Raw genomic sequence first — 60,036 nt, forward strand, 5'->3', positions numbered from 1 at the left:
CCTGGCTACATCATTTCTCAAATTACAGTGACTGACTCATAAAAAGCATTTAAAGCATTAAAATAAAAGAAGAAGTTCGACTGACTGGGGGATAACTGGCTCGCGGCTGCTAGGTCACTGCTTTGTAACTCTGCCTGTGTGACACTTCAATATTTTGATTTTCATCAACGGGGGAAAAAAAAACAACCAACAACCTAAAATCAAATCTAACGAGAGAAAGTAGTACCGTGAAATAAAGCTGAACATTTCCTGACAACCCACCTGCTGCTGAATGAAACATGGAGGGGGTGTGTGACATACACACACAATCCCAAGGTACACAGTGAGAGTGCTGTCTGTGTGGACCAAGGTTCACATTACCCTCCGAGGGGTCAGACGCTCTCCACCAGCTGCTCGACTCTACAGGGCGGCTCGGTCATCTAATGGTGCACATCGAAACGAAACCACAAGGAAGAGGTCTTGGAAATTTAGCTCCATGTACAAAAATGTTTGATTTGTTCATATTTCTGGAAAACAGAGATGGAAACTTTTGGTTACATAATCATTACAATCATTAGTATTCAACAGCATTGCCAATGATTGTCAGGTAGAAATATCTGTGGGTTGCCAAATCTGACTTAATCAAGCAATAAGGCTGGAAACAAACGATTTTCAGTTAATCTTCTGGTCAATCATGAGCAAAGGTGAAGGCTTGGATGCTGGCAAATGAGCCACTGCCTTGAACACAGACACACTAATGACGTGATTACTTGCTCATCGGGGTTTGTGTGTGTGTGTGTGTGTGTGTGTGTGTGTGTGTGTGTGTGTGTGTGTGTGTGTGTGTGTGTGTGTTTGCATACCTGTGTGGATGGTGGCAGTCATGGTGGGGAGCTGGTCACATCTCAGCATGGTGATAAAAGCTAGAGCTGTTGTCACAAAACTCAGCCCCCACGCCTGCTTTTAAGTGCTGCCTGTATTCTCACAGAGCAGCAGACACATTACAGAGAGGAGAGAGAGAGAAAAAGAGGAAGAAAGGCTCAGGGAAAGATTGAGAGAGTGAGAGAGAGAGAGAGAGAAATGAGGGGGTTTCGAGGCCTGTGGCTGAAGGATTGATTTTAAATGTTCTGCAAAGGCAGTGTTTACTATCCTCTCTGGCTAGCCCCCTGACAGCGCCGGCATCAAAACAAGATTTGTCCCTCCATCCCCCAAACTAGCAGAAAAGGGGCCGGTTGCTTAAAATGACAGCTTTTCACACTGGCGAAATGCTAAGTTTATCCCAAAAAGTGCTAAAAACTGACATCTGACATCAAAACTTTTCATCATTATGCTTCAATTTGCTCCAAACGTCAACATAACATCATTTACATCAAATTTAGCATACGTGTGCAGATCACTTAAACGTGGATCAAAGGGCTAAAAATAGGAGATTGATTCCTCTCCCAGAAGTCAAGTTTGCCTTACGCCTCTCTCCCACCGCACACAACCTGGGAAAACCTGATAATAAAAGCCAATCAGACCTGTTTCCACTGCAAGGAGATGAGTTACCTTTCTGTTTTGTTTCCTTTCCCCGTGCGTCATTATAGTCAGAAGGAAGTGATCTGTGTTGGCAGCAGAGTTTCAGGTTCACCGGCACCATTTTTAGGCAGGTGATAAGTATGTTAAAGGGTGTGCATGCAGGAATCGTGTCAGAAAATTAGTGAACATCCATTTACCCACAGTTGAATAACGGCCATTAATGCAGAGGCGTTTGATCTGGGAAAGAATATTGAAGGGATCTTTTCTAAGAAGCCCAAAGCCCAATGCTCGTGGGTTTTTGTCCAAAATGGAAGGGGTCTTAACTTATTATCATTTCATTACATATTTCTTGCGTACCTCATCTTAATGACTTTGAAAGGTCGTCATTTGTTCTATCACTGTATTACCGAACATTTCTTGCACAACGAGAAAATCTGATTTTCAAGGCCCAAACTGAATTTCCATACATCTATTTGGCATAAAACTGAACTTCAACCTAAAAGTGGGGAAATTTAAACAAAGTAAGTGAAAATTTCACCAAACAGATTCAATGTTTTTTTTCTTCTTTCGTAGCCGTAGCAGTTAGTCCTTTATGTGAGTGCAAAACTGATAATCTTTGAATTCTTCGCAAGGTCTCCATTAAAGACAAACAACACCGAATTTGAAAGGAAAGCGGCCCTTCGGTACCACGTGGCGACACTTACAATTATCCGATTGTTGCCAACCATTAGGAATTTGATTTATTATTCTTTGGCAGTCAGGATGGAGGTTTCTCATCCCCGCCTTGGACGTGTGTGAAATGCACAAGTCTGGAGGGCTGAGGAGAATAAGGGGAAGCAAGAGCCATATGTCTGTGCTGTCAGAGCGCCACTTGTTAGAGGAAGTTTAGCCTCCGTGTGCCTCCAGCCACAGCCTTAATTATTAACATGTCTCCCCTCTGAAGAGCTGTGTGAGGGCGGCTCGCAGAAAAAGGTGCTTTGGAGTGTAGACTGGGTGCTGACTTTTCTCTGACTGCTGTGATATTCAGTTATGGTGAAGAAGGTTTTTGGGGACAGTTGTTACTTTCTCCCCTCCCCTTTCCTCCCAGTCGGTAATTGGAGCTCACTTGTAAGCACATACGCAAAATCAGAGTGACTCAGTTTCTCCCACATCAATTTAAATCAGCAATTTTCATCAAGTTGGTTCATGTCAATGTCAAATGTTTTTCTTTAAAACTATGACTTTGGAGGGGGTTTGTATCCGTCTGACTGCAGCCATCAGTGGCATTGATTGACTGATGGCTCCAAAAGAGACAGGAAGTGTATATTTCCTAATTTCCTGCCATTTCTTCTCAAAATTTAAGTGTATGCGATCTGATCATTTGTGAATGTTGAGCAAATAATTTACTTTATATATCCAAACTTCCATAAATGGTAAATCAAGGAATCAGAAATATACTCTTAGGTGAAACCAGTGCAGTGCCTATTATTTGAAGGGCGGGGCCATAGGTTGTGTGACGGTAACAAATATTGAAGCATCCAATAATAATGCTTTGATACCTGGCTTTAATCTCTTACTTTGATCTGTCACTTGGACAGTCAACTGTCAGGTCTGATCCAAGCGCTCTGATCATCACACGCAAACAGACATACAGCATCAAAGCCAGCAGTCTGTCTTCTCAGCCTCTGACCTCAATTTGGTCTGTCATCTCAAAAGCTCCTTTATCTCAGAGCTTTGAGCTTTTGATTCTGTCATCTCGAAAGCTACCTAAAATCCTGTCCATCATCTCGTTCTACTATTCTCACTGTTGTCTCAGTCTTTTTGTCTTTCACCTTGGACGTAAGACCCCTTTCAATCCCAGACTTCAATCTCGGCACTGCACTTCCCCCCCCGGCAGCAAAGTAAACACTCATTTTTATGTTGATTGGATGACATTTCAGTCATTTGATTCCGTTATCTCTCAAACCCTCAGACCCCAGACTTCAAAACTGCACCTCGAGGTACCAGCAATGCTTACACTAAGTTTCACGCTATGCTGATGAATGATGGTTGAGATAAATGAGACACAGAGATTTTTAGCTTTGATTGCTAGATAGAAAGATTAGGGCCGTCAAGCTATTACTTTTCCTCATTGTGATTAATCTCTGAATTTCAATGAGTAATCATTGCATGTTTAATTACATACCTACAACTGAATTATTTTGCATTTTAAGTCAACGCCTATGTGGCATACAATTTGGGGTACTTGCAGACACCCAGTGACCAATGACAGCATTTGCAGATTTCAGGGGTTCCATTTTATTTAATTTCTTGGCGGGATAAAGCTCTTGTATCCATGCAACAACTGGAACAGTGAGGAGGATGACACAGCACAGCATCAGTCCTGAAGTACAACCAGGGTCCTCCCTGATGATGAAAAGTCTGCACTCACTTACCCTTCATTTTCTGTAGTTTACACGATCTTGTTGCTTTTCAGCTGGTCCAGAAGACTTTGCAGTCACAAAAAAAAAATTTCAAATATTTGAGGACTTGCAGCCATGCTTGCAAGCAGCAAGCGTCTGAGCAACCAACGAGTTATGCGCAGACGTGAATCATATTGTATATTATACGTGAACGCTGACAGCCTAAATGACAGGAATGTTCTTTTGTTACAAAAAAGAATTGTATTAATAATTCAGAGTTCGTTATATCTCTTTATATCTTCTTTAGGAAAATGTTTCCATGACACATGAAGGGGAATTGATCTCCAACATTTTTGCACACAAGTAATCAATAAATGCCCGTCTTCATTCAGTGGCGTTGTCATTATCCAACAATCAGTCAGCCGCAATTATCAATTACAAGAGTGAGATGTCTTGATAATTAACAAGTCAGATCAGCTTTACCTGACAGTCAAACTGGAACCAGGTCAAGATTTGTCATCAGCAATCAATAAAAAGTCAATCAAATCAATTGCAGATAATATAAATTAGACCATACAATGAACATCACACACATACACACACATACGCAAACCCTAACCTAACCAACAAACAAAATACAAATTCTAAACCTTAACTTCCTGTGGAACCATTAAAATATAACGACTTCATATTGGGTTGTAGCAGGATCGACTACGTTGGTAACAAGTCTCTGTTCTGGTGTTTTTCACTTACCTCGTGAGACACAGTAAACCGCACATTAAGACAGTGTTACTTCTTGACCTTTTCATAGCTCTTGTTATCTGTCTTTGTGCCCCAAACTGCCTGAAGGTTAAAAACACAAAACATCCTGCTTGTGTGGATCAGCGCTCCACATCCCCCGTATTCAGAACAACATCCTTACAAGGTACATGTACACAGATAATGAGTCCTTAGGATGAGGCTTTGACAAGATGCTTCTTGGTAGCCTCATTTAGAAAGGCTTTACCCATGGATGAGTTGTGACAGTACAAAAAAAATCACGTCTTTTAAAAAAAAAAGTGTGTGTATATATATGTATATGTATATATATATATCAAAGTTCAGCAGCAGATGTTTGCCATGAAATATTCACATAAAATACACAAAGTGGCAAAAAGCAATAAAATAAAATGGTGTGTCTTATTTTCCCAGTCTCGAACTAACGCGGGTACTGATTTGGAGTCCCTTGGTCACTCAACTCAAAAGGTATTGAAAAATGAATTTTTTTTTCTACATATAAATGGTGATTCATAATCAAAATTTGCCTGAAAATATTCATATAAATTATAGGAGGGATTAAAATACAGTAAAAGGAGGCGTGTCTTGGTGAATTCGTGCTTAAATCTTGTTCTGATTTGGAGTCCCAAAGTCACACAACGAGAAAAAATGTTGTTGTTTATGTAGTTCCATTGCTACATATCAAATGTATATAAAATAGAGGCAGACATTTGCGTCAAAATATTCATATAAAATATAGAAGCTAGTAAAATGCAAAGAAAAAAAGTGCCCTGTTTTCACAATCTAGTATCAATGGTTGCTGCTGCTTTGGAATCCCTGGGTTGTGTAACTCAGACGTTATTAAAAAAAACACACACAAAAAACAAAAACCCAAATTCATTCAAACATCAAATTTCTGAGCCAAACATTTTCATTCATAGATGTGACCAGTTGTGCTAGTCTGGCACTGATATCTGGTACTAATTAGGATTCCCCGAAACCACGCAACACAGATCTATTGAAAAAAATGAACTTATTTTTCATCTATCAAACACAGGAGGCAAACATTCAGTTTGACAGAAAAGTTACTGTGCTGCTTATCAAATCCGTACTCAACAACTTGCTGCTGTCAATATGGTGATGAACCTGGATTAGTGCCAATGCTAATACAAACCAATGCAAACATAGAAAAAAGGATTCCTCGGTCATATAATCAAGACAGCAGCTTAAAAACTTTACCAGCATTGATAATTGATGGATAAATGGTGCTTTGAGGTACCTAATTAATCCCAATCACCCGATTTACTGAAAGTGCATTTTTCAGAGGAAGAAGGGCTGAGGGGATGAAATTAACACATATTACACTATTTGGTCAAATGTAATTTTGTTTGCAACCATCTTCAGACTGTGGAGAGAGAGATCACGTGATTTTTCTCATTTATTTCATTCCTCACAAAAAAATCTCACATCCTCTCATACACACAAGCCCATGAACACTTGCTCAAGTGCACTGTCTTACACACACACACACACACACACACACACACACACACACACACACACACACACACACACACACACACACACACACAGAGCCAATGCCGTGGAACAGCCATCAGTCAAAGTGCGTTGGCGCTGCAGGTCTGGGGGCATTTACATAGATAGATGATGGAGAGATTATGGGGCACAGGGGTTATTAATCACGCTGCTGAGAAGCAGGAGAGGGACTCCTTGGTGTCACTCATCTCTCCAGGGACGGCTCTTTACGCTGCATATGTCTTTTGTGCCATTTCCGATGTTCTATTTGCTGCCTAGCAAAACCGCAGTGGTGTTATGAATGCCTTAGCATTCAATATTGCACCTCAAGCCAAAGCTTTCTGGCTATTGTCCAACATTTCCTGCTGCAACAGAGAGGAAAATAATTTTACTATTCTGTATATTTGAATCTATTGAATTTCAAATTAAATATCATCTTCAAGCCACAGAAACATGTAACGCTGAACAAATTTTCAACCAATGGATTACTATGGAATTATAACGAATTTTGACTACATTTTGATCAACCATTCGTCAGTGACAAATAACAGACTTCTGGTGGTTTAATTTTTAATGGCTTTATTCATGTTTTTCCACATTAATTATTTTCTTTTAAGTCAAGATTCAGTAAAGATTAACAAACGTGATCTGACGACCTGAGACCAACCGACTGACAAATACACGGCCAGGTTGTATTCAAAACGAAGGGAGGGATTTAACACAAGAAGATGAATGCAAAAAGATGAGGTTTAAGTTTAAGTATAATGTCTGATATCCACAGCTACGTTACGATATTTCTTAGAACGAGAGCTTGATAAAAATCAGGCCCTACTGCCTGCTGAGACTCCTTTGAATTCTGGGGGCTGACAAAGTAATCAGATCAAGTATGAACCGACAAGCCAGTGTTGAATTTACACTGTAATTAGTAATTAGTTATGCATCAATCACAGACACAAAAAGACTACATTTTAGCATCTTTACCTCATGACAAAAGTTGTTTTCTGGGATTTTTTTGAGGCACTGGCCAAGAGAGAAGGAATAAAAAGTAATACCAAGTTAATATTTAAACCTAAATCGCCATTCTAATTGTCATTAAATATTTTTATTTAATCGAACTGGCCTGGCATGCCTGGACAATAATCAACTGTATTGTATTAAAATTTAGGGAATACATGGAATCCAGTTTACAGCAACCTAAAGCTCAATTGTTTCATTATGATCATCGATAATAGGCACCGTTGAGGATCATCCATGAAGCAGCTGTGCAAGATTATGCCAAGACAGAAAATATGAAGAACTAAAACAGAGGGCCGAAAACATAGCCTTGATGTACCCCGCTGTTCGCATTAGACTCCAAAGACTCCGTATACCAAGCTCTGGGTTGTTCTTTTAAAATCTGAAACATTTGCATGCTTCTTAAAGACAAGATGCAATGTCTGCATAATTTTAGGTGTTGATTATTAATTTGATTTGAAGCGTACTGTAGGTTGAAGGCTAGTCTTGTTGTGCGGAAGCTGACAGCCTAAGCTTTATTTCATTTTGTTTCATGCTCGTGTCTATTACAGACACTGAGAAATAAAGGGAAATAAAGAGTTTATTGGATGTTGATAATTCCGAACTAAGCTTTTTAGAAAACTCCCAGGTTTAGGTCACTTACAAAAATGACAGATTGTCTAGGCTCTTTTTTAGGTCTTAAATGGGTTGTTGTCACTATGTGAGACATGCAGTGCTCTTTCACAGTAGTTGGCTCTAATCGAGAGAGAGAGAGAGAGAGAGAGAGAGAGAGAGAGAGAGAGAGAGAGAGAGAAACAACTTATTGGTTTTCCATTTGGTCTAACATGATGATGGTGTTAGAAGCCACAGTGAGATCCAGCGATAGAAATTCATCTGAATTCTCAGCTAGATTTTCTTTTTTTGAAAACCAGCATGGTAATTTTTTTTGCAACTGTCAGTCAGGCAAATGATGGCAATATTAGATGTTGTACACACATTCTACTTTTTTCTTTATTCAAAGCTTTTATGTTTTGCATATAAAATTAGACTTAAATGAAATCATACATTAAACATTGCGTACTTAAAACTATATCAATGTTTGTAAAGCAAACATACAAACATGAACCTAATGTCACCTACTTCAGTGAGTAGACTCCAGTAATGACAGTCAACTCCAACTAGCTAGCTCATCACCTCTGTGGAATGACGGCCCGCCTGCAGTTTAACATTTCATAGCACCCACTATTCTGCATGATGTATGAATTTTGAATTGAGAGTGGCTCGGATGGGACGCCGTGAGACTGGTGGATGTGATAATGGAGTAATCCACAGCGACAGGTGAGGTACTCTGCTCCTCTGGGCTGTTTGCTTTGGTAAATGTAGCCGCCATCCTTTGACCCCAATGGGACCTGACACTCGGACCCTCCCTGCCCTCTCTTTTCACTTCCTCCACCTCCTTGTTCAACCTCTTCACCAAAGTGCGAATGGTATTATTGCAGTTTGATGTTGCACTACTGTCTTTGTTATCTGTTCACAGAAAAGTCAAGCTTTTTTGCTTTTCTTAAGAGGAAGTCAAAGTCATAGGTCCATTTGTGAGGTGGGCTGGTGCAGCAGCTGGTGGATGGGTGGATTGAAGGTTGCTGGGATAGGCCCTCCCCCCCCCCCCCCCCCCCCACAACCCTTAACAGGATAAGCAGTAGGAAATGGATGGATGAATGGATGGAATTACAATCCATTTCAACTGAATGAAAATTACATTAAACGTTACCTCACAATACTTTGTTTTTAGTTTTCACAGTTTCATATCATCCATCCATTTTTTATACCACTTACCCAGTAAGGGTCGCAGGGGAGGGACGGTGGGGCCTATTCCAGCTGACATTGGGTGAGAGGCGGGGTTCGCCCTGGACGGGTCACCAGTCCGTCACAGGACCTTCAGGAGCAATTAGGGGCTCAGTATCTTGTTCAAGGATACTTGGACATGGTCACCAGGGGAAGTGAGGATCAACCCAGCGACGCTCCGATGTGGGCATTTCCACTGAAAGCATTATTAAAATATTAAATCACAACTGAGAGATTTACTCTTTGAGAGGACACAGTTAAATACTTGAAAGTATCAAAGTTTGATAACTTTTTTTTTTTTTTAGGATTTTAACATTCTGTATCATAGCCTCTGAATTCCTTCTAGTTTTTTTTTAAACACTGAGTACGTCTTCCCAGCCCCTAAACATGTGCTTTGAGTTACCGAAACATGACCATGAAAACGTTAACATACCGAGGAAATGATTTACATTCCAATGCAAATAAGAAGTAAAGCATTAGTAAGCATCAGAATTAGAACAAAACTGGATGTTTTTAAATCTATTTAGACTCTTGCTTTGGTACCACTCTTAAATCCGGGCCTGCTGACTTTGATTACCTAATTCCTCCGAGATCATTCCTCGACTCTTGCCGCCAGGGGCATTGACATGATGTGAAGAAATGTCGCCAGCCGTCATGAAACCCACCACCCCAATCAATCAATCAGCATGCTCACACACCTCTCTGTATGCATGTTTGAATACGCCTTTGGTCCGCCCATTTGCTCTCTCGTGTCGGTGTGGGAGACGAAGAGGCAGGGAGACCCTAAACGCACCATCATCCACATTCATCAATTACTGCACCAAGGAAGGTTGTGCCTGTCAGGATGAGCAGATGGCGTCTGTGCGTTCGTGTGTGTGTGTGTGTGTGTGTAAGAGTAAGACGGGGTGAAGGTGTTTGTACGTCTGTGAGAGTCAGAGAAAGGTGATGACAGAGACCGAGATAGAAATGTATGAGATAGAGATGTACAGACATGTGAGGGAGATACGTACAGGTGTGTTACACAAGAACGTGTGTGTGTGTGTGTGTGTGTGTGTGTGTGCGCGCGCGCGTGTGGGTGGATGGGGGTGGGGTGGGGGCTGGCATGCTCGATCGTTTGACTGCGCTCGGCTGGCTGTAGGATAACTAGTCAATCTATACCTGCCTCAGAGGGAGAGGGAGGTACAGTCAGACAAGATTAGTGGAGAAAGATCAGACACCTTGCTGGCTCCTCTTAGTCCATGCCATCCTTTTCTATAATTCTCACCCGCAGAGTGAAAAACACCATTGTCTCATGCTCATCCTTGAGCAGATTTGACTTTTTTTGATTGAAAATGGAACAAAAGGATATACTTCTAAAATTGTAGTATGAAATCTGGACATTATAAATGTAGAAACCAGCCTTTGTTCAATCTACTCCAAATTATTCTTGACTTGAGGAGATTTCAGAGATGAGCTGCAACAAAACAGCCCTGCAATCCGATTTCTTTCCCCAAAAACTTTCAGAACTCTGTAAATCTACTTTCCAGCCAAATGTCGCTTGTGCAAATCTTGTCGCTTCCTTCAGCGGGGAGATGTTTTTCTTCTCCCTCCTGCTCTTAACTGTGTACCAGCGGTTCTAGGGGCTGTCATATTGCATCAGCGCTCTGCTGATTACTTCCACCTTGTCTCCCTCGTCAGGAAATGATTCTGACACGCACTCACACCCTGCTTTCTCTGCATCAATATGCGTGCGATGGAAAAACTGCAGACAGTAAATAAATAATGAAAGACGAGGAATGGGGGAGGGAGGGAAGGAAGAAGGCTCCGTGTGTCTCGTTCTCTGTCCTCTGTGTGCGAGCCACTCAGTGTGGGAAAGTGCAATGTGTTGGGGAATGTGCACCGTGAGAATCTGAACCGTTGTGCTGTTTCCTCACAGTTTTGGATTTCATACTCCAAATTGTTAGTGCAATATTACAATTTTAGGATCGTGTTAACCTTGAAACTCACTCGTGCATCTGTTTGGTTTTCATCAAAGAGGCGGCTTAATTAAAGAGCATTTTATTCTATGATTCAATAGTCATTCTAAATTGCAAATTTTAGCATCTCCTCATAGGAATGTGCGTATTTTTCCACTACCCAGTGCCAAGAGGTGGGCAAGTAGAGTGAGGGAGCAGTAAAAATCCCTGACAGGATTATCACCACGACTCTGCAAGTCTGTGGAGGGGGCACAGTGAGGGTGAGATCACCTGATTGGTCCACCCACCCCTGGCACTGACATCACCGGGACATAATAGCGTAAGCTAAAGTTCTACCAGGAAGACCAGTAGTAGCAGCCACCCCTCCTGGGCTGCTGCGTGACACCATCCCCAGATGATTTATATCATTTGTTCAAAAGCAGATGATTGCAGAGCTGAGTTTCAAGCTCCGTCATCCTTCCTACTATCCAACATGGAGTTGATGCTGTCTTAAACCCTCTCACCTCACTCACCTCTCTGCTGCTTCAGGCTTGGACTCCCCTTCCTGCCAGTCGGTTCGCATCCGGAGCCAGCCCCACCCCCCTCCTCTTCCTCCTGTCGGCTAGATGTGAGATCCACTTGTTGTTGGAGACTGCTGAGCACATTTCCATCACGGCACCCTCTATCTGATTATCCCGTTTTGCAGGGGTAAAACTTTTAATCTATCACTGCCTCCTGAGTCCCCCGTAGGAGGAAAAAAAGCAGACTCTGGAGGTGATCTGGATCAAATTGTAGATCCTTGATCCTGAAAACTGTTCCACTGGCAGGATAAAGCTATGAGTGGTATTTTACTGGACATGTCATAGAGAAATTTCAATTAAATTTCTCAATCCATGTGAAAGAAGAATGCTTCGGCTTCTGGGAAATCATCTCGATCATATTCTGGATCGGTATTGGTGGAGGTTGGGAAGAAGTGTGTGAATGAACAGATTTTTCTTGTGTGTTCATATTCTGTCCACGTAGCTGCTTGATGGAAGTGTGCACACACTCTGCTTCCTAGTTGGACTTGTTACACTCACTCATGCATGTAACGTCATCATTAGCAATCATGGCATATTTTATTTAAATACGTGCCTCCATTTGTTTGTAAAAATTGTTCATTGCTAAAAAAAAAAGAAAAAAAAGAACTTATTTCACAGTTTCCTAAAAAAAAAGCTCCATATATATCTGGAACAAGACCACATAAAACCTAAAATGTCAGACTTTATTTTTTAGAAGAAAATAAATCAGGTGTTGATATTGTGTCTCATTTTCATTCACTGGCAGTTTTATAAAAATGACTTTCACAGGAATGTATGTGTTGTGGCTTTTGGCAAACAAGCGCTGGTTGCAGTGACTTCCTGGACTTCGTCTGCCTGGAGCAGGAAACACATTTTACTGGGGCCTGAGGACTTTTAATCCCAGTTCCAGAGCGCCGAGTGAGAGGTGGGGGAAGGATTAGAGAGAGCTGTCTCTGATATTATTTAATCTCACTGGCCAGGGAGTGAGCGAGCTAGCATACCCCTGATGCACGTTATCAACCTCTGATGACCAGCGAGGGGGATTCAGCGCCTCGACGCCACACCACCACCGAGGCTGCTGCTGCTGCACAGCTCTTCAAGTCAGCCTCCTGGCTCAAGTCAGCAGCTCAATTTGTGTGATGGCAAGCATGCTCAGTCAGGGGAGAAGTCAGTCCCGGATGATTTCCTCCTTCTCTGCTCGCTCTCCTCAGCAGTGACACCACTTCCCATCTCAGCTACCACCCAAATAAGCCTCTGTCCTCCCTTTCTATACTCCTGTGCCCCCTTCTTCCCACTCCCACCCCTCACCCCTGAATCCCAAAGACCCAGCAATCACTCAGTTGCTATCTCAGGAGCATGTCTGGCTTCAACCTCCCTCCCTCCCTCCCTCACCACCCCTCCCCAATCCGCCATCCTCCCTTCTCTTACTTCTCTCCTTGTGTCCCTCCCCCTCATGTTTCCCCCCCAAATGCATTCCAGCATGACAAACCACATGGGATTTCACTAGTCCTTTAAAGTCTGCTGCCTCTGGGAACCGCGCTCCGCCATGCAACATTTTAGTATTCTAGGAAATACGTGACTTGGGAGGCAACCGGTGCTCTTAGATTTCTCCCGTCTCCTCTCAGTCGTTATTCCTGTTGATGCTTTGTAGTTACAAAAAAAATAAAAAAAACAATATAATATTTATATATTAAAGATGTCATTATCAGGTGATGATAATTGATCAATTCCTTCCTCTATTGGTGGATTCGTTTTCTTGATTTTTCCACATCAAACATTTTCTGTCAAGATGTATTTTACTGAAGTCTCTTTTTTTATTATAACACATAAAAGCATCACAACAACAATATACAAATTCTTAGTAATCTTTAAAACCAAAACACATTTACACATGCAACAATAGGGTTTAAGACAATGAGTAACTTATTGAAGAATTTTTGTTTTTGGAATGTGTAACGTTACTTTGCAGGAGAAAAGTCTATTCTTTAGCTCCAGAACAACATCTGCTATGTCGAATATCTAGAATGTGTGGTATTAATTCTAAATTGAAAAGCTTCCAACATAACTGACAATACCCGCACTGCTGTTTAAACAAGAGGGTGATTTCACATGGTTGTACTATAAAGGTGTACTTGAGAATATGACCTCTAGACAGCAGTCTAACTCAATAAGTGTCGGTCGCTGTCACAATCAAATAATGCCCAATTAAGACTTTTAAAGAGACGCAACTCCCCACACAAGACAATGTGCCCTGTTCTGCAGTGAGTTGACACAAATGAGGAGGAGTCCATCACGGAGGCGCCGCTTCACCTCGCCGCTCCAGACGAGACAAATCGCACCAGTGACGACTTTAACATCAGCCAGGCGTTAGTTTAAAATAAATCGGTGAAGTAGAAGACAAAATAAGAAAAGAAAAAGAAATGATGATTCATTTGGGTAAAATAAATGAAGTTTGAAGAATAATCAACATGAGAGATTATTGCTCCGGAGTAAAGTGTGTGTTCGTTACATCATCAATCCTTGTGGCCTCTTCAGTTTGACGGATTCAGTATGATTGTATGATTGTCTGTTTGAGTCCTTTACACAGGGTTGGCTGCAAATCTACAGCCACAACACTGAAAACACATTCATAGACACCAAAAATATACATTATGATACTGTCAAAAGGTACAATAATTACACAGAAAAGGAAATTACAGAGTTAAAACAACACCATTATGTTTTCATTTATCTTTTCTGTCCACTTTTTTCCCCCCCTCCTCCGCTCCGTTTGTCAGGCGTGTTGGGTTCTGTGAACCTGTCAAGTGCTCCTAGTGGAGAGTCAAGAGTCCCACCTGCCCTCCTGCTGGGTGGGGGCGTCCGCGGCTCGCCTCTCTAAAAGAACCACCGAAATGCTTCACCGTTGGTGACCGGTGTCCTCTGTGGGAGACACAATGTGAAGGACATATTTTATTTTGAGGTCATTTCATTACAACGCATATATATTCAATATATGCAGGAAAACTGTGGCCACTTTCGGAATCTAATAATCCGTGATCCCAGGTCACTGATGAATGAGAGCAGTTTTAAAAAAGCAGGCATATTAAGTACAGCAAAAACCCAGAGGCCCAGAGGGGTACTTAAAACGCACAACCACCAAACCAAGTATTTCATCAAAGACCCAGCCAAGGTGATTACATCCACGCCCCACCCACACCCAAATAATCATTACACTAGATGAAATATTCAATACAAATTCCCAAGAAGCAACAATGAGGCATTTAATTACTGTGAGCTCCAGCCGCAGTGAGGGGGAACAGTGCATCATTTCAATTTGAGCTCGCGCCAACCGCCGCCCCTCCTCCGCCTCCTCCCCAAAAACCTCTACATCAGAGTGACAGCCTCTCCGTTCGGAAACTCATTTAGAAGTCAGAGACATCGAACACTGAAGTCTCCCACCAATCCCCATGACCAATTAGCACATTTTTTCCCTTTTTTTTTTTTTTGCTGTTGAGAAGGGAAATGGTGCATAATCAAAACTAAAATCGTTTTTAGCCTGAGTGGAGGGCAATTTTACATTTTACATGTTAATACCAAGTGTCATCTGTGGCTCCTTAAAGGCGTACTGGCAGTGGTGCCTGAGCAACAGACACGGCTCCTACGTTCAGGCATTTGCAGTTCATCGACCACATTTACACAATATTTATGATGCGCAGCGACAACGGAAGAGACATGCATTGAATTCAAGTGTTGTTTTTTTCGTGACAGGATGAGCGCGGTATCACAAACTGAAAACATGCAGCTCCAACAGGCCAACAGGTGTTAACGGTCTGTATCTGTGTGTGATCAATTCCTGCAGCTGAAATTAAGAGAATCGACTGGGGGGGGGGATGCCGTTTACAGCCTCATACGTGATGAGGGATTGTTTGATATTTGTCCTTGTGTTCGAAGATATTCTGAAAACACGAGTAAGACGCTACCTCGGGAAGTTTCATCAATTGTACAAGCTTTTACAGTATTTTGGATCAGAATATCAACATTTTTCGAAAGGAAATTATATAATTCCATGAAAGAGTACTATTAAACAGATTATCGTGCATTGTGAACAGTTAATTGTTTGTAATAGTGCTGGATTGATATTAGCATAGCATCCTCAGGAAAATCGTGATTTTGAGCCCTATTGCTCAGCCCCACATGATGATACCCATCCATGGAGCCATATTTAGTGTATTATTTCATGTCTACACTGAAGTCACAGTTTCACAGAGCTTATGAGACTTGTACAAGTGTATACAAGTGTATTTCACAAACCCTTCACACATTTGCAAAAACTGCATCTGTGCATCAGGAAACGGTGATCACATCTATATTCAGTACGTTCAGGACTACTTTCCTCAGACAGGAAGGACCACAACATCTGCCAAATCCACTTTAGCTAGATTTAAAGGTAGATTTAATGTATTATTATGTTCTATATGATGTTTCACAGTTTACTATATATCAGAGTTTCAATTCTTACTGTATAATTTGTAGATTGTATAGTAAATCCGTGGCCATGGATTGCAAAATGGAGCACAGATTATAATAAAGTGGGCATAATTTGCAAACCCGTGTGCATAGGGAGAGGACAGAGTTGCACGACTCTTACTTTTGTCACCTGGGGGTTCCGTGCTGTCACATTTCAGTGGGATGTTGTTGTTTTTTCATGTGTAGATATCTTTATATATCCATAATCATTAAACAGATCGAATTCACAAGCAACACACAACCAGCCTCCAGTTGCAAAGGTAGATTTTGAAAAAGCATTTGAGGAATACTGGGGTCCAACCAGGGCTGCGTACACTTTAACAGCATCGACTGAATTACTTTCATATTAAGTACAACAAAATGCTTTATCATTGATAGCCAAGAGGTAAGATTATCTCCAAGTTACAATTTATGTTTTATGATGTAAATCTGCTTTGAGGGGAAAAACGCCAACATGTCACATTAATTTCATTCGCTCGTACTGCAGTCAGGTTTTTGTTAAAGGCAAATACATGGACATTTTTTAATGATGGCATTGTCAATACATTGCTGGCTGGTATTTGTGATGGTATCAGAGAATTACTATTAGGAACCCAGCTATGGTGACACAGATGGGGACACGGGGACAGACCAAATCCCACACACAATTAATCAGAAAAAAATCACTATATTAATGAAAAAAAAGTGAGAAAAAAAAGGTGTTGGAACTTTAAGATGATGACTTCCTCTAACAAAAGATACCAAACCCTCCGTCAGCCCCAGCCATAAGTGAGAGGTTAATAATCACAAATGTTCAGTCACGACGATGAAGAGGACAAGGATTGTCCTCACACTAGCTTCAGATGCATATATTTGTTTCTCAATGCGTAAACACCACGTTTGCCTTCTTTTTTCACACTTCATTCAGTTCAAAATCACTATTATTCATCCAAGTGGATAATGGAGTGACCCGGAACAGCAGGAGACCATCATCACCAATTTAGAGTCACGAATGAAATGAAACATCATCGTGTTTTGAAGGCTCAAGATGCTTTTCCAGAAGATCTTTTTTTGCCTAATTGCAGTGAGCAGACACCCGACCCCCCCTTGTTATGTCACTGAAGCTCCATTAATTGGGTTTTATCATTTTTTGGAGGCAATTACACTCAAAAATATGTCATTTTTCATGTCATTTTTGCTTTGTTGAATATTTGATAATAGAGGAAAAACAGATATGGTGTCTGACTGGCATGAAACAAATGCGCCAAGCCAGATTTGACCAGAGTTACATCCATGGGCCACCAGGAAACCTCATGGAAAATGTGTTTTATTATTAATATATTGAAGAAATAAATGAGCTACCCATGAAGAGGGTGGCTTCATTTCAATGTTGGTTTTAAGTACTTAAATATATTTCACTTCAGTGAATTTACTTTTTCATACATAAACATCTGTTTTTGTACTTTGTAACTGACATACAACACTGATTCAAACTGGCATGTTGCTCTTTAAGGAACAACTATAAGGCTCCTCACATTTAATACATGAGTGAATCTTTTGTCTGGAACAATATAAGAAGTGTCTTAACTGTCAGCTTGATTATTAGCTTTTTAGCAAGTTCAGGCACACAAAATTATTGATTCTGTCACTGTGATTCCGGCTGTAATCAACAATTTTCAATGCAAATGCAGGCAAAAGAATTACTGCAAGCCACGGTAATGTATGTACAAGACTTAAAACCATAATAACGGCAACAAAGAAACAACAAGAAAGCGGAGTTAGATGGCGATGGTATATTAAATGTGTTTGAGGTGCCAGTCTGGAGGACAATGAGATTAATCTGCAGTTTAGCACATTTCCAGGTTCACACAAAAGCAGCCGAGCGATGAGCATCGACAAGCTGCTCCTTAGCAGCAACTTTTCCTGTCAAACATCTCAGCATGTTTGTTAGAGAACTACGATTCCTCGGTGCAGTACTTGTGAACATCACGGAGCAGCTGCAGCATCACTTTTAGCCATAAAATCTGCTCACTTTGTCCAGGATGTGATGCTCAAAGAGCTCAGGCAAAGACGAGGAAAAGGGGAGGTGAGAATGTTTATCTGGATCCATATTCTCATATTGATCAGTCCCTGGTGAAAGTGCAGCTCGCCAGAGACAATAATGACCCTGATCTGGGCACTTGGCATGTCTCTGTTTTGTTAAGTTCCTGCGTTATCGATCCAGTGGGGCTCTTGAGTGCTGCTTGGATTCACTCCCGGGCCTCCTTGCCTCGGCAAACTGCAGTGACCAGCACAGAGAAAGCTCAATTAGCACAGCTCCGTGTTGTCTGCTCCTCCACCTGCATGTTCTTTCAAAATCATTCCATCAACCACCAGGGAGAAGGAGGGAGGAATGACTGAGGAAAAACAGAGCAAACGGGATGCAGGGACAGAGGGAAAACACAGAAGAAAGAAAGGTGCGGAGAAGGTTGATACTGTTATACTCCAGGACACAGAAGCAACAACGAGGTTTTCACCTCAAATCAAGACGCTATGGCAGCAGCTCAGCCCCACGTGAACGCTGCCGCCTGTGCAGCAGAGCATACATAACAACCTGGCTACAACAACACACACTGGGAAAGACAATTTCCCACTCTGGCAATGAAAGCACAAGACCGAGTATTGAACTGACTGAAGGAGGCGGAAAAGATTTCTCCAGACCTCAAATTAACCCCACCACACCACCACTGTGAGCTTTGTATTCCAAGTCTTGACACAGTAAAACTGACATGTGGTGGAATAATTCACGGCTGATTCCGGAAAGGCGAAGTGGGGGTCTCTGGACAGCCATGACGCCTCGTGACGCTAACAGAACCTGGCAGGTGCAGTTAACGCTGAAGCCACAATGCAGGCTGATTGAGACCCGGCAGAAAGACGGGAATATGAATCACAATCAAACTTAAGCAGCTTCGATCTAAGCTGCTCTCACCTCTGCAGGAGCACATGAAGCATAAACTACATTTTTAAATATCCAGGTAGATGTCAACCCCTTCCCTTTTCTTCCACACAAATAAGAGAAAACAGCCAACAACCCCCTACCCAGCCCAATCCTACACTGCCCCTCCTCTCCCCTGTAGCCTTGGAGTCACACTGAGCCGGGGCCAGAGATAAACCACTCACAACGATGAGGATGATAATGGCAGACGCCGCAGCGCCTCAAAATTCAATCAGCGCGGGGACGTCAATGCGGATGAACGTAAAAGTGAAATATGTTCAGCGGCGTGTGTTAAAAGATGCCACACAGGGCTCGCAGAAACAACAACAGGCGATGAAGAGGACGATGAGGGGAGAACGCAAGAGAGAGAAGGAAAAAAATACGAGAGGGAAGGAAAAAATGAAAATAATGTGTCTCTACTACTGTGCTTCTCTCGGCACAATCCCACTGGCATTCTGAGCAGCCTCACTTTAACCACAGACTGTGAATAAATTACCCTTTTGAACTCGGGGTGATTGCAAATGTGCCCCGGTTTCTCTTGAGACATGTCTGGCACTAACCCTCAGCTCTATGCTCCCTGCCAGCCTTGTCACAGAGGCCCCTTCTCTTACCACCAACACACACACGCACACACATGCATGTTCGCACACACACGCGCGCACACGCATGCACGCACACACACACACACGCTTGTACGCACACACATGCAAACACGCATGTATGCACGCACACACACGCATTTACGCACACACACACACACACACACACACAATCATCATAAAACTTTTAATTTATCATAATTACTGGAGTTTTTTTTCAGCCGGCTCACCCTTTCCCCTCCCTTTTTTACTACCTAGGAATTCTCTTCATTCTCTAAGGTGAAAAAGATGAGAAAGCATCCAGGAAAAATCAGAGTGGAGGAAATAGAAACAAGGCGGAGACGAATACAGGGGACGGGAGGAATTTCAGGGTAGGCTGTTGCACCGGGCAGCTGAAGTTGCCTGTGCAGGAGTGCTGATGTGTTTCAGAATGCTCATTATAATCCTCGGCCAATGCATTACACTGACAATACCCATTATTTATTAACTTACAGCCTCACACTTTTCATAAATGCAATCCTTTAGATGCAGCTCTCACAGACTGCAAACACAGTATGTATATATATATATATATATATATATATATATATATATATATATATATATATATATTTTATATAACCCCTACCCTATAAACACAACTGTCCTGACACACACACACACACACACGCTGCTTTAGTCATCTGCATGATTGCTTAAAAAAATACATGTTTCACCCAGCAATGCAGATTTGTGGTAAAACGCAGTGCAGCTAGTTTGTTTTCTTTCCCACCTTGAACATCTTCTACCTTGCAGGTCCCACATAAATCCTCAGAATCAGAAAGTTTGTCTGTGATCATTAATATCAAATGATAACACTCGTGGAAATTATTGGCAAAGGGAGGAAGGCTAAACTTGAAAGAGGAAAGGGCATTTTTCATCACAGTCAAGAATGGAGGACTTTGAGAGCCAGCCAAACATTCAGGGCTGATCTCCAGGTCCAAGAACGAGGAGGGGGAAAAAGTTTCAGCGGTGCAGTCAGCCTTAACTGATGGGTTATATATTGCCTGTCACTTTATTCTGCAGGAATATTGGGGCGTTGCCGAGCTCAAACCTGGAAGGTATAGCAATCCATCACCTGCGTCAGCCATGGTGGGTGGGGGTTGAAATCTCATCTTGAAGCTTGTAGCCAATATTCTAGCCACCCAATGCCGTTTATAAAAGGTGCCTCTCCAAGGCCGCGATCATGGACGGACTGCTCATCTAGTCCTCCACACACCGTTGACCTCAGTCCTGCACCACAACACCGCAACACAAACAGACTCAAGCAGAAACCTTGGATACCCCCTGCATATATATATATATATATGCATATGAGATTATCCTGATAAAATGTAATGCAATTAACTCTTACTGTAATGACATCATCTATTGCTTTGGGGAATGCGTGTTCATTCCCAAAAATATTTTCTTAAGTGGTCTAAAGAAACTGAAGTCGTGGTTTTAAGAAGTACATACACACCTACTGTAAGAAAGCATGTGTTAAATCCCATTTAGATTAAGGGTGCAAGAGTTCAGCAAGCCCACGGTTTGGTTTTGAATCCCTGATTCAGATACAGCAAATTTAGATAATCATTGTGAAGAAGATATTAGGAATATCCTGCAATACAGTCTATTATCTATTAGCGGCATACTGGGGATGTACAGAGGAATAGCGGTTCTAACTGTCCGGATAATAAAATGATTGCAGGATCAGATAACAATGATCAGGACGCGGTGCACGAGTATGGTTTCTCTTACTCGGTCTGATTTCTCTTCCGTGACAATCACATTCTGAACCAAACTAACTGAAACAATCGTTATTACACCAAATGATGAACAACATTGACAGTCAAATGAATCTTTGCACCGGCAGTATAAACTAAGCCCCGCCCACGACACTATTCGCTGAGAGATCAGTTGTCAGCTGAGGGCATTAGAAGTTAATGAGAGGTTCTGACTGCTGAATTTCTTTCAAACCCACACAATCTACTGCATATGTCAAAACATGCTAAAAACTACTGATTAAAATTTTGTTTAGGTAAAAAAAAAAAAAGTCCAGGCCACGCCCACTTCTGGTCCACTGTACAGACACATACAGAATCAGATAATGACGAGAGTTCCGCCGTTGACTGTACTTTATGTTCCAGATTGTCGAGGTACTATATTTTAATTTCCACTGTTTGTTTTTTTTCATTGAAAATTTACTTTGTGAAATGGTTTTGATGCACTTTACCCTGTTTTCCTTGTTTTATTTTATTTATTTTTTTGGCTTTGTTGTGACTCCAAATCCCAGATTTGCAATAACACATATCAGGGGTCTTCACCTCAAGTCTGGGATTGCTGATCGCCAGGTGGTTGCTTGAATGAAGGCGAGAACGGCGGCTGTCAAAGCCAGACCCCGTACCTACCCCTGAACTGAGACGAGATCAGAGTTGCCACAGACACAACAAGGTTAGAACAGGTTTTCTTTGGTTACTGCTGCTGGAGCGTCTTAAAATCATGGCTGGCAGGACACTGTTTTTCACATCAATATTGACGAATGCATCAACACCGACATGCATTTAACAAATGAAGAAATGTTTGGCTTAGTTTAGGTAACTATAGTTTGTTATAACGACAATCTTTACGTTTAGTTTTAGCATTTGTGGGATTAACCCTGACGGGGAATACTAGTCTCCAATTAATCCTAAAAATAAAAATCAAGCATCCACAATTTTTTATTATATTACCCTGAGTCATGCTCACAGTCAACAGCATTTATAATTAATTTGACAGGTAAGGTCTCACTTTTTTTTTTTTTAACTGTTTCCACATATCGTTACATTCACACTTCAGTATTAACACGATTAATCCCAGAAATATCAATTCTACAGCTACAAATTTGAATCAATAGCTCTCAGATCTTAAAACTCAATTGGTTGAACACAGATGCATTAAAATGTTGTATTTATGTTTAATGAAAGCCTTCAATTAAAGCCATTTCTACACACGATGAGTCGAGTGTGCTGAAGTTTGTTGTTTTGTGTGTAATGCCTGGAGCGAGATACTCATCATTAAAATAAAATATGATATCATCTGGGTTTTTACCCTTAAACTGACAATCTGCACTAATCTCAAGCCTTTTTTGTTCTTAAATATTCCACGGAGAACTCCTCTCCAAACATATTGATACATAAGTGGAATACCCTGAGCTATTTCCACATTTTTTTTCTTTCCATAAATAGCGCGAGTATTGAAAAACCTGCCCTCCTTTTCACGACTCATGACAAAAAGGAACACAAGCCCACCAGTGTTGTTACGCACTGATACTGAAATACAGCTAGAATCTTTTAATTCAGCCCCAACCTTGCACCAGCCATCCATCCCAGCAAATCAAGTTAAGTGTATTGCGGATGTTTGTGAGTAATGAGGAATTTGGGAGGTTTTTTTTTTTTCTTTTTTTTGCTGACTAGGCACACATACAGAGCAGGGTGTTGAGGGGGGCGGATGTATGATGGCGTGCTTAAGAGCCGTGCCTGTGAGAGGCGGGGTGGTCACAGGGGGGAGATTAGGCTGAGGGGCAGCGAAGAAAAACCAAATCCATCTCCATCTCGGAAACATCCTAAAGCAGATTACTTACTTCAGTGGGAGAGGGAGAGAGGGAGGGACGAGAGCGCGACGAGCGGAGGAGCATGAGATGGATGAGGGAGCAGAGGAGGAGAGCGAGAGCAATTAGCATAGATGCAATTCTGGCAGGGTCCTCTGACTTGATATTTGACCTTCTGCAAGAGTCTTGCCAAATATCGCCTGAGAAGTGCAGATGGACCATATGGCAAAGTGCTGCTGGAGGCTGAGTGCAGTGTGACTGTGAGCCGCCGTATGCTAATAGGGAATGTAATTACAGCGAGGACGTATATTTTACGAGCCCTCCATAGGAGTGGATTTGCAGTGAGATGGGCCAAACCTCAGTGGCTTCACTTTTTTCCCCTTATCAAACCAGCCACTGATTGGCCAGTATAACTGGGTCAACACAGCAATATGTTGCTTTATGACGACTGCATATCAACAGTGGCTAAAAACCTGCAGTCATATGCTTGGAAAGGGTACATTCACACTGAGTCACATCTGGCAGAAAGCTGCTGAAACTCAATCTGCTACTCTCCTTAAGACCCGCCCCAGTCCGTGATGTCATAGCAGATGTTTTCTATCAGCTGCCAAAGGAAACAAAAACAAACCACCTACTGAGCCAGTGACATCACAGACTTGGGGGAGGAGCCAGGAATGCCTGAAACCATGCAAAACATCGCCGCAACACGTTTTGGTGAAATCACAGAAGTATTCGTTTTATTTAGAGTTGAAAACTGCTCTTTGGAGTGAGAGAGAAACCAGCTCGGTATGGATGGTGGGCGTACAAAAAGCAGGCCGGAGAACAGTGATTTCTGTAAAATCACAATAAACTGTCTCAAGTCTGGAGTTACTATTGACCTTTTTTCAATTTAACTGCTGTATTCCCCAAACCACAACTCACTGAATTGGTTCCAACCCACAGAAAAAGAAAATATTTCTACGGAAAAAAGCAAATGAAACACACTCTGAAATTTTTTTCCTTTCTTTTGTAATGAGATCTGAGTGATATCACAGTCACAACCGGTCAGACCTTCAGCAGTGTCTCTGTGTCTGGAAGTATATTTATGTGACAAGAAGGGAAGAGCCAACGATCAAATTTGGAGATAGAGATAGTTTATATAGACATGAGAGAGGAGGCTGGGCTTGATGAGTGAGTCAACAAAAGAGCTGACTTCTCTGCCAGAGACTATTGTTCCCGTATTACCGTAATTAACCACAGGTTTCACTTTTCCAGTCCAGATGTTTTTCATGTTGTTATTGGTGTAAACACAACAAATGTCATTCACTGCCCTGGGGTCCGTTTCACAAAGCAGGTTCATCAAACCCTGAGTTTAATCCTGATCCCGAGTTGATCGACCCTAAGATAGAAAACTCCGAATTTTCGGTTTCAGTACAGCGGATTTGAATCAGTTTGATCAACTCGGAGTAGGTTCACCTGGAGTAAAGCGCGATCGCGACAACTCTTAAAAGCCAGCATAAGTGGAGCCCCGATTCACCGAGTCACCATGGCGACGGAGAAGCGGAGAGCTTCGTTTTTCACGTCAGTGGAGTTGGAAATCTTGATGCGATCATATGAAGAGTTCCAAAACGCGTTTAAAAAGAAGTGCAACACCGCTGCAGCTGCAAAAGAGAGAGAGAGAGATGGCGTGGAAGAACATTGCTGCTCGGGTCAATGCGTGAGTTTAAATGTAGTCCTTTGCGATCATGATTATTACGGAGGAAGCTGCTTACATGGTAGCGCATTAATTTATATCGTTTAGATGCAATACCGCGGAGGAGAAACGCACTTGGCAGCAACTTAAAATGAAGTATAAAAACATGATTCAAACAGGTAAGACCATCTCATGGGGTACCCCATGTTCTGCACTGTAAATTAAATATTAAGTGGCTGTTTGACCGTGTACAGTAGTTGTTTTATCCCCAACACAATGCTGGTTTCATACACAAATGTCTTCATCGATATCATGTTCTGTTAAATAATGAAGCCTATTTAAACTAACACAGACTTCTACTCAGCCAACAGAAAGAAGGCAGATGCCTGTAAAACAGGTGGTGGCCCAGCACCACCACCTCCAACAGAGGTACGGGAGCTGGCCCTAAGCCAGAGTGTAGGAAGGCCAGTGGCTGAGGGAGTTCATCCTTAGAACCCAACCCCCAAGACACCAGTGCCTTCATAAAATGTAAAATGGCTTGATATATATATATATATATATATATATATATATATATATATATATATATATATATATATATATATGCTGCACCTTCATCCACGGGATCATCAACAAAAGGACATGCCATGTTTGTTGAAAAACTCGCCAAAACTCGCCTGCTCATGAATGAATGTGGAAATCAAATGGAGTATGTGGCTCTGAAAGTGGGTGGAGACAGCGAGAAACTCGAGGTTCATTGACAAAAACCTGGTCCCGACCAGGTTAGTTTCATAGCGTCTGTTACTGCGGTAACTGACCGAGAGCTTAAGTTACCGCTGTCTGTGAAACAGGCTCAAGTTAACCCTCTTTCTCTGGTTTGAGTTACTTCCCTTTGTGAAACGGAAAACTCCGGGTTTTCCTTATTTCAGGGTTAATAGACCCCGAGTTTTCACTAAACCTGCTTTGTGAAATGGACCCCTGGTGTCTGCTGCCAGATGTTTTGCATGGTGAAAAGTACAACTTTGGAATACACGTGCAACAGTAAGTTCAATCATATGAGCACGGTCGCACTCAAAATAAAAGTGTTTGTGAAATCCTAAGTGTACGACTGGATAAAGAAGACTTGATGATGCCTTTCAGAGTTTGTAAACTGACATTTTGTAATTTTGCTGAAATCAGGATCAACCAAGAAGTTATAGGGGGTGGGGGGGATATAAGGGTGAGTAATTCATACACCAACTATAAATTTGGGGTAAAGAATCACTTTATTCCTGCCTCCGAATTTTCATTTTTTGTTTGAAATATCCCTTGAAACATGAACCTGTTTATTTCGTATAAACATAAACAGACATTAGAACTGACGCATCATAATGCTGAAATGTTGAGTTTGAGAATTCAGTAGACAAACTGTTTATCAACATATCAAGTTACAAGCCTGTTTCAAATCAATTTTGTGTGTGAGGAAAGATTATTTTTGCTTAAAAGGGCACTGAGAGTGCAGTTTAGTTGTCCATCCATCCATTGATACTGCCTATCTGTTAAGGGTTGTGTGTGTGTGTGTGTGTGGGGGAGGGCTGGAGCCTACCCCAGCTGACACTGGGTTAGAGGCGGGGTTCACCCTGGACGGGTCGCCAGTCCATTGCAGGGCCATCAGGAGCAATTAGGTGTTCAGGATCTTGCTCAAGGATACTTGGACACGGTCATCGGAGGAAGTGAGGATCGAACCAGCGACCCCTTGGTGGCTAGACAGCCACTCCACCTCTGAACCATGCTGCCCTACTGTTTAGTTGTAAAGGAACATCATTTTATAAAACAAGGGTGCAGACACCATGCTCTTCCATTTAACACATCAGGAAAATCCCTGCCCACACAGACAGAGGCTGAGCCGACACTTGTAGGAGGGAATTCATGCAGCACCCTTGGGTCAGAGGCAGCCGTCTGCAGTCAGGATCACCTGCCTGGCTCTGAGTACACTGGTGCTGGCCTCCATTTCAATTAGTTTCATATAAGTACCCTTGTCCAAGTAAAGCAATTTTACACAAGGCTGCTACAAAGCTAACGCTCCTCTGGGAGCAAACTGTGTATGGAAGACAGCAGTGAAGCTTTCAGGTGCAGGAAAACAAAGCAAGGAGATGCAGCAGCGAGGTCAGTTGAGCTCTGAGACGGGAAATCAGAGCTGCGTGAGCAACAAGAAGGGCAAGCGTTGAAGGATAGCAGCAAAAAGAGGAGGGAGAGGAGGGAAGATGAGCAGGACATGCGTCGAGTGTGTAGATACCTGCGGGATCTGGTATGGAAATCCCCAGTTACTTTGCCAAGTCGCAGCCCTTTGAACAGTGGAAGACGTCAGCAAGTGCGTCGAGAAGCCATGTGGGTGTAACGAAGCGAAGGCTAAGAGGCAACCTGCTGCCAGTTCTCTGAAATGTTAAATTGAAATGCAAAGTAGGAGCAGGCCTTCCTGTTTTGAGCAGATTTCTTAGCATCTGTGAGGGAGCCCTTAAACTGAGAAGGTCTATATACAGAGCTCTGCATATTTACAGTAAATCAACGTAATATTTAGGTTAGGATTCAGAAATTCACACAGCTGAAGTTGATTCTTCAAGTGCAGGCAGGTAATGGGAACTTGGGTCAAACCAATCTATGCATCAAATACATTACGTAGTGACAGCTCCATCTGAGGAGAGTTTTGAATATCGCAGTTCCTTTACTCTGGATACTTGTTTACCTCTGATATAGAAAATATCAGCAAAAGATGCTGGGACCAACAACCTTAAAAAGTTTTGAGAATGAGATACAAGCGCCTCTGGCGCAGGAACCAGAGAGAGTCACACGGAAGGAAGAGCTTTTCAGGTCCCTCAGACGTAAAATCATTCATTTTTGTCACAATCAATGGTGGATGACTCACAGTTGCATCCACGGCTTGGATGATTCACCAGTTCAAATGACGAACGTTTAGACCAAAGACGAAGTGAATCTGAGGGTATAAAACATCCAATCGCTGCACATAAAATGATTTTATGTGTGCTTGCTGATGTCACATTACCATGCAAGGTCACAACGTAACAAGCTCATGAAATAAACCAGCTTTTGAGGCCTCAAATCATGCCTTTAATTCACCTATTAGCAAATTAGCATCCTATAAGAAATCGGGGTGTCGTTCAGTACAACTCATTGTACAAAACAACAATGAAGATTCCTAAAGAGATTAGCATAGATGCTGCTACAGCAGAATGACACCGAGAGCTTGTCTTGATGGAAAGTTTGCTTTTAGAAATCAGCTGATTGACACTGACAGACAGATGGCTCATCCAATCACCTGACAACCATTTTTTGAAAGTATCTGCTCTTTTCAAAACAACTTCAAGGAAGGCTCTGTGTAACAAACCATCTGACGTGAACTGTGAAGATTTTCCTATCTACAATTTCATTCAATTTTGTGTTATACAAAATACTGTAATTTTGCTTAAACAAGGAGTTTTTACTGATTGGCTCCATTACAGGTTCAGATGTAGTTTCGTTATTGGTAAAAAAAAAAAAAAGATATAAGAGTAAGTTGAAACAGGTAAAACTGACATTCAGAACGTAAACCTTTGTCATTACTTTTCTGTATTCTTTTCAGAGGAACATTAGGATTTATTTGAAGAAGGTATTTTCAGACTTTCTTCTGGAGTCTAAACTTTTGTCTTGTGAGGACAAACTGGTGCTCTTGCACGGGCAACAATGAGGAACAAGAGGCTACAAGTAGATTTTGGGCAGTACTGTATTAATGAATTTGCACAAAGTGGGTTATCAAATCCAAAGCTATGCATGAAAGAGGACCTCATTGATGATGTTCAAGTTCGCCGGAGTGGAATATCACTTTAAACATCTATTTTGAGACAGGTGCTAGGTGATAGGAGACGGGTTAGCAGAGGAAAACTATTGCTGAAGGAAGATCCAGCCTTTTGTCTAAGCTTGCAATCTGTTTGCGGTTTTGCTTGATGAGGGTCTCACTCTGAAACTTCCCAAATAACAGTAGTATTGCATGTTTATCTTCCTTTAGCGATTCAGTTTAGCTGAAAGGACTAAAAATAAAGCCTTAAGGTCAGCTCTTTAGCCATAGAAAAACAGAGGTGGTGGCATGGCTCACAGGCAGCATAGCTGTCTAGGAACCAAAGGGTTGCTGGTTCAATCCTCACTCCCCCAGTGACCATGTGGAAGTATCCTTGAGCAAGATACTTAATCCCTGATTGATGATGGCCCTACGACGGACTGGCAACCTGTCCAGGGTGTACATCTTGCCCAATGTCAGCTGGAATCGGTTCCAACCCTTCCACCCCGCGACCCTTTACTGATGGATGGAAACGGATGGACGGATAAACCAGAAAGTGAAACTAGTGCTAAAGCCATCTCGCACATTGAGAGGAAGAACATTGCACCTGCGACTTCAAATGAGGAATGGTAAAAGTAGGCTTTAGCTAAACTGGAGTGAGAGTTGACAGAGATATTGTTAGGAGAAAGCCAGTGGGCAATGTAATATGCCAAAGGCAACACTTAAGACAGAGCTAATCCAGGCCGACTCCCCCTGCTTAGTCACTCCGTCTCCTCACTGATCAGATGGGGGAAACCGGTCACAGTTTGTCAAAACACAGCTTGCACTCCGAACAGATTGAAATCCTTTCTCTTCTCAACAGATCTTTGAGGAGTGACAACAAACTGTGAACAGCTCAATGGTTTATCACTTGTGGAGGACAAAGGGACCCTCTGCTCAGGAATGAAAATATCCACCTGATGTCATCAAGCGCTGAATCATAAATCCTATCCTTTGCCTCAGGGGCCACAGACTGACTTCACACCTCCGTGACACTCTCTAACCCTGGGGTTTTTATCAGAAAAAACCCCTGAAATATCTTTCTGGGCATGGTGTCAGATGCTTTCCATGAAATATTCATAATCTGAGAGCAGAGCCACAATAGAGGATTTGACTTGCAGAAACGGAGACGCTTAAACCAGGTTGACCGATTTATATCCCGTCACCAGTTGTCACTCAGGGATTCACTTTCACGTCAGTTCTCGTGAATGAATGGCACACAGGCATTCGCCATTTATGGCCTTTTGATCTATTGATATAAATGATGCATCCAGCCAGTGAACTGCATTCATACTGTACATTTCCTCCAGACGTGTTTGAGGATGTAAAAATACTTTGCATTTTTCATTAAATGTCTAATTGCCTCCATAAAATGGCATGACATTTACTCATTTTATAATCTTAATCGTATAATTTCAAATAGTTCTCCTTTTCAAAAGTTGAATTGTTGGAAAAAAGATGGCTCCTACTTTAATGTAAAGCCAATTATCAGCATGTGATGCAAATTAAAAGGTACTTGTTTATAAGACTGTTTAAATATGTATAATTTTTGATTAAAGTTAAATGTGTTATTAGATCCAGATTCAAGATCCACTTATTGTATCAATTCACAGGAGAGCTGTGTAATAAAACTAAACATTTCTGTTTCTGCATCATCATGACTGACTAAAAAAATTAAAAGGACAAGATGGGACAAAAGTGGGCCACGTCAGCTGCAAGTGGATTTTTATATTACAGTGGCAAAGCGGTGAAACAATTTGCTGCCTTTAAAGTACGAATTCAAACACGACTTGGCATCATAAAATGTTGAGTAATATATCGCTTTTGTAAAGAGTTTGAAATGGAGGAATTTCAGCTCGGCCTCGACAGCAGCACGAGCAGAGAGGGCGTGAATTCAAGTGGGGAAAACGACCGACTACGATGTATGAATGACTGATGCCCTCTAGTGGTCATAGTAATTATGACCTCAGAAATGTAGGTCACATGATAAAAGTGGCTAGATCTCTGTATACGAAGGTGGAGGGAGTGTTGTGTTGTTACATGGGCAACAGCGGTGCAGGAGACTTATTTTCACCACTGAGTGGAAAAGGCTGTTTTGACCATTGCTGCTGTTTTTAGCAGCTTTTTAAAAGGTGGAATTAAATGTTATGGCTGTTTGACCAACTGGCTGGACATGTGGATACTGTGCAACAAGAGGCAGATGTTGACTTTGAGTTACCAGTGGTGAGAGTTAGCTTCCCATGACCATCCAAACAGTGCTCATGTTAACCCGAGCCTCACTTATCAAGTGTATTTGTGCAATGTTAGTGATACTGTGCAGCTGTCAGGGTTTGAGGACTCGCTGAGTGATTCAAACCCCACTTTTATTTCACTTGGTTGAAAAGAAGTTTTCTGATTAACAAAAGTGATAAATCAGTCAAGGACGCAGAAAAAAATCTTGAGCCCGTCTTAATGGTGCGCCAAGTGAAAATACTCAACATGAAGTACCTCACCAATTGAACAATTAGACACAAAGTCGTCTTTGTTATAGACACCTTAGGTTCTCTGGTCTACAACCAAACCAGCAGTGATAAAGAAAAATTCCATTGTCAAAGGTAACAGGATGCATTCAGAGACAAAGTCAAAGGCAAGTGAGCAGCAGGTTGTCAGAAATCAGTCACAGAGCTCTAATTTGCAGGTCAGTCAAAAAGAAAATGTTTGTTTCAGAGATGGGAAGGATAGAAAGAAATGTGTGTAAAGGTGTACACAAAAATACAAAACCCCATTTAGAATAGATCCTCCAGAGCTATATCTAGAAATAACTAGACACTTCTGTCAAATACAACTTTTGTAATGAGGGGGGTGTCTTTTCTTCTAAATTGCAGACCTCAGCTGAACAGGACTGCAAAATATACAAGGTTTACATGGTTTGTTTAATAAACAAAGGTCTTGCATAGATGGAAACTACTGGAGATTGTTCTGTAGTCACAGCCGTAGTTCTATCATCTTCAAAAATCGCTACGTGTGTTTTATGGAGTGAGTCATTTCCAAGATGGCACCCATCTCATCTTCTTTCTTTTTTTTCCCCTGTACGCCAAAAATACAGATGACATCACACAGACTAGAAAGCCATTTTGTTCTCTTTGTAGTGTCCTGCAACATTAATACAGACAGAGATTGGAGTTCTATGAGAAAAGAGTCCAAACAGTTACTGACGCAGGAATGCGTGCGCCCGCTGGGACGGGCACCATGTCCACAGCCATGGGCCCTACAAGCGTGTTCAATACTTCATGTCTGTCTCTTCTGACATCTCTGATTTTGAGTCAACACCCGGATGACCTTGTAAAATATACCACGTGATGGTAATGCTATGTCGCAGCACAACTATAATCAGTTTTAAAGAGTTTTAAATAAGCAGGGAAACTAGAGCACTGCTCCACTGAGAACCGTATTCCAGCAGTTATCAAAGGTTGATCACATCCTGAGTGCAAATGAGAGCAACTAATCGGACTGTTATTTCGTGGCTGTCCAATGACGTTAATCCTGTTTCCCTGTTTTTATTTACAATGTAATAATCAAGTCATGCCACGCTGAAGACAATCGGCTTTATGCTCGTTGAAAGAAAGTTAGCAGTAAACTGATAAATAGCACGTCAACAACATCAGTGCTTAACTGTTTTTGAATGAGACAGAATGTAATTTGTTGCCGGCCTCTCTGCATTTATACATTTGGGTTCCTTTTAATTAAAAAAAGTCACAAAAAAAAATAATGAGACTGTCTAGAATTTATAATCATACTGTCACTAATATTGTCATTGTTAAATTGTACATTACAGCCAAAGCATAAAGTGATCAAAACAAGTATGTTTTTTTCTTTACAGAGTCACAGCACCTTGTTGCGACGCTCTGATGCATTTACTTGTCTGTCACACCTTCACCTTTATATGAGCTCGCGGTAATGACGAGATACCTTTTAACTCCTCAGCCAGAGTCAGCATCAATAATTTATTCTCATCTGTTTAAAATTTAAAAGTGCCACACATTAACGTCCTCCCGCACCTGCTCTTTCACGCCGTCCACCCTCCACTGGGCTGCTTTCTACACCCATCCATGTCTCTCTCTCTCTCTCTCTCTCTCTCCCTCTCTCTCTCTCTTTCCATGCACTATAATGAAGACAATGACAATCAGTTCTATTTCACCACCGAACCAGGGATGTTAAATCAAACGAGGGCAGAGGAGGCGACAGGCCACATAATGTAAGGGCATCGTCCGGACGCCTCCGATTACGCTTTGGCCTTAATTGGTGGCGGTGGCAAAGACGATGAATTCTTTAACAGTGCCGTGCAGTTGAGCTTGTCCTCGCAGAGAAAAGGCCTAAGGACGACAGCTACTCAGTGCAAATGGAAGCTGACAGAAAATCCACGCGGCACAACCAATCTAGGAGAAAAAGCCTATGACAATGAATAAGGGGGGGGGGGCTGCTCTTAAGTAGCTGAGAGAGGGAGATGTGTATAATTAAGCGGTCGGCATCGTGGTTCAAATGGCAAAATCCTATTGTCTTGACAGGAGCTTAAGGTTGCCCTTTAGGTTGAGATGTGCACCAGCATACAGCCTCATTTTTCTTTTTTTTTTCCACACTCCCCCAGACCTCTGCAACCAAATTAATCTGCAGTTTTAAAGCTTGAATAAATCCAGTAAGTTAGAGATCTGCAGATCTAAAGGCCGTCTGTCCCTCAGGCTTTTCCTTCTCTGTTTTTTTTTATTTTTTTTCATTTCTTTACCCCCTCTCCTTTGCCCACGGAGATTGGCTGGGAGCACTCAGTGTTATCTCCAGGGAGGCAAAGGTTGGGGGAGGGGTGAAGGCCACAGATTTGTCCTTATCTATTCTGAGCACACCTAAAACAAATTAGACCTGGCTGCCGTTGCTTATTTGGCACCCGCACTCTCATTAAGGGGCTGAATCCAAGCTATTTTCCTCAAGGTCCTGCATCCTACCATTTCGGGCCTTGTCTTTTATCAGAATAGCAAAGGTTTCCTGGCAGCCATGCCACCCTTTCATCTCACCCATTTCATGTAGTCATATCAACACTGCACCGAGGAGGGGGAGCGCATCCCTTTACAGTAGGACGCCGTTTTCCTGCACGACTTGATGCAGGACTTTTGTTAATTGAAAGACAGAAATTTGCTCACTTGGATATTGTTTCACTCCACCTGTTTTCATTCCCCTGTTGTGTTACTCAGAGAGGAGACTCTCTGGATGTTGACTGTTATATTATGCAAAACTCTGAGGTGTTTAATTGTGACGGTTCCTGTGGTAAACTCAGTCCATCGTGGGGTTTGCAAGATGCTTCGATGGAATCTTGAATGTTTGTTTTAACATATATTATCTTAAAGTCTATGGGACTGAGCACCATTCACCAAAAACATATTTCAACATTGAAAGCGTAGCTTGGTTCTAAGAAACCTTGCACAGACTTTTGTCATACTTTTATGGATAATAAAGCCAACAAATACTCCTGTGGAGCTGACTTCAGTTAGGTCTTAATATGATCAGCCAACATTAATCGCCTATTATGAATGATTCTTTTTCGAGTCATATTGTTTTATGTTTGTAAATTAACATTAACAGTGGAGATCTATTTGCGTCAATGTCCATCACGTTTAATATTCACAACATTAATTACAAAATCAAATTCACTGTGGGCTGCACGGTGGTGCAGTGGTCAGCACTGTCGCCTCACAGCAAGAAGGTTCTGGGTTCGAGCCCCGGCTCCATCACAGGATCTTTCTGTGTGAGTCTCCATGTTCTCCCTGTTCCTCTGTGGGTTCTCTCTGGTACTCCAGCTTCATCCCACAGTCCAAAGACATCAAGAGGGAACGAGGCTGATTGATACTCTAAACTGACTGTAGGTGTGACTGTGAGTGTGAATGGTTGTCTGTCTCTATGTGTTGGTCCTGTGATGGACTGGTGACCTGTCCAGGGTGAACCCCACCTCACACCCAAAAGCTGACTGGATAGGCCCCAGCCCCCCCCCCCCCCCCCACAACCCTTTACAGGATAAGCAGAAGAAAATGAATGGATGGATGGATATTCACTGTGACACTGATAACAGTACGTTGTAAATTGTGTTTGTGTTCCTTTGAGCCATGACCATTACACTGCAGCTGTTTTTATGCATTTTCACCTACTCTTTCCCGTGGTTTTTGACCCTAAACCTAAGCAGACATCAGCAGTGATGTCACTAACTCTACTAACTGTGATCCTTTTTTTATTTGAAAAGTTATTCTGACATAACAATTACTATGACAGTGAAGCTACCGCAACTCATACATCGTCAAAGCACGATTAATGCAATTAATTAGACACTTATCAAATACATAAAGACCAATAAAATTTGTTAATCCCATTGTAATGTTATTGATGCCGTCAGTTTCAAATTCTGTAGATTACAAGTGGCTCAGTGAGTCACAGATTACAAAAAAAACAACTAGAACAGCTGTGGTAGAACAGCCAGAGAGGAGCCCCGAAACAAACCTGGAAAAAAAATCTCATTCGGAAATGATCGTTCCTCCTCTTCATTTCATTTGTCATGAAATACAAACTTGCAACTCAACAGGCCTCAAAATTCCTTCCGATGAGTCGACCTGATAATCTATTTCTGGAAATTGCTCACAAATCACATCCAGTCAAAGTTGGCCCTTTCCTGGCATGAGGGCTCATACGCTGAAACAGCTTCATTTATAAGGGTTGCAAGCAAAAAACTTTGGAACAAGCTTATTTTTAGAAAATAAGAGGAGAAACTTCACAGCCTGCAGATAGTCAGTCTGTTGAGAAACATGCTGGCAACATCCAGGTTTCAAATTGAATCCAAAGGTCCATTTATGAAGCTGACTACATAAATGAACGTTAAGTGACGGTAAACAGGTGAGGTAAACACAGGCGAAGACACGTATACGCATTACTGCATTTGAAAGTTAATGAAGGACCTTTGAGCCACAGGAGCTCAAGCTATGTAAAGGTAACTGCTCGGGAAATGTTAGGTTAGATGAGATTCATGCGCCAGACAAATCCATCCTGGAGCCTGAGAGCAGCTCGGAGACAGAGAGCAGAATCTGCTGCAGAACAGCACGGCAGTGACACAGGGCAATTCTCTAGGGCCTTGCATTAGTGCGCTAAATTAAAGGGGGTATTAGATTAAATTGGCTCTCCGATTTCAGGGGTGTGAGTAAAATTCTGATTTGCATTTTCCACCGCTGCTTAAGATATAATTAGTTCAGGGTGATTCCCATGTGGAAAACGCTGACAGCCAAATCTAACTGGCTGCCAGTAGCTTATCGTCTCTTCCAAGGCAAAAGGTACACACGCTTGTGTTTGGTGTGTGCGCTTGTTTGTTTGTGAGTATGAAGAAAGAGTGTGGATGTGAGTGTGAAAAGCGTATGTGCATTCGTGTCACTACTGACATGAAAAGTAGCTGGTATGACTCATATCTAAACTCCACATACTTCTCAATCGTATCCACGTGAATTATGAGCAAGCGTGAGTTCTGACGACCAGCCGAGAAAAAGACCCTCTTCCTGTTAATGTTCATATAAAACTAAGTAAGTACGCCTTACACTTTTAAGACGCCTACAAACTCAAACTTCCGCAGCAGAAGGTGCACCTGTAATTACAGACGCTGATGTGTCAAAAATACCAATTACTGCTGGAGAAGACCATAATATGAATTACAGAATTCAGTGAAGGAGCTTTTAAAAGTAAGGGTGGATTTGTTGTTTTTTTTTTGGGGGGGGGGGGGGGGGGTGTCACACCCTTGGTAATTCCGAACATCTTTGCAAATGTATGTTTTCCAAAAGTGAGCCAACCCATGCATTATAAATATGAGGGCAGCTTCCTGGACACCTGTTTGGCACACCTGTTAGTACACAATCTATATGGAGTAAACAGCTTCCGATTGCCACCTTTGCTGCTCACACTTCCAACCCGTTACCCCTTCAACTCCTAAAAAACTCTCGTCCCCAAATCCCCCTAAAGATGCATCTCACCATTTACACTCAGCATCAATCCAACGTGAACTCAAACCATAGTGAACTGCACCACGCAGTCAAAGATTCAAACCCCAGACAGCAACGCTGCAACACCTCCTCCGCTGATGTTTTATGACAGCAATTTGAGTTATTAAAGTCTCATTTTCCTAAAAGCAAATTAATAAATCTAGTTTTTTATTTATATTTCTAGATTTTAATGCAGTGAGCTGTTCTTTACATGTTTTCAGATCTGATTTCTAGTTAATTCTTTTAAGATTCTTTTTAACCTTGTTTTAAGAAAACACGATTTTCGGGATACACTGTTGATGAAATTGGCTTCATATTCTTCCCAACATACTAAGAACATAAAAAAATTATACATTTAAGTTAAAATGTGAATAAAGCCGCCGGCGGGAGCTATTCTTGTCAACAACGTATGTGTTTAAAGGACTGCATGGTTAGAAAGCAGTAACAAAAGGGTACACATAATTTAGTAACTGGGTTTTCTGTTGTAGTCATCATGCTTTTATGAATTTGTCAAGAGAATTGTAGGATAACTCTGGAAATATTGCAAAAGAGTAAAGTTCCACAAGGCACATGTGTATCAAGTGGCTTGAAAGAATAAACTACGCTACGCAATACAAATTTCCATCACAAGGTGGGAGTAAAGGCAATTTTATGTATGGCTGTACTGAAAAAGACAACAAAGTAGGTTGCAAACGAAGAATATAATCTGGTCCATCCACAGCCGTCAACCAGTGAAAAATGGAGTGAAGTCCTGAAGGATTCCACTCGGCTGGGAATGTTGCAATTATCAGACAAAGTTTGAGGAAATCCGTGAAGATGCTGGTTGAGTAAACAGCTGGTCAGCCGCGCGATTTACCGATTTGCTACGTCAGAGTTTATTCAGAAAAGCGGCTTCCATTTCAGATTTTGAAAATTTGCACTTTTATTGAAACAGGCAAAAAACTACCATTAACGAACAAAAGCAACTTATTTTTGCAAAAAGTAAGGTATTTTCTCTCTATTTTGGCTTTTTCGAATGCGATTCTTCAACACACGCATCAAAATATGTCGAAGGAAACACAATGTTTCAACACTTTGATACAGGAAACTCCTGTCACGATCTAAATGAAGAGTTCCTGACTGTCACAGATGTCGTGGACTTGAGCTGTGAATGAAACCTGACTGTGGCGCTACACTGAAACACTCAGGACACAAGAGTGGAGACAGTCGTATGAATTAATAATTATGTGTTATGTCACACTGAGCCTCTCCCTACAACATCGTCATCAGGCATCAGCATAAGAATTCACAGACACACTTTTCGGAATTAGAAAAAAAAACCCTCTTTAACACCTCAATGAACAAATATCAACGTAAATGTTAAAAAAAAGGATCTCGATTCTAGAACCCATATGCCTTTTTAAATGATTAGATTAGGTGATATTTTCTAATTAACCTTTTAACCTCTCCGTGTAATCACTCCATTAATGGGCAAATCATCTGGCCCTCAGGTTGCATTTACTGGTGACTCATCCACAAACGCTCGTGTTCAGCCAGTAAGCACATTCAGAATACAGGGAACCATATTTGCATCTCAACATTCAGACTCTGCCTTTAACCCTGATAACCAAATGTCAGCGACAACACAAATCTGATAAAGTGAACCTCTTGCCACTGGTCAACTGAGGTGGCGCTCCCTTTGTTTTTATGTGTGCTAAACGACAGATTTTTTTTCTTTTGCCTTTGCACTCATCTTCTTGGCCAAAGTGACACAAATCTAAAGTGAAATGATTTCACGTCAATACCATTATAAAAGCACAATCAATTCTCACAGGATCAGAGTGAGCAAATCAGTGTTAGCTTCTTTCCACACACAAAAGTTGGAAGATGTTTTGAGAAAGGCCATCAGCAGCCCTGCCATCACTCTCACCATCTCTTGGTGGTCGAAGACGGAGGCTTTGTGGGATATTGATTCTCCCCGTCCAGAGACGGTTTCCATAATTGGTTAAAATGACCGGGTGCAGAGAGGGATGGCTCTCTGCTGAAAACCATTTCCCAGCCCTGCTTGGAGCTGAGCCAAGCTCTGGGTTGTTCGGATGCGTTCCAGCCCCAGCCTGACTGGCAGCAATTAGGGGTGTCTGAGCCAAGCTCAGCTTGCGCTCCGCACAAACACCCCTAATTACTGCCAATTAGGCTAGGCGGGTAGGCAGATTTGAGAAGCCGGGGGGATGTTCAGGCATGGGTGGGCATGGAAACAATTTTCAAGGGCTTAGAACGTGACTGGATGAAAAGGTTAATGCTTTAGAGTGCAAGGGGATAATAACAAAAGAAGGGGAAGCAGAGCCCCGGTTCTCACCTCCAGCGACGAGCCTGGCTTCTTCTTCAGCTCCTCGCATTTCCTAAATTTGCAGATCTGGTGGCCCGTTTTGCGGTTCCGACAACTGCTGCAGACACCACAGTTGATTAGCCGCCTGCAGGGTGCACAGACCCCACACCTTTTCCTTTTCTTCTTCGCTGGGTTTCCACTGGATGCCGAGGAATTATTCTGTGGGCAGTCTGCCAGATTGGCAATTTGAAACGCACTGTCTGTAACGGCTGCTGAGGCTGCGGGGGAGTGAAGGGCTGTCATGACGATGACCCCGGGAGGTAATGAGATGCCCCCTAAAGCCGGAATAGCTGAAAAAGTTCCAACGCGTTCAGGGAGATTCATTATCTCTGCTTCAGCAGCGCCGCATTTCAGCTTGTTCATGCATTCTCCTGCTAAAGGTCTGCAGTGTTCGGGGGATAAGGTAGAGAGGAAATTATTATTTGCCATTTGCAGCGTCTCTGGCGGCACGCCAGGCTTCCCCGGCCTCTGGGAGTCATTTCTATGCATGCTGGTCCTATTAGGGTTTATTGCCGCTGATTTCCTTCCCCAGAGCATGGCGTTATCGCAGTTCCAAGGGGACATGCCAATTCTAGCACTGGGAAAAATGGGCGTCGTGATGCGGGCAATCTTTGCAGTTTGTGGAAATGCCCCATTGGTTTTATAAAAGTTTGCAAAAGACCTGTACCTTTCCATTTCTGCGTTATAATCCAAAAGCTGGCTTAATCCACCATCCTGAAGATTATCCTTTTGTAAGAGAGACACATCTGCGTTCTGTCCGCTTTCAATGCAAAGCGCATTGTTTATGTTAGACATGGCTGAGGGATGCTTGTCAGTGTTTAGGATGAGAGACTGAGGTTACAGTGGCCTTTGTTGAACTGCAGCTGGTTACGAGCAGTGTGGCACCATCCTGGTTTATCTTCTCCAGTGCTAAAAAGCAACAAACAAAAACAAACAAACACAAAACAACAACAATTACACATAAAAGAGGCGAATCTTTCCATTCTAATCATATTTCATTTCCCTGCTTCCAAGTTTTCTCTGAGGACAATGGCTGAATATTTGAACAATTCTCTGGCACGTTGTTTATCTGCTGACGTTTTATGCTGGAACTAACAGAAATAGTCAGACCTGATCTACTGACAATGATGTGACAGACCAACATGTCATTATCATAATAGGAGAAATGAATTAGCATGCTTCAAAACCTCACTTGCAAGATCTCTTGTCAAATTGTTTTACATATTTGGAAGAAAGTCCGATCAGCAACAACACACGGCGAATAAATGCATTTCATCACAAATCTGACAATGCAACCCCGATTTAGTAGTTGGAAAAGTTAGAGGAGAGCTTTAAGTTTTTGACGGCAGTAGATTTTTTTTTTTTTTATTTACCTTAGGCTAGCAATATAAACTCTAATAATAAAAATAATCTACTTTGGGTGCCTGAAGGAACATGATTAAATGTTTTATTTTCAGCAGCATCCATTAAAAAAAAAAGAAAAAAAAAAAGAACAACCTCCGTCCAGCCTCTTAAGAGCACCTGGCGTTCATTCATGGCCGGCTCTATTACATTTACTCAATGACAGCACAGATAGGTACTGGTGAATTTACATCCAGATCGTGGACCAGAGCAACTGCAGTGTCAGTTGCCTCAGGATGGGATGTGCATGTGTCCAAGTGTGTTGGAGGGGCTGCTCCATTTCCCCTATCTCTCCACCAGTCTGTCTGGATTTGGTTTCCACAGATAAAAGCCCATTAGACACATATCCCCCTGCTTCCATTACCTTTTTCTGTGCTTTCTCTCTTAATTGCCAAAGCTGATCCATTGCTGGAACACTAAAGCATTTCAAATCACTGCCATGGTGCTACCCAGCGGCTGTCTCAGAAAAGAAAAAAAAAAGATTTATAAATATGCACACACGGAATTCAACAGATCCTACTGGGTGGCATCATTATTTAGTCCACTGAACTTGACTTGATGTCTTGAACTATAGCCGAACAATTTATTTAGATTAAATTTGTCCCAATGATGTCTTGAAGCCTCGATAATATCCAATATCCAACATGATTTCTGAAAAATGTTTTGATGGGACACAAGTGAGTCCTATCCAACATCATTTCCAGATCTGGAGCTTCAATGTCGATGTGGTATCCAAAACAACTCGCAGCCACCAGTAAACAAAACCTCCTTGGCTTAATGATCAGCTCTCCTCAGGGTCATTATTACTTAATCAATTCACCCCTGGAGCGAAATACGCAGCCCAACGGCAATCAAGTCACGGACATTGATTTTCAGCCTGTAAACAAAGTTTAGAAAGACAGAAATGTTCAATACTTGGAGCAGGAGTGTGTGTTTGAGAGAAAGAGAGAGAGAGAGAGAGAGAGAGAGAGAGAGAGGGAGGGGGAACCAGAAAGAGAGAGACAGGGAGAGAGAGTAAAAGTAAAGCAGCCACGTCCGATGACGAGCCATCGTGCCCTGCTGCACCATTAATTACTCTCATCCCGCTCTGTGGTAGACATTCACATCAAATGTCATGCATAGATAATCCCATGCAATAGTGCGAATAAAACCTCATAAAATATAATCTTGACATTGCCTGGATCAATTGGCCGCCACACACACACAAACACGCAGACAGGCGCGCATACACAAACACACAAATCGGGACAGGAGAAAAAGGGAGTAAAGCATGCCAGGTTTGACTCGGTCTGGACGGCAAAACATGGAGGGACGGACAGAGAGCGAGAGAGAGAAAGAGAGAGAGAGGGAGAGAGAGCGGGAGAGAGAGAGGGAGAGAGAGAGAGAGAGAGAGCGAGAGAGAGAGAGGGAGCATCACCTACCTACCGGGTTCCTGTTGAGAAGAGCTCCCAAGATGCTACCAGCCTGCGACCGCGCAACGGCACATCACCGCGAAGCGATACGTGGGGGGGAAATAATGCGAAGACGCGAGGAGACGCGCAGACATCGGCTGCCGGAGGAGAGGAGGGCGAGTGTGTGTGCGTGTGTGCGCGCGTGTTTGTGTATGTGTGTGCGTGCCTGTGTGTTTGTGTGCGTCTGTGCTCAGAGCGCTCAAAACAAAAGGACCATTTTCTCGACTTTCTTGTCACGTCAGAAAAAAAAAGATTGGAAAGTGCATAAAAAAGAAAGGGGGGAGACCGTAGAGGGAAGGAAAGGGGGGGTTCCGATGTTTCCTCGTCTCTTGATCCTGGGGTTGTATTGTGCGTCTGGCTGGTCTCCGCTCAGTCCGCGTCTCCTATCGCTGTGTGTGGCTGATTGGTGCTGAGGTGAGGAAGCAGGGATGTGGACACCTACTGATCATTGGCTGGAAATTACTATAGAAACACTCGGGAGGTGGGAGGGATGGATGGCTCAGGGCGCTCTACGGGGGAACATATCTACGGGAAATGTCTGCGTCTTGTGCCTTCACGGTCGCCTCATTTACCCCCCCCCCCCCCCCCCTTTTTCACTGTCACAAAATATTTTATGTATCTTCAGAGAAGATGAGGGGGTGGTTGTCATTTGCCAGTCGCTTCTTTTAATAAGGATTGGGGAAACTTGTCAAATTAATTTGAATGGAGCTGAGCTGTGATTAAGATAAAATGCCTCCGCCGGGTGCCCCCCCCCCCCTCCCCCCTCCCCTCCGTCCAGCGACAGCCATAATTACTAAAACCTCCGGGATTCATCACCATTATAAATCCCGCCTGCTGGCCACCCATGCCTGCAGCTCCCACAGGCTGACAAGGCGGCCAGGCATGGCACATTTATTCCCCGGGCCCCCCATGTGTGACAGTGTGCGCTCACTCATGCTGATGCCCCTTTGAGTTAAAGTGAAATCATGACTCAAATCAACGTCCCGGATTATTTTTCCCTTATCAGCACTTGTCTTCCGCTCCTGGGTTTTAGTTTAGAGACAAAAAATGAAAAAAGCCCTCAACTCTGTGACGCCCCACTGAGGCTATTTATTAATGAAATTCTATTTGAGATGAATCAGAGAGGTGCAGTGTAAGAATGCACTCACATACAAAACCTATCAAATTAAGAGACTTAAACTGCAGAACTTTACACTTAGAATGAATAAACTCTATGTAATGGAAGAATAAATAAAATAAGTCCATGCTTGAAGAGGAGACTAAGAATAATTTTGGGGTTGCCGGGTTGTTCAGAAAAAACTATATACGTCTTCAGAAGTTATAAATTGACAAACCACACAAACTTTGCATCGTACTTAAGGGGAAAAAAAAAAACTAAGACAAGAATACTTTTTCAAAAAGGTTCATAGGTTGCAACAAAGTGTTACTGGTGGCTAGTGAAAGACTGTGGAGTGATAGCTCAAGTATAAGGCACTGAGTGAAGCTTCGGTTGCCAGACTGTTAAAAATCTCACCATTTGCGGTTCATAATTTCTGTTTATGGCTAAAAAGATCTCAGACCTTTTGAAGTTTCATGCACTGTGAACACAAAGCATAACTTTTGTACAGTTATTAATTCTTCTAGTGGATTTGCTAAATATTTCCTTTAAAAAAGACTAAACTATTGTATTTACATCCATATGCTAACCCTTTAACGCACCTGGACAGCATCACTCAACCTCAGGAAGATGGGGGATCAGACTTAGACATGAGGGGAAGTGTCTCAAGTGAGTCATTTATTCCAGAGCAAGTGTCGGGGGTCGTACCAAATCAAGCCGATCATTTCCCAGCACGTCCCAAGTCACCTTTGTTTTTGGAGAGCAGTCTTACCTGCGTCCGCTCTTGACGAGGAGAACTCAGTAGGTTTAGCTCAGTCTCTGAAAAAGTGAGGAAGCAGTTTTAAGTGTATTATAATAAAACAAAATCTCACAGCATCTTGATTTAGAACTCATCCCTTGATGAACGACGTTGCAAAGCATTAAAACAATGACTCCAGTCTCGGTTATCATTGGAGTCCGATGGGTGCTCAGCCATCGTCAGGACTTCCACAAAAATGCTTTAAAAATGAAAATCAAACCTTTGCTCCAGCCTGAGATCCTGAACATGCTGGCAAATGTTTTCAGAATCAGAATCAGAGGACTAATTTATTAATGACTGTACGACCAAGGTCGTGGAATTTGCTTTCGCTGCAGCAGGAGGTGAGCTCAAGATGGTGTCAGAGCAGCAAACATGGACAGCAACATCACGCCTAACACGGCAGACAAAATATTAAAAAAACAACAGCACAAGACAACACCTCAAATGACATTTTGCTCACAACTGCGCTGTGTTTCGCTCGACATCTTTATTCACCGACCCTAGTCTTCGTCACAGGGACGGCGTTAATGAGGTGATGCGTCGTGTCTGCTTTCCTTTGGGAGTGGTGCCTAAATAGTTCATCTCTCATTTCATCAGACCAGAGAGTCACTCAGGTGCAATTCTGGCAAATTTCAAGCAAGCTGTCATGTCTTACAGGGAGGAATCGATTCTACCAGTGTCAGTGTTTCAACAGCTACCGTTTTACATCTTTTGCTCCAGTATGTTTTTCAAACTCAAAGCTGACTGAATGATGTTCTAGAACTGCTTCAATGGAAACGGGTTCAAGGTGAAGTTATAGTACTGCGCAGGAAGTGGGCTGTATGTTTACATCAATGCCGATTGGAGCCTGAGCCTGTGACAATACCCTCGTCTACAGCGGGGTCAATTGACCCGGGACTGAATGCCGTTTAGACGAAAGCCAGACGTAAGTAAGTGTTAGCAGGTTTTGTGTTTAGTGGAAAAGGGTCGCACAGTGAGCTGCGTACAGGGTGCTAAAAGCTACAGTTTGATCAGAACAAAATAAAGGGAATCTAGTAGAAAACCCTGCAGATTGCAGTAAGGAACCAACGATCTGACCTTGTGTTGACCCGAGCTGCAGGTTCTGAGGTGCAGAAGTCTTTGGGGTACAGGCAAGATCATGACAGTTAAAATCATGAAGATAGCAAACAGTGTATTGTCTGTGAGCGTCATTTATTTCCCTTAAACAACCACTACAAGTAAGGAAGCTGTAAAGGCCAAGGAAATGTCACAGACATTAATAAAATGTAAGTAACAGAAGACGAGAAAGGGAAATTGTTTTCTTGTTCAGTGTCAGAGGCATGAACACCGGAGCGTTTCCCTCTGAAACTGCCAAGAACCCTGAGGTGATCCCGGATGACCAGCTCGGTACTGCTCTGCAGGGCTGTACGTCCGTCTGCAGCCTTCAATCTGTGGTCAGCTTCCAAACCTCATCACACCCCCTCCGTTCCTCCACCCTCGCCCCTCCCCACAATCACTACGGGTGGTCAAAACTCACTCGTCCCGGTCACAACTTTTCTCAACTCTCTACACCAAAGGTGGAATGAACAACATCAGTCACGGCTCAGTTTCCGGCGGAGACGAAAGACACATTTGTTCAGACTAGACCTTGGGTTTTGTTAAACTTCATCTCTTTTCTATTTCCTCCGAGGAAAACAAACAACGACAAAAAAACAACAACAACCGCAATGTTGTGCCTCATTCCTCTCTCTGGTCTTAACTGTCAGAGAACATGATGAACAGCTGGTTCCACTTCGAGCAAAACGTGCTATTGTAAGTCTGCTAAATGACATCTGGTAATGAAGCTGTTGAATTTAAGCCAAAATGGAAAGGTTTTGTTTAAAGTTGATGTGCTGGGATATCAGGTACCATCATACGTTGTTACATTTCCTCCACACATATGATACAGGAGACATATAGATCATGCAGCCAGGTTCTTTTCATACTAGATGCATGTGCCTGTCATTTTGACATCGCGAAAGTGGACATCTGAAGCATTTTTATGTTTTAGGGGGAACAAGGAGTTTTTGAATATGTTAGACTTGAGATTTACCCAAAATAATGAGGATTCTGATCATTTGTTTTTAGATATGCCCTATTAAAAAAACACCCTTGAAGTGTTATTTTCCTCAGAGTCAGACCCTGTACATCTGTGTGTGTGTTTGTGTGTGTGTGCGAGAAGCTTCGCTGTCTGAAAATCATTTTATCTTCTAGGCGATAAAAGCCCCCAGGGGAAATCTGCCTAGGTGGTCCTAACCTCTGTCGGCAGAGACATGGCAGTATGTGGGTCTCTAGCAGTGGGAGGCATGAACCCTTGTGGCGGGCCTTTGTTCCTGTCTGCGTGCTCCGGCGTCGATCCCCTTGTGTCCCCCCCTCCCCTCCTCCCCCCTGTATCCCTGGGCTTTTAACTGAAGTCGGAGAAGTAATTAATAACCATGACCCAGGATTTAAATGTAGCTCGCATTTAGTCGATGGAAATAGAATCACGGAGGAGTGAAGTCATGAGACATGGGTGTTTGAGGGGCGATGGTGTGAATCCATTGATTCATCTGTCTCAATTTGATCTGAGCGCTGTGCTCGCGTCTGTCGGGGGAAACACAGCGAAGATAGAAGGAACATGGATACATCCAGTCTGCTTTTCTCTTCCTGTGAAACATCTTCTATAAACTCCTGCAACCCATAACCTTGGCAGCTTTTTTAAAACAAACTCAAATAAAAGAAGAAACATATTAAGCTTTGGTGTACATGGGGGAATAATGATGGGAATCCACTTCAAATATTAATCCAATATCTCTACCTGTAGTGTCAAGCATATACTTTCCCATTTGGATACCTGCAGACACTTGCAGAAGTTATAGATTTTTGTATGTGAGCAAAGAAAATCCATAATGGTTGCAATTGTTTCTCAGCGGAATTATAAAATCAAATCTGACCAGGAAAAAAAAGGAGGAGCACGACTATGTCTCCAGGAAGTGTTTGTGATGGGCTCACACAGACTGTTATGATAAACAGCGTTCCTCTGAGGCCTTTAAAGCACGAGGAGGAAGACAGACGGAGACTGACGAGAGGCTGGAAGACTGAGAGAACAACTTGGGAAACTAAACTGTATGAGATTATAGATTGGCAGCGATGAGCAAAAGTGCTGCAGCAACCTTGGCAGCATTTTTTATTTCCTACAGGTTGGAATGTATGGCGCCCTCACCTCACATACAATAACCGTTTTCCTGTGATTTGATGTCTATCAGCCAGTTTTATACTACCTTCCACAGAAAGCAATCCCCCTCTCTTTGGCTGCTAATTGGAGTGTATAAAGCATGTTTAATTATCCCATTAGTAGCTTGGTGAAAGAAAGACGACTCCTGGCCAACAGTCTGGTTCAAATTATGGAACCTACACACACAGCTAAGTTATTTGTCATGAAGCCGGGGACACATCGGGTTTAGGGTTTTATTTTAACCTCATTATGCTCATACTACACCTACCTTTACATGAGTTCATCGCTTCATGTGAATGTACAGGAATAGCGGCATTCACAGGTGAATTTCATTTCTTCCAATGTCAGGATGTCCAACATGCTAGAAAAACACAGACAGAAATGCAGATGGATCATATGAGAAGGTCACGTAGCCAAAAATCATATGAGAATTTTTTTTAAAAGTGTTTAGCCACGACAGTAAGTCTGATGTGTTATTCTGCGCTGAAGACTGCACGGTGGGAAACGGCAGGATCGCACATGGGCAAAATACACGTAAGGAATTTCTAGGCAAAGAAATACATTGATTGATTTCACAGTTTTAACCATGACTGGCGTAACAGCTACAGATTTTTTTTTTTGATATCGCAATCTTCATGGAATACATCAACAGACATCTCTCATCCAAGTCACGACAAGATGACATCGCCACCGAGAGGAATATAGAAGAAGGCTCGCTCGCCGATGAGGGCAAACAAACCCACGTTTCAATCCCGCTGTTCAAAGTGTTGCCTGTGCTTGAAGAGTGCCGCCCAATCATATCACAGCACTGAAGACCACGACGACAGAGTGATATTCTTCATCGCATTAAATGTCCTCCAATACGTATCCGCTTAATCATGTAGGAGCTCCATTTCAGTTGCTGCTGTTTGAAATACATGAGAGAACAAGGTGTCACAGAACACTTCCAACTAGAGCGATGGCAGTGTAATTAGGGAATGACAACTACAACAGCTCACAAGTGTAAGTCTCCATCGGCGCTGATAGCAGCTGAGGCCAAACTACCATACAATCTTGGTCAAATGACATCATGGATTAAATAACAATAAGTCCGAACTATCGCTTTAAAGAAAAGACATCCATAAGAACTTTATAATATCAAACCTTTTTTTTGTTTTGTTTTTTTTGGCCTTTACAGGCAGAAGCAGTTGGTCTATATCTTATTTCTTGTAGACAATTCACTTACACCATATGTTCTGAAGCGTAATTAAGTTGGATTTGCAGCACGTCCATCCTGATTGGTTTCTCTGCAGCCCAGAAATAACAGGAAGGTTGCGGGAGACACAGGTCATCAATTGAAATGGAAGGTAACTGTACGGCCCACAATCAATATTTGCCCTACCCTTCCACAAGGCTGTCCTGCTACATCAATGTAAACACTCAGACAATAATGATCCTTCGTCGATGTTGGAAGCTGACCGGAGACAATAAACAGGAGAGGCAGAGTGAGGTGTCTATAAACGCGGAACACGAGCTTTGTCTTGGAAGCCAGTGTCAAACTGTGATGACTGTTATTTTGCGGCTGCATGTTTCAGTCTGCCAAGTAATAAGCATCACTGAGCACAACAGAAAGATGACCTGACTTTATTGAAGGTTTCTCAACCTCTCCTGGCAGGTGTAGTTACAACAGTCGAGTTTATCATTAGCGTTCGATTTTTCAAGAAGGGACATCATCTTATCGTAGGAAAATTCTTCAGTAAACAACAACAAAAAAAAAGGTGGGTGGGGTGTGAGGAGGGAATTGCTCCAACACGGATATGATGTTGCTGCATGAGTTAAGACTGAGGACACTTTTTGTTTTTGTGCTAATATGAGCAAACACAGTTGTCGCGCTCATCTGTCAGTGTGGGTAAGCAAACAGTTTTAGCAAACACAAATATCTTCGAAGCACTCGGTTACATCTGCAAGTCATAATCAGAGTGGGAGTCACTGTTTTTGCTCTTAGATTGGAATGAACCTGGTGATATTTACAGATGGATGAAAAAAATAAGACAAGATCTGAGGTTGTAATGATGGTGGACAGCGCCGTTTAACTCTTATAGTTTTTGAATTTTTTTTTCTCCACGCTCAACATACATTGACCCTCCGTAAGGAAGCATCCGCATCTGCCATGATTGTAGACTCATTTATTCCTCTAATGCGACACCCATCTGTAGATACTGATTATGTTTTGATGCTCCATTTAGAATTAAACACTTATATTTACCAACCAAAACCTGGAATAATTGATATAAATTCCCCATTCACACCTGGTGTTAAACCTGCCAGCTGTTTCTCAATGTGTTATCCGGGCAATCACATTGAATGAGGGGCCTTTGCATTTATATTTCGTATCAATAAGCATTCTTGTGATTGGAAATCAATATCTAGATTGGACCGATATACTAAACATATGGTGGGATGGGCGAGTAAGCTAATCAATATATATGGTTTGTTGCAACTGCATTGGCTCTATTTATTCTGTTTGGGGTTGCCTGACATAGCAAAGGTCCAAGAGACTCAATATGCAATGTTGTTGTTGTTGTTTTTTAAATGACACCACGTTTTTTTAGCCACATTTTTCAAAACATCTTTTCATGTTGAAGCTTCAGAAATTTGGATTATTTTGGATGGGGAGCATGAAGGCATTTTAACGCATAACCACTTGTTTCAGCTGTTTGGGAGATAACACCTTTTCCTGTTTGACTGTTGGTAAATAATGGCAGAATTTTCATTTTTGGGTGAATTATCCCTTTAAGGCATCCATGCATGTCAGTGACGGCCATGGCTCAGGTCTCATAGATCACACAGGAGTAGCACAGGTTCGTAACGCTGCGTATGCTGTAACAACCAATCAGGTTTTGGATACAACAGAAACACATCAGTGAAACTTTAATCAGTACGAGATGGAATGACTAAAACATTTAAAAAGCAGAAAGAACTTCTGTTTCAATACGCGTTGACTCAATAACTGAACGCTTCAACAGAGTTTCCAATTGGACATGATGATAAGTCTCCTGCATAACAGCTTTGGACAAAAAAAACTATGATTCTTGTCATCAGCGCCTGATTCGCCAAGTGGTCGTGACACAGCGTACAGAAGTGAGTACCTCTCAATTATGCCATTTTAAAAGGTCCAAGTATAAACAGCCTCTCCTCAGAATGGTTCTGAAGATGAGCTTTATTATAGCTGACAGTTGCTCTGCCAGGTAGCATCACACTGAGTGTTAGTTCAATGTTTTAGCCCAACAATCTTTGTACCTGAATGAGGACAAGTTGTTCAAGCATGTTCAAGTGTTCATTTATTTTGTAAAAGACTGGTTTTAATGAGTTGACGCGATGAGAAGTCACGATTTAAATTCAGCCTTTAGCACAAGATGAAAGCGCCCTAATTTGGAATATTTTGGTTCTATTTTCAAACAGTTGGAGGAAGTTCAGATGCATTATCAAGATGGTATGTTCAGTTTATGATCTGAACACATTGGGACACAGCCAGCTAAATTGGCCGGCTAACTATCTACATGATTTAAGCTTGAAAGTAACTTTAAGGGAAGGGATATCTTCACGGGAGTTCAGTTACCAGGCCTGGCCTCAGTATCTGGTGTTCAATGATAATGAAATGTTAGCACTGAATAGTAACTTAATGTCGTCTTGTCTATTTTGTTTTCCGTGACGCGTTCTTTGCGATAACTCAGATGCCGGCAGACGCTTGAGATTATGACAACGAGAACAACAAAGATGGAACCTGCCCATCAATAGCACGTTATGTGCTGCCCATTAGGTAGGGATGTAATGTCAAAAATATATCCCTTTCCTGCTTTGGATGCTATGCTTTAGCAATTATAAAAAAGCAGAACCAACTAACTGTTAGGAGCAGAGCATGTTAAAAATGTAGAAATACCCATGGTCAAGCTCAGAGTTGAAATCCAGGTCAGATTCTCCCGCAATTGGTTTGAAAGATCAGGGCTTAGCCTGTGTTTGGTGTCATCGGCTGCTCAAAATGTCAACACCTGTTTCTGAGAGCATTAAAATGTGACAGAGCCTTGAACATTTCCATGAATTGTGTTTGTTGGGAAAAGGCTCCTCTGCCAGCTTAGATGGACTTAGAATCACCTGCTGAAATATTCTCTTCCATGTCACGCATGTGAAAGGTGTATTCATGTGTGTCCTAGAGCCGTGATGGATAAAAACACAGACCAGGCATTCTTTACACTCAGTGTCAGTCATTCTTCGAGGCAGAGAAGCAGAGAGGGAGGCATCTATAAAACAAACACGGCAGCAGCAGTGCAAGGGCACAAGTGGCAGGACGGGAACTGCTGCCAGACACATTACAAGGAGCTCTAATGAGGGAGCCCACACTCCTTCCCCCCAACACAGAGGCGCACGAGGCGGGAATTAATTGTGAGGGTGATGATGGCGAGCGAGCTGAGGAGCAGGTCATTACTGCACGCCTCCTCCTGGAGCGCCGCGGGCAGAGCGTGGAACGCCACGCTACTTGCACAATTCCCATGATCCCACAGGAGGGGGGGGGGGACAGATAGCAGGAGGGGGAATGAAGGGGACACAGAGCGAGAGAGAAAAAGGAAAAGATTGTGGGAGAGGAGGCAGCCAGCTTCCTCTTTGTTGAGGAGGAAAAAGAAAACATTTTTGTCCGCTGATATTTAACAGCATTAGTCTTGTCTCATTATTTCATTATGATTGATTAAGAATCTTGACATATGCCTTATATCACGTGTGATACTACTCACGTAATTTTGATAATATTTGTCCCCCTCCTTTACCTGCTAATCAAGTACTTAACAAAAACATGAAGCTGTGGTTCCCAAAATCACCTGCACCAGACCTGATAACTAAATTTAATTTAACATAAAACAGTAGAAGGTTGAGGTGAATAAAGAACTACATAAAAATTGTCAATTTATCTGGCAAAAAAGTAGAAAGTGTTTGAAATATGACACATTCTACACCTTACAGTGGATCATAATGAGGTAATGATCAGATTTAAGGTTGCTTCAGTCTTCAAATCTGCACACGCTGTAATAACCTGCTACTCTTTGTCATTTCTCTTTGTGAGGTTTGCTGCCCTTATGAAACCTGTGACATCAGATTGAAAGCATTGGTCACATTGCCCTCTAGTGGATTTTTAATGTCATGTGCACTCACTTGCCAAATTATTAGGTACACTGAGATGAAGCTTCCTCTTCCTTTTACAAGAATAACAGTAATAATGATTACTGAATCTCTAGCTGTAGATTTTCTGTGTTTTAATGACCATTTTTTTGTTTTCTAATTATATGGAGCTATATTGAAAAGTGGACTTGTACCCACAACGTGAGTAAGTGCGTATCACAGCAACAGAAAACGCTTAAAGCCACCAGTTTCACCTTTAATCTGCACTTCCATTGTCCTGCAACAGATCAATTGAACATCACATAAAGGAGGGAGATTATAATTGCATTGTTTATATTATCAGAATCAGCAGTAAATATAATCTATTACTGATTAATCTCTTCAAATCCATAATAAATATTGGAAAAGATCCAAATCAAGTTGTTGTTGTTTTTTTTTAATTACCTTTATGCCCACTGCCCAGTCTAACGTTTTGCACAAATTATTCAAATACGTCCCACAACCATTCTGGTTATCCAACTGATGCAACTGGTGTTATTAGCCGTGACAATATTAAACTGTATTGTTATATGGAACATTCATTATGACTCATTAATTAAACAGAATCACAAACAAACTCGAACAGGCTGCCTACAACCTCCTCCTCCATCACTCAGGAGCTTTTTGCATTTAACTTATAACAAGACAGTGGAGACACACCTCTTTGATGATGTATTTAATGACCCCATTCTCTACTTTTCCTCTTTCACTGCTTTCATGAATACAAACCCTAATGAGACCAGCGCTGTTGCCTTGGGGACGGCATGGCCCATTGCATTAGCACATAAAATCATTGAGGCCATATCCCCCGGAATAATAATAATATGATGGTGAAGCTTTTTAAAAAAAAAAAAAACGAGGTGAGAACCGGTAGCTGACGTGTATTTCTCTCCAAGGTGCAGGAAGGGAGACTAAGCTACGATACTGCCTGCTTTGCTGGTGTGTTAGCCCATGAGCGGTAGCATTAGCTGCATGTGGGGAAACCTCTGTTTATAATTTCAGTGAGACTTAAGATAAAATCCACTTCATGTTTTTGTTTTTCTTTTTACAAATGACAAGATTTAAATTTTGATTTCTGATGACTTCTTGAGTTACAATGATGAGGAAAAAAATTAAATAAAGCTTAAGATACGTCGGAAGCCTTTTTGTTATATTGGCCTGCAACATTTATTACCTCTTCCCTTTCAAGTTTCCTGTAAATGGTTTGGCCACTGGAGAACAAGCAAAATTAATCAGATAATATAACAAAAATGAAGGTTCGCTTGCACCATAGTGACCATTAGAACAGGCTTCAGCGTTGCTTCTTATTCTGACCTTCTTCTGGATGCCCATAACCCCCCCAAAAATTTTTTTTTTCAAATAATGAATTTGGAGTACTTATGACCAAGTCTGACTCAGACTGGAAATGTTTATGTTGTATTTTTGCATATGGGATTAATCTGATCCTACACTTATCTGGTTAATCTGGACAACAGTGTTTTTCCTCAGACACTTTAATACCGGGTTTAACCAATCTTGACATTCACCTCAACCATGGCCAGAATTCAACTGATTGTGTTGGCAGCTCAAGCCCTGTTTGCCTGACCTCACTGTAAGTGAGGTCTAGTTTGCCTGGACAAGGCTTTTATCACAGCCGCATCAGAGAACTACAAAGCACCACGGCTCTACAAACATTTAGCACTCGATAATCTGTGAGTCATCTGAACCTTTGCTGTGGAAATGGAATTGAGGGTGAAGGGTTACAGCCCATCACACTGATTTGAACATCCACCCCACCTGTCGCATCGTGTCGATATTTCCTGACACACCTGCTGAATTTATAATCTAGACAATGTCTGCTAGGGCATCTTTACATTTCTTGAAATTAGGTGGAGGAATGAGTGAGGGTGGGGGATGAACAGGATCAAGTGATATGACGATAAACCAAAGGAATTCCATCGTACCCAGGAAGTGAGACTGAGGGTGCACTCACGCTTGCCCCAGTGTTTCCTGTTCTGAAGCACGACTATCCCTCATCACCAGCAATACATACTGGTATTGAAAGGCCAAAAGTTTGGCCTCGGTGTCAATGAGCACAAGCGTATGGCCAACGTTACCCAGGGCTCAATGAGTTTCTTGGTCCTCTGTAGACATTTCAAATGGAGCAAATGCTATTGAACTCCAAAACCGTAGATTTTTGACTTTTTGTCCACTGTGTCGTACCTCTTGAACTGATCCTTTTCATCTGCTGAGCTGCGAAGTTACATCATATTCCACCTTCCAGGCCTGCGCAGCGATACCGTGCTGAAGCCCACTTATTCCAAATGTGCCAGTTCCAAGGATGAGTACCGTGCCTTGGCCTGGTAGCCAAGGGTCACGGTATTGTCAAATGAGCTGGACTTTGGGGAACGAAGGTACTCACACTGATCACCCAGTGTGAAAAGGTCTGCAGATGGGGGGCAACGTCAAGAATCACAGCTTCCTCTCCCCCCTGTGGTTCCTGTAATAAGAGAGAAGGAGGCAAAGGCAGACAAAGGCCAGGAGGGGTAAACGAAAAAATAAGATAAAAAAACCCCATATATATTGTGTTAGAATATAAATTGGGTGAGACTGAGGTGTTACTAGTGATCCTGAACTATCTGAGTCCATCTATTTCATCTGAGACTTCAATTCCAGCATATTAATGTATCCAACCAATATTTTAATCATCAAGTTTGCTCAGTTTTAATCTTAAATTAAGCCTTCTCTACACTCCTCAGTCCAACTGTGGCTTGCGAAACCACCATAGTGCAGGCAGGATTATAGATTCACCATCAATATCTGCAACAGCACAAAACTGATAATTTATGCAAGTGCTTGTTTGTGTGTTCATGAGTGGGGGGGCTTATCAGGGAGCGCTCGTGTTTGTGCGTAAATCATGTCTAACCATATGCTGCCTTCCTCCGTGAGCACGCACACACACACACACACACACACACACATACACACACACACGCAGCCGAAATTGATCGTCAACCATCTCCCGCTCATAACAGCGTGGGCAGAGGGAGAGCAAGGTCAAAGCCAAGGACTTGCCACAATCAGCGATGGGCTGCGGAGGGGGGCTTATGTGTCACGGCACAGCTGTTACGCTACATAGTCTGAGTCACAAGCACATCGTTGCTGCTGCAAAACATCACCTTAATTACCTTAAAGCCACACAGCCTCTCTGTCTGGGTGAATTCTGTGCTGAATGCTTAAATCTGAGAAGAGGCTCCTCCATCATCATGCTCTGGTTTGGGAGTAAGATTATAGCTTCGCCTTTCTTATCTGTTATTATGTCCTGTCAGGTTTAAGTGTTTTATGGTTCAGCAGTTCAGAGGATGGGAGGTATGTCTGGTGATGGACAACACGGCTGGGGGCGGTTCTTGCACTGGGCGCTTGTCATGCTGAGCCAAGCCCGAAGCAGGTGAAGGGATGATTTCATGTCTGTGCTATCTGGAAGGACCATCTCAGTTGCCAATGCATAGATAAGGAGGAGGCAGCTGCTGGCAGCTGTGTGACTGCTTGTGAGCCATGTGCTGCGGGCAGCTCAACAGGCTGCTTGTGCCTCTCTCCTGACAGACACTAACAAGTTGGGCCACAATCATCAACAAGTATGTCATCAAAATGAAGATTTCAAAAACAACATTTCTGCGTGAGACTAAAGAATAGTCGACATCTGATCTTGTATTAGAGGATTCTGTATTTGCTATGTTTCTCCATTCATTATATTTTAGTTTTTATTTGCTACAATTCTGTATGGACACATAGAGGATTTTTTTATTGATTTGAAATAGAAAGGAAGAAAAAAAATATGACCTAAACGGTACAATATCTGTTACTACAATGTCAAAAAGTGTATGTCTCAATACGTAGTTCCTTACATCCGGAATGGATTAAAACAGACCTTTTACTTATAAAGCAGTATTTTACTGCAGTATTAATACTTTTATATAAGTGAAGAATTACAATGTCTTGCTACAGTCATAATACATAATAATGACCTGCCATGAAGTTTCTAAATAAATATATCACCTTAAATAACGAGAGTTAGACTAAAATCAATGAGTTGTGTGATGTGTTAGGGGTACAAAGTTAAAACAATCAACTTTTTGCAGCAAAACCCACAAGGACCTTTAAAAGGACCAGGATTTCGTGAGAAAAGGCTAAATTTCTGTTGTGTATCTATGGAACTGACAACAGGAAACAGGAGGCCTGCTCATAGAGAGATAAAGGAAGCGGAGTTGCATTGTTGGTCATCATGCCGACCAGCAGGGGTCATCATCTGCTCCAACACACGAGCAGGCACGAGATCTGTGTACCGTCTAATCCTCAACAGTTTGGTAATCAGGATTATTTTTGTGCACGGTGGATGTCTTAAATATGACAATGATGAACCGCACATTTTTTTTAGTGGAGTGAATTTAGAAGTTGTTTACTCATATTTGAATTGAAATTGCTGATTAATTACATTCATCTTAATTTTTTTTTTTAAGACTGATAGAGCTGATGTACCTTTAGTCAACACAAACACAACAGCAGTGACACAAATGAGCCCCCCCCCCCCCCCCCCCCCCACCAGGGATGATTAGATGGAGAAATGGGTGAGAAACTCATCTCACACTGGTGAGGAGGGTTATTTCCCCACTCCAAACAGAGGTCTGTCCCTATGGAGGCTTCAGCTTGGGGGCGGTGTGAAGGGAGGATGGAAGCACCTGCAGTCTGAATGCGGGAACCAGCTCTTAAACCTCTTAGAAGCAGTTGGTCGCCACGGGAACAGCGGCAGGCCATGACTGGCCTTGTCCAACCCTGCTGTGCACAAGGAGGAACTCTGTCAATCGTTAGATGACACACAAACCCCGGTCAGAGGGGCATTGTGAAGTAGAACAAAAGTCCTGCGCCTGCAAATGTGTCGGAAGAGTGAAATAAGGTCGAAAGCCACAGCTACCGATCAAATTCACTAGATTTTGCAACACAGAATTATAAAATAAGTGCTTCGCTTTACTCTCACTCTCTGTAAACTCCCGTCTCAGCCACCCTGCCCCAGATCCCCCGCTGTGGCTTAAACAATTAGGTTATGTGAGACACACACTAACGACTCTCCCCTGTCTTTTAAGATAACGGCTGGAGGAGGGGCAGCAGTGGGTGACATCTTGTAGGGGGGGAACCTGTGGTCAGATGGTTGTGTATTAGCCAAGGCAGAGGAAAAGCAACTTATTACCCCACATAAAGGGTGTGATTGTGAGAGTGTGATTGTGAGTGTGTGTGTGTGTGTGTGTGTGTGTGTTTAGATAGCCCCAGGTGAGATGTGTGCTAATCCCAAGAAGTGCTTGTGAGAAGTGCTGCTTTTCTCAGCTTCGCGACGAGCCTCAGTCGCTCTGTCACGTGGCAGATGTCATCCCCCTTTCTTCTGTTTTCAAACCGTGAGGAAGGTTGTAAATCACTCCTTTCATCGCAAATCAGTCCCCACCTCTTTAGGACTAAATGATCCACACCAAATATAAAAAAAAAACTTTTCAATAACCATTTGACAACTATGTAGACAGTTTACTGACAAAATGACGATTTTTAATTTGGGTTTTTAAGCCGTTTGTGCGTAAATTAATTAAAAATAAACAAAACAATTGAAATCAGAATATGTAAGCCATATGAGTGACATTAAGGCGATTAAATCAGAACCGTGGCTTCATGGACGGACAAAATATCTCTTCTTGCTCATCAATGACAGCGGCTTGGAGGGGATAGATGGTCTAAATGGTTGAAAAAATCCATTTAGTTTCATATTTGTCCAAACTAGTGTGGACATGATCTGAAGGACTGAGACACTGAGCGGTGGAGAAAATAATATATCAAACCAACCTGATGGGGAAATCAGCGCCAAGTTAAATTTGAACCACATTTTCAGAAAATTCTCCAAAAAAAAAAACTAAAACGCATCCATGAACTTATGTGGGGTGTATAGTGATATTAATTTGTCACATGCACTGAAGTTTTGTCTGAACCCTGATTGTATATTAGTAATATTAACAATATTAACAGTGATAAAAATAATATTACGACTCTTCGTTCACAGAATAAAAAGTGTACGTCCATTTTTTTTTTTTTTTGCGAGTGGAGGTCCTTTTACCGCCACGTTTTAACAGACATAACGTTTCTGTTATTACTCTTGAAGGGTTGAATAACTCGACTTCCCTGGGATCATCAAACGTTTACCACACGAAGCATCTCACACAGGGACTTGATAAGGAGATGCAACCCAACATGATGCGCCGCAGAAACTAAGTGAAGACAAACTTTAACTGATGGTGATGGGAAATCCGGAAATCTGCTTTTATTAAGCGAGTTTAGTCTGGGGAGAAAAAAAAAACACCACAAAAAAACCTACATATTTTGTTATAATAAAAAAAAGTGTTAGAGTAACAGACTCAAAGCTGATCCTGTCAGTCCTTCCTTAATGCTCATCCTCATCTCTAGGTGTGAAATCAGTCAAGTGACAAGTGTGCCTAAATTTTGATGACCCTGGGTCAGCATGAGGCCACAGCTCTGTGTTTACACATGAGGTGATGGCACACGCCTCCAGTCCTTTGAAATGGGACTGGGTGAGAGGAATGACAAGATAATCTCAGATTTACGAGTTACAGTAGCTGTCAGGGGAAACAGCCCAGCAAGGAGCTCTGCTGTGAAACAGACAATACACATGCCAGAATGTGTCAGTGCAGTCATTTTAAACTGAATACAAGTTAAGTATTGACAAACAGACTATGTACATAAGACTGACTAAGTATATAAAGATATTAAAGTTGTAATGAGTTGGATTTTGAACCTTTTCACAACTACATGAACATAAAGATGTATAATTTGGATACAAATTTACCAAACCTCTTTCTGTGCCATGTTAACTTTATTTGACCAGACATATTGACTGAGTCTGCTTCCTTGTTTACAGCGGTGGCCTCAGGGAGCAGTTGAAGCAAGAGGAAAGGAAGCTGACCAGTCCAAATAAGCCCTGAAAGCCCAGCAGCATTCATCTTTGGGGCACTTCATCGGTGCAGTGGAAGGTAAACTGTCTCGCTCAGGGGACCCATTGATGTCACTGACTGAGGAGAAAACAGGCATCTCATTCATTCATCTCCAGGACATCTACAGCTCATCAGGGGATTTGAAATTTTGTGGTCCCCGGTTCTCTAACCATCAGCTGGGCTACACGGCTGCAGTTCACATTACTATAATCTATCCAAACAAAAGGATTACCAACTAAAGACAAGCGTGGACATGCTACTGTCAGCAGTGTCCCATGAGAAAGCCAGAAACATTCACCCACACTTCATTCCACCCAGACAGAAATAGAACTGATTGAAATAACAGCAATACAAATGATATTTCTTTTTTTGGTTCAATAATAGCTTATTTTATACCATCCACAGCTCAGAGCTTAAAAATTCTCCTGTGTTTGTATCTACATCTCCATCTTTATGACCGGTATGGATTGTTACCCAGATTCACGTTATCCCTCACGAAAAGAGCACGTTCTGTTTATTTTCGGAATAATTGTTTAATGAAGAAGTAGATCATTACTGCTCCCATTTGAGGAAAGAAAGACCTCATTTTAAACAACAAATACCTGCAACTGACTGTACCCTTTGCAGGACGTCAGAGTAACAGCTGCACTACGTGAGAAAAGACAGCTTAGATATGAAAAGGTCTATTTTGTCCTTGCAGAATGTGTGTTACAGATAGAGTGGCTCCTCCTTCCTCTCTCTCTGCCTCTTCCCCTCCCCCATTCTGTGTAAAAACA

At 42.2% G+C, this 60,036-nt stretch overlaps 1 protein-coding gene across 4 annotated transcripts; it reads right to left on the reverse strand.

The window, feature by feature from the left end:
• Window positions 1-13,308: 13,308 nt before the first annotated feature.
• cxxc4 (CXXC finger 4) lies at window positions 13,309-54,585 on the reverse strand. 4 transcript variants are annotated; one of them, XM_086211647.1, is made up of 5 exons: window positions 54,444-54,585; window positions 47,323-47,415; window positions 43,796-43,842; window positions 39,046-39,984; window positions 13,309-14,415 (listed from the first exon to the last, which is right to left on the reverse strand). In XM_086211647.1, exons 4-5 carry the CDS (start codon window positions 39,868-39,870, stop codon window positions 14,371-14,373), a joined length of 870 nt encoding a protein of 289 aa, XP_086067773.1. In that variant the 5' UTR covers window positions 39,871-39,984; window positions 43,796-43,842; window positions 47,323-47,415; window positions 54,444-54,585; the 3' UTR covers window positions 13,309-14,370. The 4 variants fall into 4 exon arrangements, with proteins under 4 accessions (XP_086067773.1, XP_086067775.1, XP_086067774.1 ...); XM_086211649.1 differs by lacking the exons at window positions 43,796-43,842; window positions 47,323-47,415; window positions 54,444-54,585 and adding an exon at window positions 41,902-42,455; XM_086211648.1 differs by lacking the exons at window positions 43,796-43,842; window positions 47,323-47,415; window positions 54,444-54,585 and adding an exon at window positions 41,898-42,455.
• Window positions 54,586-60,036: the final 5,451 nt, after the last annotated feature.

This window comes from Aulostomus chinensis, chromosome 8 (assembly GCF_037954235.1).
Source record: "Aulostomus chinensis isolate RoL2024-O1b breed Wild chromosome 8, RoL_Achi_v1.0, whole genome shotgun sequence".
NCBI classification, from domain to species: domain Eukaryota; kingdom Metazoa; phylum Chordata; class Actinopteri; order Syngnathiformes; family Aulostomidae; genus Aulostomus; species Aulostomus chinensis.

Excerpts from the sequence above, each read along its gene's own strand:
- cxxc4 (XM_086211647.1), bottom strand. The coding sequence starts at position 39,870 with ATGTCTAACATAAACAATGCGCTTTGCATTGAAAGCGGACAGAACGCA. Across the intron at positions 14,416-39,045 it reads AGCCAGGCTCGTCGCTGGAG|AGGACACCGGTCACCAACGG; the intron begins GTGAGAACCGGG and ends TGTCTCCCACAG.